Source organism: Dermochelys coriacea, chromosome 2 (genome assembly GCF_009764565.3).
Source record: "Dermochelys coriacea isolate rDerCor1 chromosome 2, rDerCor1.pri.v4, whole genome shotgun sequence".
Classification (NCBI taxonomy): domain Eukaryota; kingdom Metazoa; phylum Chordata; order Testudines; family Dermochelyidae; genus Dermochelys; species Dermochelys coriacea.
In genome coordinates this window covers 1,450,790-1,520,737 of record NC_050069.1, presented here as the reverse complement: position 1 = coordinate 1,520,737, position 69,948 = coordinate 1,450,790, and the positions used below count along the sequence as shown (strand labels likewise).

Below are 69,948 nucleotides of genomic sequence, written 5' to 3'. Positions count from 1 at the left end.
AGGGAGGTTTTATCTTCTTGTTACTGTTTGAACCATTGAAAATAATTATGCTGGGTTATATTAGAGCTCTCTTCTTGACCCTGTACCCGGTAACTAGGATCAGTCATTAGGTGCATCGTGTGTTTAAACAGAATTTGAAAGGGTTGAATTTGTGTCCCATCTTTTCTTGAGCTGTCAAATATATATACTGCTTGCTGTATTTTTCACTCCATGCATCTGATGAAGTGGGTTTTAGCCCACGAAAGCTTATGCCCAAATAAATGTGTTAATCTCTAAGGTGCCACAAGGACTTCTTCTTGTTTTTGCTGATACAGACTAACACGGCTACCACTCTGAAACCTGTCCTTAGTCTATTACTGCTGTGGATGACAACCAAAATCAGAGGCAGTTTATCTGGCCAGTCTTTCTCTGTGTGATTTACTACCTTCCAGAGCGCTTCCATGATAGAGCAGTTCATGTGCTCTCCTTGGCCTCAGGACTGTGGTCGGCATGGTATATAGAGCCTTTGTTTAATTCCCAAGGCTTGTATCATTGTTGTAAAGATTTCTCCTATAAAGGCTCCCCCATTGTCAGAGTCTATTATTTTGAGGGTGCCATATCTACAAACTACCTCTTTAAAAAATGTTTTGGCCACTACCCTGGTGCTATTATCTTTAGTGGGAAATGCCTCCTCCCATCCTGAAAAGGAATCAGTTATCACCAATAAATATTGGAATCCTTCCTTACTCCTCGGCAATTTATCAATAGCATCAATTTGAACCCTGTGCCACAGCCCGAGCCTTCGACGATGCATCCTGGGTTGGCAGTGCAGAGGAGGAGACTTGTCCTGAGCGCACCGCACACAATTCCGCATCCGTGTTTTAACATCATCCTCCATACACTCCCATTCTGCTACTTGCTTCAGCCTTCTTCAAGTCCCTTCCACTCCTTCATGCATCAGCTGATGGGCTACATTAAGTACCTCCTGTCTTTCTATTTTTCCTGGAAGTCGGTTAGGGCGGTCTGTAGGGCCATCTGTTGGCTCAGATGTGTCAGCACAGACACTCCTTTTCTGAGTTCTGGTTACAACTGTTATGTCATGCTGTCAGACTATTGTATCTACCTGGTTATTCCAGGTGGCCTCCATACCTGTTCCTTTTCTGTGTGTCTTTACATGTCGCTCCTTTAACTGTTTAGGGTTCTTGGTTACCCACCGATAAATCCATTTCCATTCCTCTGAATATGCAATACCCTTTCCATCTGCTGCTTTCCACCTGTTCCTATACCAATCATTATCCAAAACTGTATTCCCTTCACACAAAAATCACTGTCAGCATAAATATACATGGCCCGTGGGGAATTGTCATATTGCCTTAAAACCTGATAAATTGCGTGGAACTCGTCATGCTGAGCTGATCCATGGTTTAAGTGTCCCTGAATGACTTCCTCTTCTAAGTTAATGGCAGCGTATTTTACACATCTTTTCCCTTTTACTACCACCGCATTCCTGTCAGTAAACCAGACGTGCTTTTCTTGGAACATGGGATCTAATTCTTCCAGTGGGGGTCTTATTACCAAGGCAATTCTTTGCTCCAGAGTCACCTTTGGACATTCACGTCTGTTCCCTTTTTCAATTAGGTCATGTGTTAGTTTGTCTGGCTTGGACACTGGTTCTGTGGTCACCCATCTGTTAACTAAAGTGTGTCCATTGAGCCATTCGGGTGTTTGAGACTTTACTTCCCATCAATCTCCCTGACAAAATGTACTTGAGAGGAGTGTGGGTGCTTTGGATAGTAACAGGAGCCGTTCCTGTGAGTGGCTCAGAAGATTGTACTGCTCAGACAGCTGCTAGACACTCACGTTCACAGGGATCAAAATTTATTTCTGCTCCTTGTAATTTCCTAGCTTCATATGCTACCGGCACTAGCTTTCCTTCTTCTTGTTTTGTAATAGTGTGACAGCCAAGGCCATGTTATTGGCCGCCAAACGAGTAACAAAAGGCAGTGATTCATCAGGAAATGCAGGGCTGGGGCTGTGAGAGCCTTCTCTTTTAGCAGGGTTAAAACGGAGTCCTGCTCTTCTCCCCATTCCCATTTTGTCTTTTTCTTTAGCAGGTTCCACAATGGGTGACTGACTTCAGCATATTTATAAATGTGTCATCTAAGAAAATTGAATCTTCCTAGCAGAACTCTTAAGGAGTGAGAGTCGGAAGGGGCTGGCATTTCTACCAGTGCCCTTACCTTTCGCTGATCTATCTGTCTCCCTTTTTGTCCACTGACTATATGCAGGTATGTAACCTGAGGTAGCACCAACTGATCCTTGTCTAAGGCTACTTTGAACCCCATTTCCTGAATTTGTGCCAAAACCTTTTCCGTTAGTGTTTGAGTTAGTGCCTCAGTTTCCCCAAATGTTAAAATGTCATCTGTGACAAAGTGGGACTGTTCTTAATTTTTTTTCTGAATACTATAGGGGTGCCTCAGTTTCCCTTAGGCATTTCTTAAGTCTCTAGGTAGGGATAAGGCAGGGGGTGTAACTGTTGCAGAGCAAACGGCCAGAGTACATAAATGGCTGACACTCTGTCTCCTGGCAACTGATGGCCTGGGCCCTTCCCCCCTGCAAGGTGAGAGCTAAAGAGTTGGAAAACAAAAAAATCAGGTAACCTCCTGGCCCAGGAAAGAAACAAAGGTTAGGAGGAGGAGGGGCTGGAGTGGGAGTCAGTTTGGGGGCTGGCTGGGAACCCAGAGTGAAGTGCAGATGTGGTTGTCTGGCTCACTGCCCCCCAGAATGGGCCCGGCTGAGGGGTCCTGTTCTCTGCACCTACAAGCTCTGTTTTAGACCATGTTCCTGTCATCTAATAAACCTTTGTTTTACTGGCTGGCTGAGAGTCACGTCTGACTGCGGAGTTGGGGGGCAGGACCCTCTGGCCCCCCCCAGGACCCCGCCTGGGCGGACTCGCTGTGGGAAGTGGACAGAGGGGCAGAGGATGCTGAATGCTCCAAGGTCAGACCCAGGAAGGGGGGAGCCGGGTGAGCTGTGTGTCCTGCAGACAGGCTGCTCCCAGAGAGGAGGTTCCCCCAGAGTCCTGCCTGGCTTCGTAGGGAGCAGCTCCAGAGCATCGCCCGGGGACTCCGTGATATCATCTACATATGAAAACACAAAAGGCCTTTCTTGTGGGCTCAACTGGTCTGGTCTATCCACAACATTCCCATGGGCAAAAGCCAGGCTGTTGTGATATCCCTGGGGCAACCAACAAACGGTCCATTGTTGCTCCTTTATTGTAAAGGCAAACTGATCTCGGGAGTCTGGATGCAAGAGTATGGCAAAGAAACAGTTGGCCAAATCAATAATTGAGAAATATTTAGATGTGGCTTGCACTTTTTGTATGACTTGTGTCATATCAGCCTGCCATAAATATAAAGGGAAGGGTAGCAACCTTCCTGTATACAGTACTATAAAATCCCTCCTGGCCAGAGGTACACAATCCTGTTACCTGTAAAGGGTTAAGCAGTTCAGCTAACCTGGCTGGCACCTGATCAAAATGGCCAATAAGGGGACAAGATACTTTCAAATCTTTGGGTGGGAGGTTTTGGTCTGTCTGTTGTGTATGTTTGCTGGACACAGATCAAGGAAGCAAGCAATCCAACTCCATTAGAATTAGTAAGTACTAGCAAGGGAATGCATTAGCTTATTTTTGTTTTGGCTTGTGATTTTCTCTGTGTTGAGAGGAAGGTGTATTCCTGGTTTTCTTTTTGTAACTTTAAAGTTTGGCCCAGAGGGAAATCCTCTGTGTTTTTGAATCTGATTGTCCTGTAAGATTATCTTCCATTCTAATTTTACAGAGGTGCTTCTTTTACCTTTTTTCTTTATAATAAAGTTCTGTTTCTTTTAGAATCTGATTGGGGTTTTTTTTAGTGTCCTAAAAAAACCCAAGGTTGGTCTGTGCTCATCTCGTTTATTTTCAAGCCTCCCCAGGAAAGGGGGTGTGGGGGCTTGGGGTATATTAGGGGAGAGTAGGAACTCCAAGTGATCCTTTCCCTGAGTTTGTCTAAATCATTTGGTGGTGGCAGCGTTACCTAATCCAAGGTACAAGGGAGAATTTGTGCCTTGGGGAGTTTTTAACCTAAGATGGTAGAAATAAACTTAGGGGGTCTCTCCTGTGGGTCCCCACATCTGTACCCTAGAGTTCAGAGTGGGGAGGGAACCCTAACGCAGCCACAATAGGGGCCTTAGGCATGGTGCCTTTATTGAGCCTTCTATAATCAATGGTTAAACCCCAAGATTGGCCGTCTGCCTTTAGCACTGACCACACAGGGGAGTTAAAGGGTGAATTTGTTTTTCGAATGACCCTCTGTTCTAATTCCTGGATGGTTTGCACCAGTTGGGCCTCTGCCTCTCTCGGGTAGGAATATTGTTTTTGGGGAGGCACAAATTCCCCAACAATCTTAACACAAGCATTAATTTTACCGCAATCTGTTTTCTTTTGAGTCCATACTGAGAGGAATTTCAAGCACCATTTTTTAGCTTGTGGAGCTGTAAGTGCAGCTACTGGTCTCTCTCCCCTTTTTATTAATATGATATCCTGCCCAATTTTTCCTGAATGGGGACAGGGAATTTCTAACTTCCAAAGAGTACCTCTAGGCATGTGAATCATCACATTGTTTTTGAATAACCGGTCGGATCCCAGAATAATTTTATCAACCATATCAGGAGTCTGGATCAACCCCTAATGTCTCAAACCCTTGTACTGAAAAGGGGACTTAGGTCCATTCCCACCTGAGACTAAGTTTCCCTTGAAAGGATTTCATAGCTACCTGTTTTAATCTTTTTCCTGCTTTTGGGGTTGTTTTGATTAAGGATACATTGGCTCCTGTATCTATTAAAGCTAGTGTAGGGGTATATCCATCCTGTTGAACATATACCCATGGTTGTCTCCAGGATCCCAGGATACTCTGCCTATAAATCTCCACCTCTGTGTCCCTACTGGTGGTGGGGGTTCCCTGTTCAGTGGGCCCCTCTATTTTTGCCCTGGAAAAGGGAGTGGGTCCAGGAGGCATTGCAGTGAGCAAGAAGGGGGTGGTGCACTAGGAATTACGCTAGCCACCTCTTTAGATGGGGTTTGCAACCTCATGGCTTCCCTGACTAGTTCTAGGGCGGGGGCCCTGTTCCACTGTTCTCGGTTTGCCCCGTGCTGCATTAGTGTTCGCCAGGCTAGCTGGTGAACCTCATTTTCCGTGTGTCCACCCCCCTCCTTTGATTGCTGGGAGGAGGCTGTCTGATATTGCTGGAGGTCTGGGTATAACCGATCTCCCTGTCCCCCCCCAGTTTCCCCGTCCACAGGAACGGCCTCTAGCGTATCCTCCTCGGGACCCCGGGATTCCCTCTGTGCTGCTCTCATTGGTGTACAGAATAGCTGGTTCTACATAGGCAGCTCTTTCCCTTTTTATAGTGGGCTGTGATCCAGAACGGGGGGTTATTTGTTGGACCAAAACCTCTTAGTTCCCCTAGGGTAGCTGGGCGACCCTCTTGCCAAATTCCAGGCCCCCTGGAGCAGCAGAGGGCTAGGGAAGCAGTGCAATCTCCTAAGGATTGTCCGTTGAATACCATGATATCCAGCGTGGTGATGCTGACAACCGGTGTTAAGCAGGCCTTACCTGCATCAAACCCCATCGAGTTAGATAATTCTCGGGGTCCTCAATGGGCTCTTGGGTCATGGCTACAGCTTGTACTGTAAAATTGCACCTGCCTATTTGCTCTCCAGAAAGTCCCATTACGGACAATATGCTGCTGTTCTCATTGACTCTAATCCTATCTAGGGCCCCCTGCATCTCCGAAGCCACGCAGATGCTTATCAAGTTGCGGACTTCAATTGTAGTCAGCTCTTCCCTTACCGCTAGCAAAAACACATTAGAGCACCACCTGGAGAAATTCTCTCTCTTTAGGGGTCCCAAGTTATCGGCCATGGCCTTTAGGTCAGCGGCTGATACAGGGACAGCGGTGACAGAAAATGTATTTTCCCCATCGTTTGTGGCTGTTGTGACTGTAGTTCGTTGTATGGCTGCGATAGAGTTTTGTTCAATAGGTTCCAAACCCTGGGGATCGTCCCATATATCTCCATTCCAAGCTTCACTAGGGTCCCATTCTCCCTCCCATTCGGGGACCTCACTGTCTTGGGCTTGGCCCCATTCTCCTGCTGTCACAGCTGCTACCTGGCAGATGGCAAACCCCAATTTTGTTTTAAGAGGCTTAAAACTAGATTCACAGCGGTTGTGATTGGCAGGGACTCTACCTTGTTCCAACCTTAGTTTCTTTACCTTTCCCTGTAAAACCTGATTCTCTTTTTGTATTTTCTTTTTCCTCTATTTGTTCAGATAATCCCCTCTCTTTTATTTTATCTCCTCTTTTTAGGGTATCTTTGAAAACGTCTAACTGGCGTTGGACCTCAGTGGCCAGTATTTTCCATTTATCAGTTTCTTGTTCAGATACACTGAGTTTCCCATGCAGTGAGGTGTTCTCCTCCTGGCAGCTAGCCAAGCGAAGGAATGCCTCATTGCATGCTTCCCACAATAGGCAGATTGCAGCCAAGTCTCTTCTTACTGGGTTCGATGGCCTGTAGACCAACAGGTATTTTGCCAATCTATCTTCCAAATTAGCTAGAGTATGGACATTGGCTAATGCTTGTTCAGTCCACGGGCTGTGCCCAAACTTTTGAAAAATTGTCTTAAAAGGAGTCATTTCCTGTAGGAACAGCAATTTTTTCTGCTCTTCTTGAGTGTTGTCCTTAGGGGACTCCTTTCGCCTGAACATATTTCTTTATGAATCTCATTTACCTTTATAACTCTTCCGTGCCCATGCTCGTGCTGGGACTTAGAAAACACAAACGTCTATACCCACTAAAAACTCTGCCTGACACAGCAGGAGGAGGGGAGCCCTACCTTTTGGGCTCAATCCTGCAATGACCAAGGGTATATTCATCTGTGCAATTTTCCCCCAACAGACAGGGGTAGGAGTGAGAACTCTAATCTCCTCCTTGTGGCCCAGCACCTCTACGACTGGGGTTGTGTATATATATAGACAGTTTGTATATATCTTATCTGTATAGTTTTCCCCAACAGACGGGTTGAAACGAGGGCTCTAATCCTCCCCCTATTGCCCGGCACTTCTACGACCAGGGGTGTGCACACCTGGTTCTGCGATGGCCTTCACACTTATCTCCTTAACACACATTCCTCATTCACACACAAAACAGAATTGATTTACACAGAATATTTTGAACAGGAACATCAAGTTGCAATGCAAAGGAAAAACAATCATGGCATTCTTTTACTTATTTTAAAATGCTAAACCTATGACAAAGTCGTGACCTTAAAAGGTCTGTTACTGCCTTGAAATCAGCCCAGACACAGATTCTGGCTGATGCATCTCTACCAATGGCCCATTAGGCTGTTCCTTTCTGCTATTCAAAAAGGGTGGCTGGCAGGATATGATCAAATCATACACCAATACATTTAATACATACTACATTATTATTCTTTATCCTTCATTCTAAAGTATATAAAATACAAACATAAAATTCTCCTACTACAACCTTTTGGTGCCAGCCAGCAAGAGATGCAGAGGGGGGACAGGCAGCTCCTGAGAGGGGTAGGAATGTTCTAGTTCACCACAGAGCATCACGTGTGGCTTTACATAAAAGCCAACGTCTCCCTAAAAAGAAAAGGAGGACTTGTGGCACCTTAGAGACTAACAAATTTATTAGAGCATAAGCTTTCGTGAGCTACAGCTCACTTCATCAGATGCATTTCCGATGAATGCATCCGATGAAGTGAGCTGTAGCTCACGAAAGCTTATGCTCTAATAAATTTGTTAGTCTCCAAGGTGCCACAAGTACTCCTTTTCTTTTTGCGAATACAGACTAACACAGCTGCTACTATGAGAAATATCTCCCTAGCGTCAGCTGTGAAATGCACACTGGGACACTGCCTAAGTGGCTAGGTACAGACACGGAAAATATCTACTGATGCCCCAGGCCCAGCCTGTAAGAAAAGGGGAGAACCAGATTTTCTGGCTGCCGGATGAAGAGCTCTTGTCTATCAGTGTACATGTAGACTGGGTACTGCTCCTTCCCATGGGGTCTAACCCCAGTCTGAACCGAATGCAGGGCTGTGGGTTCATCAGAAAGAAGCTAACAGGAAGAGAGAAGCAGCTGACAGGGAGGAGCCTGTCCTGAGGTGCACATCACAGGTTTGTGGCACGGGGTAGATGGCAACACCTGGCATCCCTCATCTAGGAAGGAATGACGGGGTGCTCTCTCAGTTTTGGCTGAAAACACTGCAGAGAACACTGGGTGAGACAAGCATCTTTAGACAGCAGGCTAATGCGGCAGCTAAGGGTCGGCCCCAGAAAGCATATGATTGCTTATGCGTAACCCTTTCTTTCCAATATCCTTACTCCCCGTCACGTGGATCTTTGACAATAAATATGCTCTGTTTTCACTGTACGATATCTCCGTGCAGGGGGCCACCCATGCGCTGGCCCTGGGAGGAGTCTTACAGCGGGTGTCTTCTGTTCCTCGGGGTCAGCGGACCTGGGCGTTCTGCGAGTGTCCTGTGTGCAGGGGCTGGGTCCTGCAGGGAATTCCCCCAAGGCCCAAACTATCCCACCGTGTAGAAAGTTAGGAAGTCTGGCAAGAGACCACCCTGGTTTAACCAGGAGATCTTCAAGGATCTGAAACTCAAAAGAGGGTCCTACAAAAAGTGGAAACTAGGTCAAATTACAAAAGATGAACATAAACCAGGGGTGGGCAAACTTTTTGGCCTGAGGGCCACATCTGGGTGGAGAAATTGCATGCAGGGCCATGAATGTAGGGCTGGGGTGGGGTTTGGAGTGTGGGAGGGAGTACGGGGTGTGCAAGGAGGTGCAGTGTATAGGAAGGGGTTCAGGGCAAGGAGTTGGGGTTGGGGTGCAGGTAGGGTGCAGGAGAGGGCTCAGGGCAGGGGGTTGGGGGCTCAGGGCCAGGAGTTGGGATGCTGGAGGGCTGTAGTGGGGGCCCAAGATAGGGGGCTCAGGGCAGGGGTTAAGGTGCAGGGTGCAGGAGGGGTTTGGGGTGCGGGCTCCAGCCTGGCACCACTTACCTTGAGCGGCTCTGGGGTGGCAGCAGCGTGCAGTGGGGTTAATGCAGGCTTCCTGCCTGACCTGGCCCCATGCCTCTCCCAGAAGTGGCCATCATGTCCAGCAGTGGCTCCTGGGGGTGGGGTAGGGCAGGCGGCTCCTCCTGGCACTGCCCTCACCTGCGGGTATCACCCCCGAAGCTCCCATTGGCTGCAGTTCCCCGTTTCTGGCCAATGGGAGCTGTGGGGGCGGTGCCTGCAGGCAAGGGCAGTGCATGGAGCCCTTTGCCCCCCCCCCCCCGCCCGCCAGGGGCCACCTTCCAGGAGTGGTGTGGGGACAGGGCAGGCAGGGAGCCCATCTTAGCCCCGCTGCGCCATGGGACTGGCAATCCCATGGGCTGGATTGAAAGCCCTGATGGCCCGGATCTGCCCCGCGGGCTGTAGTTTGCCCTTGTCTGACATAAATAACACAAGTATGTAGGGACAGAATTAGAAAGGCCAAGGCACAAAATGAGCTAGAGACAAAGGGTAACAAGAAAACATTCAACAAATACATTAGAAGCAGGAGGAAGAGCAAGGACAGGGCTGGCCCGTGCAATGAAGTAGGGGATTTTCTTAATGGTTTGCATGAATACAGTGTGTGCCTCAGTTTCCCCTGTGTGCTGGATGTTAGAGGGTCGGAGGGGAGATTGTGGTTGTAGAGGGCCAGGTGAGGACCCTGGCCAATAGCCTGGACAGGGGGCACTTAGCAATCAGTGCCCCAGAGGCCCAGCCCATCTTGGGAGCCAGCCGGTTCTGGCCAGTGGGGAAAAAAGGTGGAAGAGAGAGGGGCCAGGTGTGACAAAGTGGGAGGTTTTTTTGGTTTTTTTCAGTGGTTTGCAGGCAGAGCGGGTGGGACTCAGTTTCCCTGGGTGTTACCGGTTTAAGGAGGTGGTGGGAGGGGAAGTTTGCTGTTTCAGAGCGCCAGTGAATGGCCTGGAGAATGGATATCCCAGCGACGGGTGACCGGGAGGCCCAGCTCGGAAGTCACAGCTGGTTCTGGCCAGTGGGAGGACAATGGACTGGGGAGAGAGGACCCTAGTCACCAGACCAGCTGGTTCTGGCCAGTGGGGAAACAAAGGATGGATGAGAGGAGAGGAGGTCCAGGTGGCTTGTTTACCTAGGACAGAAGACAAAGGACAGAGGTGGGGTGTGACGTTATTGACAATCTGTAACACTGTTGCAACCGCTGTTTATATATTTGCAGCAAATATTGTATAAAGGTTGTTGAGCGAGGGATCTATGGAGAGGTTAGGGTTTGCTGGTTATGATTATGCTGTCTATATGTGTGTGTCATTTTTAACAGGTTTCAGAGTAGCAGCTGTGTTCGTCTGTATTCGCAAAAAAGAAAAGGAGGACTTGTGACACCTTAGAGACTAACAAATTTGAGCATGAGCTTTCGTGAACTACAGCTCACTTCATCGCATCCGATGAAATAAAATAAATAAATTTGTTAGTCTCTAAGGTGCCACAAGTACTCTTTTTCCTTTTTGTGTCATTTCTGTAGTTGAAGTTATGAATATTGGCTCTGTACTGTCTGTAGTTCAAACTTACACCTGGAGGAGACTGTAAAAGGCTGATGCCTCATCTCTATCTGGCCTTCAATCCTGCTTCTGACCTCTGGAGGGTCTTGGCTACAGACTGAAGCTCTGAACCAAGGACTGAAAGACTCATCCCAGCTGGGGATATTCTCCAGAGACTTGATATGAACCTGCACTTTATTCTCTCACTGCTACAAGCCTGAACCAAGAACTTTGCCGTTACTATATGTCATTGATTCCATTTAACTAATCCTAGCTCTCATCTATATCTTGTTCCTTTTATGAATAAACCTTTAGATTTTAGATTCTAAAGGATTGGCAACAGTGTGATTTGTGGATAAGATCGGATTTGTATATTGACCTGGATCTGTGGCTTGGTCCTTTGGGATCGAGAGAACCTTTTTTCTTTTACTGGCGTATTGGTTTTTATAACCATCTGTCCCCATAACAAGGGGCACTGGTGGTGATACTGGGAAACTGGAGTGTCGAAGGGAATTGCTTGTGTGACTTGTGGTTAGCCAGTGCGGTGAGACCGAAGTCCTCTCTGTCTGGCTGGTTTGGTTCGCCTTGGTGTGCACAGAAACCCCCGTCTGGGGCTGTAACTGCCCTGCTTGAAGCAGTTTGTCCTGAATTGACACTCTCAGGTGGGTCCCGCCAGAACCAGCCTCGTCACAGTAAGCCACTGTAATGATGCTGGTACTGGAGGGACCCACCTGAGAGTGTCAATTCAGGACAAATTGCTTAAAGCAGGGCAGTTACAGCCCCAGGCTGGGGTTTCTGTGCACACCAAGGTGAACCAATTAAAGGAACCAGCGAGGAAATGGCCTATAACAAGGGACCTGGCATCTCTGTGCAGGGAGCGAGGGCTGAGCACTGGGAGGCTCACCCAGGAGCAGCTGGTAGAGTGTGACCAGTCCAAGGAGCAAGTTCCAGATCCCAGGGGGGCTTCCGGGATGCCCAGAGAGCCTGGGAGTGCCAGGGGAGCAGAGTATAGCAGCCAGGAGTTTATCAGACCCAACTCCCCAGTCAGCAGGGGGGCTCCCCAAACAGATTTCTCCCCGGAGGAATTGTGGAGACTGGAGCTGGAGCTGAGAGCGAAGGAGCTGGAACTGGATGAGCAGAGACTGGCCGACGGAGAGAGAACGAGAGGACCATGCAGAACAGCGAAAGCACAAACTGCAGTTGGAGGAGCAGCAGGCCAAGAGGGCCTGTTGGGGGGCAAGTGGAGAAGGACCCTGAGCTGCCAGTTCTGTGGGGTATCGGGACACCAAATTGTTGCCCCAGTTTAAGGGGTGGGGAGGATATTGATGCTGATCTTATGGCCTTGGAGAAGGCTTGTGATCTGAACCAGATTGACCCCATGGACAGGCTCCACCGTGTAACCCCACAGCTGGGTCCCAAGGCCATAGAGGCATTCAGCCAAATGGATGGTATTGAGACGGGGGACAGGCTTCGCTGCTGAAGTTTGAACTGACCCCCAAGGTGTGCAGGAAATGATTCTGGGGTGTAAGTGGGGGAAGGGCACAGGGGCCACTACCACAGAGGACGTGTATAACCTGGTGGGGTTGGAGCAGCTGTAGGACATCTGCCCTCCAGACCTCAAGATGTGGTTAGGGGACTGGAAGCCTAAAGATCTGCGCAGTGCAGGTGCACTGGCGGATAAGTTTGTGAACAGCAGATCAGGGGCAGGAGGGAGACCCACGTCAGGGACTCACATCCTCAGCCGTGAAGACAGATGCAAAGAATTCATTTAGTTTCTCCACATTGGTCTTATCATCCTTGAGTGCTCCTTTAGCACCTCGATCGTCCAGTGGCCACACTGGTTGTTAGCAGGCTTCCTGTTTCTGATGTACTTAAAAAAAAATTGCTATTACTTTTTGAATCTTTGGTGAGCTGTTTCTTAAATTATTTTTTTGGCCTTCCTCATTGTATTTTTACATTTCGTTTGCCAGTGTTTATTCTTCTTTCTAATTTCCTCACTAGGATTTAACTTCCACTTTTTAAAGGATGCCTTTTTGCCTCTTCTTTTACTTTCTTGTTTAGTCACGGTGGCTCCTTTTTGGTTCTCTTACTGTGTTTTTTAATTTGGGGTATACATTTAAGTTGAGTCTCTATTATGGTGTTTTTAAAAAGTTTCCACGCAGCTTGCAGGGATTTCACTTTTGGTGCTGTACCCTTTAATTTCTGTTTAACTAACCTCCTCATTTTTGTGTAGTCCCCCTTGCTGAAATTAAATCCTACAGTGTTGGGCCTCTGTGGTGTTTTTCCTGCCACAGTGATGTTAAATTTAATTATATGATGGTCACTAGTACCAAGCAGTCCAGCTATATTCACCTCTTGAACCAGATCCTGTGCCCCACTGAGGCCTAAATCAAGAATTGCCTCTCCTCTGGTGAGTTCCAGGACCAGCTGCCCCAAAAAGCAGTCATCTAAGGTGTCAAGAAACTTTATCTCTGCATCCCGTCCTGAGGTGACATGTACCCAATCAATATGGGGATAATTGAAACCCCCATTATTATTATTATTATTGAGTTTTTTTATTTTAATAGGTTTCAGAGTAGCAGCCGTGTTAGTCTGTATTCGGAAAAAGAAAAGGAGTACTTGTGGCACCTTAGAGACTAACAAATTTATTAGAGCATAAGCTTTCGTGAGCTACAGCTCACTTCATCGGATGCATTTGGTGGAAAAAACAGAGGAGAGATTTATATACACACACACAGAGAACATGAAACAATGGGTTTATCATACACACTGTAAGGAGAGTGATCACTTAAGATAAGCCATCACCAGCAGCAGGGGGGGGAAAGGAGGAAAACCTTTCATGGTGACAAGCAAGGTAGACTAATTCCAGCAGTTAACAAGAATATCAGAGGAACAGTGGGGGGAGAGGTGGGAGGGAGAAATAACATGGGGAAATAGTTTTACTTTGTGTAATGACTCATCCATTCCCAGTCTCTATTCAAGCCTAAGTTAATTGTATCCAGTTTGCAAATTAATTCCAATTCAGCAGTCTCTCGTTGGAGTCTGTTTTTGAAGCTTTTTTGTTGAACAAAGAAAACAACAGAGTGCCACTAGCCATCACCTTCAGCCCCCAACTAAAACCTCTCCAACACATCATCAAGGATCTACAACCTATCCTGAAGGACGACCCATCACTCTCACAGATCTTGGGAGACAGGCCAGTCCTTGCTTACAGACAGCCCCCCAATCTGAAGCAAATACTCACCAGCAACCACACAGCACACAAGAGAACCACTAACCCAGGAACCTATCCTTGCAACAAAGCCCGTTGCCAACTCTGTCCACATATCTATTCAGGGGATACCATCATAGGGCCTAATCACATCAGCCACACTATCAGAGGCTCGTTCACCTGCGCATCTACCAATGTGATATATGCCATCATGTGCCAGCAATGCCCCTCTGCCATGTACATTGGCCAAACTGGACAGTCTCTACGTAAAAGAATGAATGGACACAAATCAGACGTCAAGAATTATAACATTCAAAAACCAGTTGGAGAACACTTCAATCTCTCTGGTCACTCGATCACAGACCTAAGAGTGGCTATACTTCAACAAAAAAGCTTCAAAAACAGACTCCAACGAGAGACTGCTGAATTGGAATTAATTTGCAAACTGGATACAATTAACTTAGGCTTGAATAGAGACTGGGAATGGATGAGTCATTACACAAAGTAAAACTATTTCCCCATGGTATTTCTCCCTCCCACCTCACCCCCCACTGTTCCTCTGATATTCTTGTTAACTGCTGGAATTAGCCTACCTGCTTGTCACCATGGAAGGTTTTCCTCCTTCCCCCCCCTGCTGTTGGTGATGGCTTATCTTAAGTGATCACTCTCCTTACAGTGTGTATGATAAACCCATTGTTTCATGTTCTCTGTGTGTGTGTGTATATAAATCTCTCCTCTGTTTTTTCCACCAAATGCATCCGATGAAGTGAGCTGTAGCTCACGAAAGCTTATGCTCTAATAAATTTGTTAGTCTCTAAGGTGCCACAAGTACTCCTTTTCTTTTTATTTTAATAGCCTCTCTAATCTCTCTGAGCATTTCACAGTCACTCTCACCATCCTAGTCAGGTGGTTGGTAACATATCCCTACCACTATATTCTTCTTATTAGAGCATGGAATTACCATCCATAGAGATTCTATGGTACAGTTTGATTCATTCACAATTTTTACTTCATTTGATTCTACGCTTCCTTTCACATATAGTGCCACTCCCCCACCAGCACGACCTATTCTGTCCTTCCGATACATTTTGTACAGTGGTATTACTGTGTCCTATTGATTATTCTCATTCCTCCAGTTTCTGTGATGCCTATTATATCAATACCCTCATTTAATACAAGGCACTCTAGTTCACCCATCTTACTATTTAGACTTCTAGCATTGGTATATAAGCACTTTAAAAACTTGTCTCCTTTTAGCTGTCTGCCATTACACCATGTAATTGAATGGGACTCTTTTTTATTTGATTGTTTCTGATCAGACCCTGCCTGTATTTTATCATTTTCCATCCTCTCATCCTCACTAGGACATAGAGATTCTCTAGTAATAGATCCTCCCCTACAGGATGTCTCTGTCCGAACCATGTGCTCCTCCGCACCTGTCGGTTTTCCCCCAGCCCTTAGATTAAAAACTGCTCTACGACCTTTTTAATGTTAAGTGCCAGCAACCTGGTTCCATTTCAGTTTAGGTGGAGCCCATCCTTCCTGTATAGGCTCCCCCTTTCCCAAAATTTCCCCAGTTCCTAATAAATCTAACCCCCTCCTCCCTACACCATCGTCTCATCCACGCATTGAGACCCTGCAGTTCTGCCTGTCTACCTGGCCCTGCACGTGGAACTGGAAGCATCGAATGCTACCATGGAGATCCTGGACTTCAATCTCTTACCTAACAGCCTAAATTTGGCCTCCAGGACCCCCTCTCCTATCCTTCCCTATGTCATTGGTACCTACATGTACCAAGACCACCAGCTCCTTCCCAGCACTACACATAGGTCTATCTAGATGTTTCGAGAGATCCACAATCTTCGCACCAGGCAGGCAAGTCACCATGCGGTTCTCCCGGTCATCGCAAACCCAGCTGTCTATGTTTCTAATGATTGACTCACCCATTACTAATATCTGTCTCTTTCTAATAGCTGGAGTTGCCTCCACTAGAGAGGTCTTCTCAGTCTCAGTGAGACAGGATACCACAACATCATCTGGAAGGAGGGTCCAACTATGGGATTGTTGCCCTCTGCTCTAATTGGATATACTCCTTCCCTTTCATTCTCCTCAACAGCACAGAGGCTGTCAGACCGCAGGTGGGACTGTTCTACTGTATCCCAGAAAGTCTCATCTATGTACCTCTCTGTCTCCCTTAGCTCCTCCAGCTCAGCTACCCTGGTCTCCAAAGTCCATACATGGTATCTGAGGGCCAGGAGCTCCTTGCACCAAATGCATATATATGCCACCTGTCCATAGTTGCCTATGTTTCTCCAAATCAGAGTCGTTTATTGATCCAGAGTCCCGTGTGGCTATAGATGTGGTTTTGACAGCTCCCCGCATCTTATGATCTTATCCTGACGGAAGGAACCTCGACTGGCCATCGGGACCATTCTGACCTTTGGACTCTGGTATCGTATGTTTGGGGTGTGAATGTGGAGTAAGGTTTGCTCTGTAATCAATAAAGAGCATTTAGAGTATTATACACTAATACTGTGTCCGGTATCTGCCTGCTCCCCATCCCGTAGGGAGACCTCTATTGCGGAGTCTAACAGTTGTTCCCCAGAGGTACCACCACAAGCTGTCGTACTTGGCCCATGATATTCCCCTCGCAGGGCACCAGGGAATCCAGAGCACCCGGCAAAGGCTGCTGCAGGTCTTTTATTGGCCCGGGATCTTTGACGCGATCCAACACTATTGCAGGTCCTGTGACTGCTGCCAGAGGGTAGGGAGGGACCAGGATACGTATAAAGTACCTCTGAGGCCTTTGTCCATCAGAGAGGAGCCTTTTTAGAAGGTGGCCATGGACATAGTGGGGCCCCTCAGCAAGGCCACCCAGGCTGGGAAGAAATACGTCTTGGTGGTGGTAGATTTCGCTCCCCGCTACCCCGAGCTGGAGTCCTTGTCCTCTATGGAGGCAGACGCCGTGGCAGACGCGCTGCTGACCATTTTCAGCAGAGTGGGGTTCCCCACGGAGATTGTTACAGATCGGGGTCCAACTTAATGTCAGCCCTGCTCCAGTGCTTGTGAGAGAGGTGTGGGGTCTCTCCATATCACCCTCAATCCAACGGGCTGGTGGAGAGGTTCAATGGGACCCTAAAGATGATGTTGAGAACATTTATGGACCAGCACCTGCAGGACTGAGACAAGTATTTACCCCACCTGCTGTTGGCATACAGGGAAGTGCCCCAGGAATCCACAGGGTTTCCCCATTCAAGTTGCTGTATAGGAGGAGAGTGAGGGGACCCCTGGACTCAATGAGGGCCGAGAGGGAGGGGAAGGCTCTCCCGATGGAGAATCAGTGGTGGAGTTTGTACTGACTTTCTGAGAAAATCTCCCTGAGCTCATGGGCTTGGCCAGGGGAAACCTAAGCAGGACCCAAGGGAAGCAGAAGGTCTGGTACAACCGCTCTGCGTGTACCTGCTCCTATGGCACCAGGGACAAGGGGATGCTTCTCATCCCCATGAGGAAGAACAAGCTGCAGGTTGCCTGGGACGGGCCCTTCAAGGTCATCGGACAGGTAAGGGAGGTGAACTATGTAATGGAACCGTCCAATGGAGCTCACAACCACTGGGTGTATCATGTCAACATGATGAAGCTGTACTGGGACAGGGAGAAGTTGGTACTGGCTGTGTGGGGGCAGTGGGAGAAGGGAGAGGATCCCCTGGTGGGACTCCTCCCTGAGACGCAGGGCCACCCTAGACATTTTGGTGCCCTATGCAGCCCACTGGGGGGGGCTGACCCCAGGCCTCTGTGGGGGGACAGGAGCAGACTTGGGGGGCAGGGGAGAAACCGCCTCCCAGCATGAGCCAGTGGAGTGGAGTGGGTTGGGGCTGGGTTGCTCCACTTCCCGCTACCCAGTGAGCACAGGGTGCCCAACCCCTGCTGCAGTCCCCTGGGCCGTAGATGATGGGAAGGGGTGGGGGCTTTGGGGAAGGTGTGGTGAGGGGGTGGGAAGAGGTGGGGCAGGGCGGAGCAATGGTGGAGGCAGCTTTCCTGGCTAGCTTAGCCAGCCGGGGGACCAGACTGGCCACTGAAGCGGCACGCAGCTGCATAGGGCACCAGGAAATTTGGTTCCCTATGCAGCTGCGTAGTTTGCATATGGGTAACGACAGCCCAGCTCAGACGGGAGCCAGCCCCTCACTGGAATCAATTCCCCTGTTGGATCAGCTCACCCCTGCCCAGCAGGCTGAGATCAGAGCGGCACTGCATTCACACCAACCGCGGTTTTCCAACCGGCCTGGGCTCACTAACCCGGCTGTGCACCAGGTGGAGAGGGGAGCCGGCCCTCCCATCGGGTGTTCGCCATTCAGGGTGTGACATTGCACTCTATATGATTTTATGAAAATATGCTAATGAGTGTGACTATGATGTAACTGGAATATGCTTCATGCAAAAGGTCTCTTGTAAGGTATCATTACAAAGGCTATAATCTATTGAGTGTGGTCATCCTATTTCTATGTATGTATCATTCTTGTATCTGAAACTAGGAATATGAAATATACCTCTGGGGCCTATTGTAATTATGCAAAGTGTGGGCTATTAATTGTGGTTTGGAATCCTGATGGCTCCCATCAACCAACAAAATGATCTGTGGGTGGCTCTGTTTGCAGGCAGGTCTTCCTGTAAATCAGGCTGGGAGGAATGAGGGCTTGAAATCTTACAGTGACATGTGATCATGTCACCTGAACTGGAATCCATCTTTAACCTGGTGCTTTTCCATTGAGGAGGGGCTGGGAACCCAGAGATGGACAAAGGATTCCTGTCTTGTGCCAAAGCTATAAAAGTGGGTGGAACAGAACAAAGGGGGTTACAATCATGAGAAATCCCCTAGCTACCACCTGAGCTGGAGCAAAGGCTGAACCAGGGGAAAGGATTGGGCCCAGACTAGGAAGGCGTCCAGTCTGGGATAGAAGTTTGTTGAAACATCTCTGAGGGTGAGATTTGATCTGTATTCAGTTTTCTTATGGGTGTGTCTACACTATAAAATTAGGTCAAATTTATAGAAGTTGTTTTTTTAGAAATCACTTTTATACAGTCAATTGTGTGTGTCCCCACACAAAATGCTAAGTGCATTAACTTGGTGGAGTGCTTCCACAGTACCAAGGCTAGCATCAACTTCAGGAGCATTGCACTGTGGGTAGCTATCCCACAGTTCCTGCAGTCTCCGCCGCCCATTGAAATTCTGGGTTGAGATCCTAATGGGGCAAAAGCATAGTCGCGGATGGTTCTGGATACGTCCTCAGGCCCTCCCTCCGTGAAAGCAACGGCAGACAATTGTTTCATGCCTTTTTTCCTGGGTTACCTGTGCAGACGCCATACCACGGCAAGCATGGAGCCCGCTCAGCTCACTGTCACCGTACGTCTCCTGGGTGCTGGCAGTCGCGGTACTGCATTGCTACACAGCAGCAGCTCATTGCCTTGTGGCTGCAGACGGTGCAATAGGCCTGATAACCATCGTCATCATGTCCAAGGTGCTCTTGGCTGCCTCAGTGAGGTCAGTCAGGAGTGCCTAGGCAGATGTGGGCACAGGGACGTAAATAGGAGTGACTCGACCACGTCATTCTCGTTAGTCCTGCCGGCCATCGTATTGCACCATCTTCTGCTGAGCAGCCAGGAGATGAGGATGGTTAGCAGTCCTACTGCACCGTTTGCTGCCAGCCTAAGATGTAAAAGATAGATGGAGTGGATCAAAACAAGAAATAGACCAGATTTGTTTTGTATTCATTTGCTCCCTCCCTCCGTGAAATCAACAGCCAACAATAGTTTTGGTGAGGTCTGTCAGGGACACCTTGAAAAGTTTAATGGAGATTCAGTCCTGCCTGGAATACCAGGGGGAGGGATAGCTCAGTGGGTTGAGCATTGGCCTGCTAAACTCAGGGTTTTGAGTTCAATCCTTGAGGGGGCCATTCTATGTGACAGTTTTCAGAGTAGCAGCTGTGTTAATCTGTATTCGCAAAAAGAAAAGGAGTACTTGTGGCACCTTAGAGACTAAATAAATTTTTTAGTCTCTAAGGTGCCACAAGTACTCCTTTTCTTTATGTGACAGTTGTTTTTGTTTCTCCTTGATGTAAAGCCCCCCGCTTTGTTGATTTTAATTCCCTGTAAGCCAACCCTGTAAGTCATGTCGTCAGTTGCCCCTCCCTCCGTCAGAGCAACGGCAGACAATCATTCCGCGCCTTTTTTCTGTGCAGACGCAACCATGGAGCTCGCTCAGATCACTTTGGAGCACATTAAACACCATGCGCATTATCCAGCAGTATATGCAGCACCAGAACCTGCCAAAGCAAAACCGGGTGAGTAGGCGACATCAGCGCGGTGACAAGAGTGATGAGACATGGACACAGACTTCTCTCAAAGCACAGGCCCTGGCAATGCGGGCATCATGGTGCTAACGGGGCAGGTTTATGCAGTGGAACAGCGATTCTGGGCCTGGTAAACAAGCACAGACTGGTGGGACTGCATAATGTTGCGGGTCTGGGACAATTCCCAGTAGCTGCGAAACTTTCGCATGTGTAAGGGCACTTTCATGGAACTTTGTCTCGCTTTCCTCTGCCCTGAGGTGCAAGAATACCAAGATGAAAGCAGCCCTCACAGTTGAGAAGTGAGTGGTGATAGCCCTGTGGAAGCTTGCAATGCCAGACAGCTACCGGTCAGTTGGGAATCAACTTGGAGTGGGCAAATCTACTGTGGGGGCTGCTGTGATACAAGTAGCCAATGCAATCAAAGATCTGCTGATATCAAGGGTAGTGAGTCTTGGAAATGTGCAGGTCATAGTGGATGGCTTTGCTGTAATGGGATTCCCTAACTGTGGTGGGGCCATAGACGGACCCCAAATCCCTATCTTGGGACCGCAGCACCAAGCCAGCGAGTACATAAACCGCAAGGGATACTTTTCAATAGTGCTGCAAGCACTGGTGGAGCACAAGGGATCTTTCACCAACATCAACGTGGGATGGCCGGAAAAGGTACATGACGCTCGTGTCTTCAGGAACTCTGGTCTGTTTCAAAAGCTGCAGGAAGGGACTTGATTCCCAGACCAGAAAATAACCTTTGGGGATGTTGAAATGCCAGATCATAAATGATCTGGAGGATGGTGTGGATTGCACTCTCAGCAAATTTGCGGATGATACTAAACTGGGAGGAGTGGTAGATACGCTGGAGGGGAGGGATAGGATACAGAAGGACCTAGACAAATTGGAAGATTGGGCCAAAAGAAATCTAATGAGGTTCAATAAGGATAAGTGCAGGGTCCTGCACTTAGGATGGAAGAATCCAATGCACCGCTACAGACTAGGGACCGAATGGCTCGGCAGCAGTTCTGCGGAAAAGGACCTAGGGGTGACAGTGGACGAGAAGCTGGATATGAGTCAGCAGTGTGCCCTTGTTGCCAAGAAGGCCAATGGCATTTTGGGATGTATAAGTAGGGGCATAGCGAGCAGATCGAGGGACGTGATCGTTCCCCTCTATTCGACACTGGTGAGGCCTCATCTGGAGTACTGTGTCCAGTTTTGGGCCCCACACTACAAGAAGGATGTGGATAAATTGGAAAGAGTACAGCGAAGGGCAACAAAAATGATTAGGGGTCTAGAGCACATGACTTATGAGGAGAGGCTGAGGGAGCTGGGATTGTTTAGTCTGCAGAAGAGAAGAATGAGGGGGGATTTGATAGCTGCTTTCAACTACCTGAAAGGGGGTTTCAAAGAGGATGGCTCTAGACTGTTCTCAATGGTAGCAGATGACAGAACGAGGAGTAATGGTCTCAAGTTGCAATGGGGGAGGTTTAGATTGGATATTAGGAAAAACTTTTTCACTAAGAGGGTGGTGAAACACTGGAATGCGTTACCTAGGGAGGTGGTAGAATCTCCTTCCTTAGAGGTTTTTAAGGTCAGGCTTGACAAAGCCCTGGCTAGGATGATTTAACTGGGACTTGGTCCTGCTTTGAGCAGGGGGTTGGACTAGATGACCTTCTGGGGTCCCTTCCAACCCTGATATTCTATGATTCTATGATTCTATAGTTATCCTTGGGGACCCAGCCTACTCCTTAATGCCATGGCTCACGAAGCCACACACAGGCAGCCTGGACAGTAGTCAGGAGCTATTCAACTACAGGCTGAGCAAGTGCAGAACGGTGGTAGAATGTGCATTTGGACACTTAAAAGCGCGCTGGTGCAGTTTACTGACTCGCTTAGACCTCAGCAAAACCAATACTCCCATTGTTATTACTGCTTGCTGTGCACTCCACAATATCTGTGAGAGTAAGGGGGAGACATTTGTGGCGGGGTGGGAGGTTGAGGCAAATCGTCTGGCCGCTGGTTGTGCACAGCCAGACACCAGGGTAGCTAGAAGAACACAGGAGGGTCTGCTGCGCATCACAGAAGCTTTGAAAACCAGTTTCATGACTGGCCAGCTACGGTGTGAAAGTTCTGTTTGTTTCTCCTTGATGAACCCCCTGCCCTTGCTTCACTCTACTTCCCTGTAAGCTAACCTCCCTCCCCTCCCCGCTTCGATCACCGCTTGCAGAGGCAATAAAGTCATTGTTGCTTCACATTCATGCATTCTTTATTAATTCATCACACAAATAGGGGGATAACTGCTACGGTAGCCCAGGAGGGATGGTGGAGGAGGGAAGGACAAGGCCACACTGCACTTTAAAACTTAAACTTAAAAAATTTAAAAAAAACTTATTGAATGCCAGCCTTCTGTTGCTTGGGCAATCTTCTGGGGTGGAGTGGCTGGGTGGCCAGAGGCCCCCCCACCCCGTTCTTGGGCGTCTGGGTGAGGAGGCTATGGAACTTGGGGAGGAGGGTGGTTGGCTACACAGGGACGGTAGCGGCGGTCTGTGCTCCTGCTGCCTTTCCTGCAGCTCAACCATATGCCGGAGCATATCAGTTTGATCCTCCAGCAGCCTCAGCATTGAATCTTGCCTCCTCTCATCATGCTGCCGCCACCTTTCAGCTTCAGCCCTCTCTTCAGCCCGTCACTTACTCTCTTCAGCCCGCCACCACCTCTCCTCCTGGTCATTTTGTGCTTTCCTGCACTCTGACATTTTCTTCTTCCATGCATTCGTCTGTGCTCTGTCAGTGTGGGAGGACAGCATGAGCTCAGAGAACATTTCATCACTAGTGCGTTTTTTTCGCCTTCTAATCTTCGCTAGTCTCTGGGAAGGAGAAGATTCTGTGATCCTTGAAACACATGCAGCTGGTGGAGGGAAAAAAAGGGACAGTAGTATTTAAAAAGACACATTTTATAGAACAATGGGTACACTCTTTCACTGTAAACCTTGCTGTTAACATTACATACATAGCACACATGCTTTCATTCCAAGGTCGCATTTTGCCTCCCCCCACCGCGTAGCTAACAGCAGGGAACATTTTTGTTCAGCCACAGGCAAACAGCCCAGTAGGAACGGACACCTCTGAATGTCCCCTTAAGAAAAGCACCCTATTTCAATCAGGTGACCACAAATGATATCAATCTCCTGAGGATAACAGAGAGAGATAAAGAACAGATGTTGTTTGAATGCCAGCAAACATACACTGCAATGCTTTGTTCTGCAATGATTCCCGAGTATGTGCTACTGGCCTGGGGTGGTAGTGTCCTACCATGGTGGATGGAATAAGGCTGCCCTCCCCAGAAACCTTTAGCAAAGGCTTTGAGAGTACTTCCAGGAGAGCTTTATGGAGATGTCTCTGGAGGATTTCTGCTCAATCCCCAGACACGTTAACAGACGTTTCCAGTAACTGTACTGGCTGCGAATGCCAGGGCAAATCAATCATGAAACACGCTATTAAACCATGTATACTATTTTAAAAAGGTACACTCACCAGAGGTCCCTTCTCCGCCTGGTGGGTCTGGGATGCAGCCTTGGGTGGGTTCGGGGGGTACTGGCTCCAGGTCCAGGATGAGAAACAGTTCCTGGCTGTTGGGAAAACTGGTTTCTCCGCTTGCTTGCTGTGAGCTATCATCTTCCTCGTCCCCAAAACCTGCTTCCGTGTTGCCTCCCACACCGTTGACGGAGTCAAAGCACAGGGTTGGGGTAGTGGTGGCTGAACCCCCTAAAATGGCATGCAGCTCATCATAGAAGTGGCATGTTTGGGGCTCTGACCCGGAGCAGCCGTTTGCCTCTCTGGTTTTCTGATAGGCTTGCCTCAGCTCCTTAAGTTTCACGCAGCACTGCTTCGGGTCCCTGTTATGGCCTCTGTCCTTCATGCCCTGGGAGATTTTTACAAATGTTTTGGCATTTCAAAAGCTGGAATGGAGTTCTGGTAGCACGGATTCCTCTCTCCATACAGCGATCAGATCCTGTACCTCCTGTTCGGTCCATGCTAGAGCTCTTTTGTGATTCTGGGACTCCATCATGGTCACCTCTGCTGATGAGCTCTGCACTCACCTGCAGCTTGACATGCTGGCCAAACAGGAAATGAGATTCAAAAGTTCGCGGGCCTTGTCCTGTCTACCTGACCAGTGCATCTGAGTTGAGAGCGCTGTCCAGAGTGGTCACAAAGGAGCATTCTGGGATAGCTCCCGGAGGCCAATACCATCGAATTGCGTCCACACTAGCCCAAATTTAACTCGGCAAGGCCGATTTCAGAGCTAATCCCCTTGTCGGGGGTGGAGTAAGGAAATCGATTTTAAGAGCCCTTTAAGTATATAAAAAAAAAAAAAAAGGGCTTTGTCGTGTGGACGGGTGCAGGGTTAAATCGATTTAATGCTGCTAAATTCGACCTCAACTCCTAGTGTAGACCAGGGTTTACTGTATTAGGCATAGACTTGCGTGTTCTATTTTATTTTGCTGGGTAATTCACTTTGTTCTGCCTGTTATCACTTGGAACCATTAAATCCCACATTTTTTATTTAATAAAATCACTTTTTACTTATTAACCCAGAGTAAGTGATTAATACCTGGGGGAGCAAACAGCTGTGCATCTCTATCAGTGTTATAGAGGGCAGACAATTATGAGTTTACCCTGTATACGCTTTATACAGAGTAAAACGGATTTATTTGGGATTTGGATCCCATTAGGAGTTGGGCATCTTAGTGTTAAAGACAGGAACGTTTCTTAAGCTGTTTTCAGTTAAGCCTGCAGCTGTTGGGGGAAAATGCAAAGTTGGGATGGCTGAGGTGTCATACCCCAGGGTACTACCAGAGGTTTGTGCCCCACTTTAGCTCCCTGGCAGCTCCCCTCACGGAGCTTTGTAGGAAGGGAAAGCTGGACAAGCTGGTCTGGACTGAGCAGTGCCAGAGGTCTCTCTGTGCACTAAAGGGGGCACTTATCCAAAGCCCGGCGCTGGTAAACCTGGATTTTAATAAACCCTTCCTGGTGTTCATTGATGCCTCAGACACCGGGCTGGGTGCGGTGCTGATGCAAACTGATACTAAGGGGGAGAGACACCCCACTGTGTACTTGAGCAAGAAGCTGCTGACCTGGGAGCAGCACTACATGGCCATAACGAAGGAATGCCTGGCCATGGCGTGGGCCCTTAAAAAGCTGCAGCCATATCTTTTTGGGCAGTGCTTCACTGTGTGCACTGACCATTCGCCCCGCTGTGACTGCACCAGCTGAAAGGGGCTAATGCCAAGCTGCTGAGATGGAGCCTGCTCCTCCAGGGTTATGACATGGAAGCGGTCCATATGAGCGGAAGCGCCAATGTTATAGCCGATGCTTTCTCACGGGGCAGGGGCCCTGAATTTTCCCAGGTCATTGACCAAGTGACTCCGCTCAGTTCAACTCGAAGGGGGGTGAGATGTGATGAAGCAGGGGGGTTTCTTGTTTTTCCTAGGATTTGCAGGCAGAAGGGGTGGGACCCAGTTTCCCTGGGTGTTATTGGTTTAACGAGGTGGTGGGAGAGGAAGTTTGTTGTTTCAGAGGGCCAGCGAACGGCCTGGAGAATGGATAGCCCAGCGACTGGTGACCGGGAGGCCCGACTGCAGAAAGAGGACTCCAGTGACCAGACCAGCCCGTTCTAGAGAGGAAACAAAGGGCAGATGAGAGGAGAGGCTGAGGGGAGGAGGCGGCCCAGCTGGCCTGTTTACCTGGGGCAGAAGACAAAAGACAGAGGTGGGATTTGGGGGACTGGGATAATCAGATGCCCAGCTGGAAGGAGGGGCTTCGGGATTGTGTGGGGAAGAGGGCAACAAGAGCCCACGTGGATTTGGGACAGACCTAGATGTGCTTTGCTGAGGGAGGCCAGGCAAGTTTCCTGTACTGGGTTCAGACGTTCAATAAACCCTCCTGTTTTATGCTGGCTGAGTGTCACTCCAGTCTAGAGATCGGGGTTGCATCATTCCCTCTGGGAGTGGAGGCCATGGGGGTCCAGAGCGAGGGGACACCTTGAGTGGGGCCACAGAGAGAGCCAGGCATGCTAGAGGCTTAGCAGTGCAGTCCGGGGAGGTGGTAGGGTCAAAGGGCCTAACCCCATAGAGCAAGTGCAACCCTCGAGAAGGGATGTCAGACTGAAGGGGGTTACTCCCAGGGGCCTTACAGAGCCGAGAGGGCATAGATCCTGTGAGTCCGTGAGAGCCAGTTACTGTTCCCTCCCTGCCCCCCCCCCACACACAGTAACAGAAAATGTGGAAATAGCAGAAGTCCTAAATGATTTTTTTGTTTCAGTTTTCACCAAAAAGGTTAGTAGTGATTGGATGTCTAACACAGTGAATGCCAGTGAAAATGAGGTAGGATTGGAGGCTAAAATAGGGAAAGGACAAGTTAAAAATTATTTAGACAAGCTAGAGATTTTCAAGTCACCAGGGCCTGATGAAATACATCCTAGAATACTCAAGGAGTTGACAGAGGAGATAGCTGAGCCATTAGCGATTATCTTCTAAAAGTCCTGGAAGACGGGAGAGATTCCAGAGGACTGGAAAAGGGCAAATATAGTGCCCATCTCTAAAAAGGGGAAGGACAACCCAGGGAATTACAGACCAGTCATCTTAACTTCTGTACCCGGAAAGATAATGGAGCAAATAATTAAGCAATCAATGTGCAAACACCTAGAAGGTAATAAGGTGATAAGTAACTATCAACATGGATTTGTCAAGAACAAATTTGTCAAACCAACCTGATAGCTTTCTTGGCAGGGTAACAAGCCTTGTGGATGCGGGGGGGGGGGGGGGGGGGAGTGGTAGATGTGGTATGTCTTGACTTTAGAAAGGCTTTTGATAGTGTCTTGCACGATCTTCTCAAACAAACTAGGGAAATGCAATCTAGATGAAGCTACTATAAGGTGGGTGCATAACTAGCTGGAAAACCATTCCCAGAGAGGAGTTATCAGTGGTTCACAGTCATGCTGGAAGAGCATAACGAGTGGTGTCCCGCTGTGATCAGTTCTGGGTCCAGTTCCGTTCAATATCTTCAGCAGTGATTTAGATAATGGCATAGAGAGTACACTTATAAAGCTTGTGGACAATACCAAGCTGGGAGGGATTGCAAGTGCTCTGGATTCAAAATGATCTGGACAAACTGGAGAAATGGTCTGAAGTAAATACGATGAAATTCAGTACAGACAAATGCAAAGTACTCCACTTAGGAAGGAGCAAATCAGTTGCACACATACAAAATGGGAAATGACTGCCTAGGAAGGAGTACTGCAGAAAGGGATCTGGGGGTCATAGTGGATCACAAGCTAAATATGAGTCACCAGTGTAACACTGTTGCAAAAAAAGCGAACGTCCTACTGGGCTGTATTAGCAGGAGTGTTGTAAGCAAGACATGAGAAGTAATTCTTCCGCTCTACTGCACCCTGATTAGGCCTCAGCTGGAGTATTGTGTCCAGTTCTGGGTGCCACATTTCAGAAAAGATGTGGACAAACTGGAGAGAGTCCAGAGAAGAGCAACAAAAATGATAAAAGGGCTAGAAAACACGACCTGTGAGGGAAGATTGAAAACACGGGGCTTGTTTAGGCTGGAGAAGAGAAGACAGAGGGGACGTAACAGTTTTCTAGTACATAAAAGGTTGTTACAAGGAGGAAAGAGAAAATTTCTTTTCTTGTTTACTTCTGAGGCTAGAACAAGCAGCAATGGACTTAAATTCCAGGAAGGGAGGTTTAGGTTGGACATTAGGAAAAACTTCCCAACTGTCAGGGTGGTTAAGCACTGGAATAAATTGCCTAGGGAAGTTGTGGAATTTCTGTCATTGGAGATGTTTAAGAGCAGGTTAGACATACCCCCTGTCAGGAAGGGTCTAGATAATTGTCCTGCCATGAGTGCAGGAAACTGGACTAGAAGACCTCTCGAGTCCCTGCCAGTCCTACGGTTCCATGACTCAGGGGTTGGCATGTTGGCTAAGCTGTAGAGCCAGCGGGCCTGTGCTGCCAGAGGCCATTGGTTTCAGGGACTGACCCACAGCAGGCAGGGACATGCTAAGGCGGTGGCGGGGAGAGGCCTCATGACCCTGGGTACTGTCACAGCATGCCTAGGAGAGAGGGCAGCACAGAGATGCAGACACTTCACCGTACCCAGCTGCTGCTGGCAGGGGGAGCAGCAGCTGCAGGAAAGCCTAGCCCAAGAAGGACGAGAGAAGCCCAATGCTTTGTACATTCTCACTTTATTAGGACATCCTATTATACAGATGAGTGCAGAGTGGCTCTGAGCTCGGGGCACAGGGACAGCCAGGCAGCATGCAGCAGTGCAGGGACCCCACTCGAGCGCCACACCCCAGAACCTCCTACCACTGGAGTCCAGGCAGCTCAGCAGTGCTCACAGCCTGCCTGTGCTACCAGGAGATTGTAGGTGTGGTTGGGGCACAGGGGCTGCCAGGACAGAGACGGCATTTATATCCCTGTCCCTACATGGCCCCAGGGTCTGTCAGGGCCTTACCTTGCTCCAGGGGGCGGGAGGGGCTCTGGGATCGATCCCTCTGTGCTGGCCTCCGCTGGCTGCACCATGTAGTGCTATGGAGCCCAAATGGTGCAGAAGGCCCCCCACTTGCCCCGTGATACCCCCAGGTGTGTGGGGCAGACACAGGTGCTTGTTGCTCTGCTGAAGTCCTCTCCCCTGGCCCTGACAGTGCCCTGCTCCTGAGGAGAGGGAGCCAGGAGCCCAAGGGCTAGTAACCCTGCTCTAGAGCAAGAGCCTCCTCAGCCAGCCCCTTGCTCCCTGCGATGTCTAGCTGCCAAGTGGGGAGGGAGAGGAGAGGGGAGGGGAGGGGAGGGAGAGGTCCACACAGCTCAAGGAATGCAGCTCCCTGGCCCCAGGGACTGGTGTGCAGAGGGGATGGCAAAGCGGTCTCTGGGCTGCCCAGCAGGGTGAGCCTCACCCAGCTCTCTCCTGGTGCCGCTTGCTTAGCCAGGCCTCTGGGTGCATGGCAGTGCAGATGCTGCTCGTGCAGGGGGCACCCCAGGAGAGGGCTGGGACAGGGAAAGGAGAGTCTGGACTGGTGCAGGTCTCACATCTAGACAGAACTTTATTAACAGCAGCATCCAGTGACATACAGAACGACAGGGACCCAGCCCTCTGGCCACCTGGAGCAGGAGGGAGCTGGGCTGCATGGAAAAGGAAGGCAGGGCCGTGGCGCAGCCCACACCAGGTGCTCGTGGCAGGGGAACTGGGCAGAGCCCTGTGCTCACCCTCAGGCCAGCCACACACAGCGCCTTGGGAAGCAGCCTCAAGGGGACTGCACACCAGGGCACTCTGGGGAGCGGCCTGCACTCAGCCCCCCCCAGTTAGCCCCTTCCCCCCCACAACGGTTCAGGGTCTCAAAATCTTCATGACTAACTGTAGTTAATACAGGCAGGTGCTGCCAGGCCCGGCAGGGGCACTGCTTGGGAGGCACTGCCCAGCCTGTCCGATCTCTGGGGCCAGGCGCTAACAGAGCCGGTGCTTTGAAGCTCTCTCTGGTCGTCTCACAAAATGCCAAGGCCTGATCTGCCTGTGTGAGGCAGCCCTGCCGCTAGAGGGTAGCGCCTGGGGCCAGAGTGGGCTTCAATCCATTCACCAGTGGGAGGCTGGGGACGCAACTGGCTACTGACAGCCGAGAGGAGCAGCGGCAGCCAAAGAGCTGCCTCTGGCAGAGTGGGGGAGATGCTTGGGACACAGCCAGGCAGCGACATCCCCTGAAGCAAGACAGCAGCTCCTGACGTGGTGCAGAGCAAAGCTATTTATACACCCCACCCTGCCCCATGTGCCCACCCCCACGCAGCACGGGCAGCCAAAGGATGGAGAGCGTCCCTCATCCCATGATGGCCCAGGGCAGGTCCTTCCAAAACCATGAGCCCAGTGCAGCTCAGCTGCTCCCAACCCCACTGTCCTTCCTGAAGGACTGGTAAGGTGACCATGGGTCAAAATAACTAGAACACGAGAACCAACAACGAGATGCCATGAAAACAACACAGCAAATGGCTATGGGGGAGCAGGGCCGGGGTGGGGGCAGTGACACGCAGTGAGGTGGGGCTGGCACAGGAGGTTACCCTACTCTCCGCAGCAGCGGGTGTGCGCTAGTCCTTGGCCCGGCCGATGATGGCCAGGATGTAGAGGAAGATGTTGATAATATCCATGTAGAGGTTGAGGGTGGCGAAGACGTAGTCCTCCGGGCTCAGGGACAGTTGATTGTTCCCCAGGATCATCTGAGTGTCCACCGCTAGGAACTGCAAGGGAGGAGGTTGGGGGGGGGCAGGGGTCACCCAGAAGCAGCATGCCAGCCTTGGCACCAAGCCTGACGCAGCAGCATGCTTTCTGCGGGGACCATGCCTGGGTACCCAGCTGCAGGCCTTGCCAGTAGCTCTGCTGCCCAGGAGCTGAGGGAGAGAATGCAGCTCCCCTGTCCTGCACATGGCATGGCTGGAGGGACGGTCCATGCCAAGCTGTGCCTCTTGCCCCCCTGCACACTGGGGTGCTCTGGAAATGCTGCCAGGATGGAGGAGCATGGACAGTGTCATGCCCAGGAGCAGAGCACTGGGGGTTGGGTGATCCAAAGGGAGGGGCTGTCCCTGGCCATAACAGACCCTGCCCTGCCAAGCTCCTCCCTCCCTTTCTGAGCAGGGTCTCCAACACCCCTCCCCCTCTAGATAAGGGGATGGGTCCCAGTGCCAGCCAGACAGGGCTCTCTGGCTTGGTGAGCGAGAGCTGGGACTTGGCCCCTTCCCACCTACCAGCAGCCGCCATCTCAAGAATGGGGGCGTTTATCCAGGCACGATGACTGGTCTCACAGCCAACACTGGGACCCTGTGTTCATGCCCACCCACACCACAGAGGTGTGGTTCCAGCTGGGACTAGGCAGGAGCAGGAACAAGCTCCCAGGTGGTGCCACGAAGAGGGTCTGAAGCTACTGCCAGTTCTAGAGCTGTCCCCACCACACAGCTCCAGGCCTACTCTCCGGCAAGGTGCTCACCCATGGGCACAGGGATGTGGTGGCCATAGCTAGACTCGCAGCTGGAGAGGGTGGATTTTAAGGCCCAAGGGGCGCAGCATCCATGACCCTGGGGGTTTGGTTTCCCAGCTGTGGTGAAGCAGCCACATCCCCATGGGGGAGGGGTTCATCAGGCAGAGCTGTCCCATTTGAGGCCCTGACGAGCCTCTAGGCTGAGCACCCTGGCTCCCGCCCACTCGGCGGCATGAGGGTCCAGCCCAGGCCATCCCCATGGGCAGGCAGGGATCTGCAGGAGATCACATAGTGGCGCTGCCCCGCCCCGCCCGACACTCACACAGGTGAAGAGCAGGGCTCCCAGCGAGGCATAGACAATGTCCATGATGCGGTTCCGGATGAAGATACACAGGATGGAGAAGATGATCAGCACCATCAGGCAGACGATCAGCATGCCCCGGCACGAGGTGAAGTTGTACTTAGTCTGCAGGAGAGGACGACGGGCCATTGGGTCGTCTCGTGCAGGAGCTCCAGCCCCTGCCCTCATGGCTGGGCGATGCCTGACCCCAGCACTGCTCTGCCTGCTGGAGGAGCTGAAAGGAGCCCTGCTTTGGGCCCAGGTCTCTCTGCTTTCCAGGCAGCTCACCCAGGAGCCCAGACCTGGGCCGGTTATTGCAGGGCTGGCTGCCCAGCCCCAGGCAAGGCTACGGCATGGCTGGGCCTGAGGGCGACTTCCCCGGGAACCAGCACAGGCAGCTCACAGGCTGCACCTGGATCCTGCCAGCCCCACGTCCAGCTCCCAGGGACGCTGCCATTCCCACTAAGCACAATCCACACCCAACGCAGCTTGAGCACATGGAGCCGTTAGCGGGCAGGTGCTGCCCCAGCGCAAGGGCTCTGGAGATTCAACCCCTTAGTAGCATGAAGACACAGACGGTGCCCGGGAAGCTACTGCAGCAGGGACTGACTCCTAATGGCAGATGTCTGCTAAGGTTCAGACTAGAGGGCACAGCTGGGCAGTGACCCACAGGTGCCAGGGCCCCAGACAGCGGGCTAGCCATATCCCCAGCAGGGTACAGCCTGGGGCTCCTGGCTCCCCACTCTCACAGTTGGCGAAGGCAGATGCCAACCCCTCACTCCCCAGATGGCCACAGGGCTTCTAGTGAAGGGATCCCCCTGGGTGGCCCAGTAGCAAGCTCCCAGCCCAGCCTGGGGACCAAGTGCTAGTGGGGGAAGAGAGCCCAGCCCCCCTTACCTGCAAGGAGAAGAGGACAACGGTGAAGCAGACAGCGGCTGTGATGCCCACAGCCATGACGACGGCGTCCGTTTCATAGAAGCTGGCGATCATCCCCACCATGTAGGAGAGGCTAACGGTCAGGATGGACTGGAGAGAAGGGACATGCATTAGAGGGAGGCAGGGACTGGGGCAGGCTGAGCAGAGCCGAGGCGGGGCAGGCACCCGGGTGAGGGGCACCCCCAGCTGCCAGGGAAGCAGCCTGGGCCCCACCGTCCAGCCCCAAGCCGCAAACCCTTAGTGCCACAACAGCCTCATTCCCCGGGGACCTGTCTGCAGGACGCACCGGAAAGCCCAAAGCTGGAAACCTACAACCCCAAGAGGGGCTGGGCCTGGAGAGTGCCCAGCGGGGGAGAACGGTGAACGAACGGTGTACAGCCTTCGCTGGAGGGAACGGCCACCTGCTAAAAGCCTAGCACACGGCCATCAGAAGGGGTCTCCACCTCCTGCCCCAATGCAGCCAGCTCACGCCCAGCCAAAGGGACAAGACAGTATGACTAGCCCTGCATTCAGCCCGAAGCAAGTGTAATGAAATCTTGCCCCAGATCCACCAGGGACTGTGGCCATGGGGCTGTCATTGGCTCTGTGCTCAGGACCCAGGGGGCTGCACTTGGGGTCAGTGCTGACTCAGGAGAGCGCCCTGTCACGGAGTGTGGGGGAGTCAGGGCCCTGCACCCCCACTTCCTGCGATTCCCCGTGACTCTCAGCCAGCCAGTAAAATGGAAGGTTTATTAGATAACAGGAACACAGTCCAAACCAGAGCTTGTAGGTACAAACAGGACCCCTCAGTCAGGTCCCTCGGGGGGGGGGGGGAGGAGGCAGGGAGCTTAGACCCCAGCCTTGGGGCTCCCTCCGTTTCCCCAGACCGCTCCAAACTGAAACCCCCTCCAGCCCTCCCACCCAGCCCCCACCACTCCTCCTCCAGCCTTTGTCTAGTTTCCCAGGCAGAAGGTGTCACCTGGCCCCAACCATCATCCCTCAAGTGAAGTCACCCCCTGCTGTCCCATCTCCAATGCAGACAGTCCCAGTAAAACTCCCCTGCGACATCCCCAGGTCAATCTGCCCCACTCCCTCACATGCCCCCTATGGGGCTCCACCCCAGAGCCAGCAGCACAGCGCCTCCTAGTGCCTCCCTGGGCTCAACACCCCTGCACCACCCAGCCTCTCCTCAGCAGGGCTGACTCAGCTCAGCACTCCTGGAAGGGGGCGCAAGACCATGGAGTAAGGGGTACAAGGGTAAGCAGCTGGGTAGGGAGACTTCCCGGAGCACTCTGCCCCGGCAGCTCGTCTCGGCACACTGCAGCGCCGAGACACGGCATGCAGCACAGGTTGGGGGGGTCGTGCGGGGATGGGGCAGCATAGGGAACAGCACGATGGGTGGGGAGAGCAGCCCCAGAGCAGACAGAGGGCCCCTCCCAGCCCCACGCTGTCACCCTGGGCGAGAGGGGATTTCAGGGGTGGGGCTGCGCTGGGCCCACAGGCTGGTGCTCACCAGGGCCACCAGGTTCCAGGGGTACTTGCGGCAGAACTCCCCACAGCAGCTCAGCACGATCAGCGAGATGAAGAAGACGGCGTAAGAGACATAGTACGTCCAGACGTTGCGCCTCACAAAGCCCTTCACACCCTTCACAAAGGTGAAGATGGCCACGAAGGCCAAGGTCACGCTCAGCTGGAGGGTCAGCACCAGGAACACCTGGAAGGGCACATGGCATAGGTGAGGGCAGGGCCCCTCTCCCCCACCATGGGGAATTTTCCCCTATCCCCATGCAAAGAGGGGGCCCCTCCCACCTCCTCCAGTGGGGAATCACAGGCCCTTGGCTCCTGCCCAGCCTGACTGAAGCACCCCAGTGCACTGGGAGCCCCTCACCTTGCGGATGAAGGCCTGGCGGATGCTCTTGTCATCCCAGTGGGCGATGGGGAAGTCCTGGTTGTCGTAGTACGAGGGCGGTCCCTCCTCATGGTAGTTACTGTGCAGTGGAGCTGGAGAAAGGGGGAGTAAGACAGAAGCTGGTGCACAGCCCTTCAGCCCCCTGGCCCTGGCCACGAGCAGCCCAGCGCCCAAAAAGAACGAAGCTCCAGGGGAGCAGGCCCTGGGCCAGATGAATGCTGAGCGCTACCGCACACACTGCAGCACCCTGGCCCCACATCTCCAGCCCCAACCCTTGGGAGATCACGTCCTGGCTATGCCCCAGGAGCGGCAGCTCACCAACTCTGGTGGCCATGGTGCCTGGTCTCCAGGGCACATGGGGAGGGCTCGCTAAGTCTTGTGGTGACAGTGCCGCACAGGGATACAAGAAAGGCAGGTGAGAGGGGTCAGGCAGGGCTGAGAGCGGTGGGCAACGCCGATCAGGAGCATGCTTGTGCCTGCCACACCAGCACTCGTACATCCCTGCTGCCTGCACTCTGCCACAGCCCACATGAGGGCACTGGTGTGAGGAGGCAGGAGCCCACGCCCTGCGCCTCTCAGAGCGCTGGAGGGAGCCTGAAGCTGCCCCCCACACCCAGCCCATCTCCCGCTGGCCCCCTTGCCAGCATGGCATGAGAAGCTGGCTGCAGCATCCTCTCCCCAGAAGCTCCAGGCTGGCTTGCGCTGCATGCATGGGGGTGAGCAGTCACAGGTGCAGCTCAGCAATTCCTCCCTGCAGCTAAGAGAGCATGCCAGACACCACCATGCCCCCCTCCCCAATGGTGGAGGGCCGGCAGGAAACAGGACCCTGGTTCGTGGCTAGGCCTCACCTGCCCTAGGGCGGGGAGGCTGCTGGAGTCTCCTCTTCTCTCCCTGGGGTGCAAGAGGGCTGCAGGCAAGGGACTCCCCGTTCTTCTCCAGAGGAAGCAGCTGCTGCTGTCCCCAGGGCAGAGTCCCCAGGCAGAGAAGCCCTCACAGCTGCAGCAGCAGGGAGTGGGCAGGGGGAGAGCACTGAGCCCCAGCGATTCCGGTGACCTTGGCCAAGCCACACTAATTCAGCCCCCAAATCCCACCCCTCACTCAGACCTCTAGGCCCTGTGCAGGATGGAGGGGCCCAGAGAGCTCCTCAGACTGGGAGCGTTACCGCTGCCCTACCGTGCCCAGGAGTCACAGGGGCCATCATGGATCCCATTGCAAAGTGGTGTCTAAGAACCTGTTTACACAGACACTGCACCAGGTTAACCAGCTTCCCAGTCTCCCTGAGGTCTGGATCCTTGGTTATTCTCACAAAGCCTATGTCCAGAGCCTGCCACATAACCCAGATCTCCCTCACTTGGCCCCCAGGGATGGGGCTGGCTCTGCATCTTTCACCCCATTTCCCAGCAGCTCACCCTACCCTTGAGGACACAGGTACTATTCCCAGGGCCACAGCAGGTGCAGAGCAGACCTGGGGGAAGGGGAAGTAGAGCTGGGAGCCCCAGGAGGAGTCTGGAAGCTCTGCAGAGCAGCAGATCAGAGGGCACCACTAGCTGCAGCAGACTTTGGGGAGAAGCCTCCAGCTGGACCGGCAGCACCTGCTGGGACTCCAAGCAGGCAGAATGCAGCCTAGCTGCTGGGAGGGTTCGGGTCTCGCTCAGCTCTAGAGGGGGATGGGGCAGCCCCCCCAGGCATGCCCTCCCCACTGCCTCTGCCCCACCTCCCACAGAAGCAGTAATGTCACTTACAGCCTTGGTCCTCTGAGACTATGGGCTGTGGCTGGGCGTACGGCGGCTGCACATACGGCCCCGGTGGACACGGCCCCTGAGGATACGCGCCTGCTGGTGGACATGGCCCCTGAGGATACGGGGCTGATGGGTACAGCCCAGGCCCTTGAGGGTACGGGCCCTGCGGAAAGCCCGGCTGGTTGTAGGGTCCTGGCTGGAACTGGGGCTGTGGATAGGGTGCTGCCGGGAAGGGGGGCTGTGCGTAGGCTGGCGGGGCAGGAGGCTGCTGCCCAGGGAAGGCAGGGCTTGGAGTGGGGAAGCCATCGCCCGACACCAGGAAGCTCTTCTCGTGGGACATGTTCCAAGGCGCCCACTGCTGCTTCAGTGCTGAGGAGAACACACACAGAGGGGGTGTTAGAGGCCTTGCTCCTGAGTCCCCCCACCGCTAGCCAGCCACAGCCAGAGGGGCCCCCCCAAAGCCCAGCCTCCCAGGCAGCCCATCCTTTCCAGAGCTGACAGGACTGGATGCCACCCCCAGATGCCTCCGCAGCCCCCCATTGCCCCATGCCCCCCACGGCTGCCTCCCCAGCCCCCCCATCGCTCCATGCCCCCCACAGCTGCCTCCCCAGCCCCCCCCATCACTCCATGTCCCCCCCACAGCTGCCTCCCATCCCCCATCCCCCGCTCCCAGGGCTGCCATCACCCCATGGCTACCTCCCCAGCCCCCCACCACCCAGTGCCTCATGCCCCCCCACGACCTCCTCAGCCCCCCCATTGCCCCCCTGCCTCCTCCTCAGCCCGTGTCCCACCTCTGCTCGGGGGGCCCCACGTCACCCAGCCGTGAGGTGTCTCTGCTAGGGAGCAGGCTGACCCAGTTCCTGCGGCTCTGTCGCCACGGTAACCAGGGCCTAGCGCCAGCGTCCTCCCCCCCCCCCCCGGGCCAGGCCGGAGACGGGGGTCAGGCAGCCGGCAGCACCCTATCCCCCACCTCCTGTTCCCGGGGCCCCACTGCTCAGCTCTGCCTGCAGGCCTGCCCCGGCCCCCTCTGCCAGGCTCCAGACCTGCCTGATGCCCCCTTGCTCCCCCCTGGCCCTGGCCCCTGCCAGCTCAGAGGGAAGGGGGTGCCTGGCGGGGGGCTCTGGGGAGGGCCTTTCGTTCAGCTCCACACTCCTGGCAGCCCCTTTCCCTCCTGGGCGCACAGAGGGAACAGCAGCCGGGTCCGGGTGGGGAGGCCAGGTGCTGGAGCCGGGCGGTCCGGACACGGAGCCCCCAGCAAGGAGCAGCACGGAGCTGCGGACACCTGGCAGGCCAAATGGAAGGCCCTGCTGGTCCGGATCCGGCTGTCGGGGGGCTGCCTCGGGGGACCAGACAGTGTGAAAAAAAATCGGGTTGGGGAGGTAAACAGGCACCTATATAAGACAAAGCCCCAAAATATCACAACTGCCCCTATGAAATCAGGACATCTGGTCACCCTACTCGGGATGCTCTGTGACTGCATGGGTGGCAGGTGCATGCACAGCCAGAAGGGTCCGTCTAACACTGCCCGCAGGAGAGGGGCCTGGGGGGTTTCAAAGCCCCAGTCGAACTCCACGCGCGCCTACACCGCCATTGTCCAGCCCGAGCCCAAGGCCGAGCCCGGCGGGGGGCTGCTGTGTGGAGGTACCCGAGGCACCTTAGGCAGCCACCATGCAGGAGGGGCAGGGAGGGGCAGTTACTCAGGCCTCCTGCACTCAACAGCTGGCAACAACCCTGCCCGTTCTCCAGCCCCCTAGCGAATCTCCCCTGGCCCCTCCTGCCACAGGAGACGGGGGCCCCGTTCACCCCCCCCAAGGCTCATCTCCGCCCCCTCCCCCCCTGCAGAACTTCCCCTCCAGCCAGATCCTTCCCCCTGGGCCCCACTGCCCCCCACCACAGGGACCCCTGCTGCCCCCAGGACACTCCCCCCACCCCACTGCAGGGCTTCCACTCTGCCCAGGTCCCTCGTCCCAGGCCCCACTGCTCTCCCCCCGCAGGGACCCCTGCCAGCACAGGGCTCCCCCCCACCCCAGGCCCTCTGCCTACCACAGAGAAGCAAAGAAGGACTCAAGCCCATCTTCCTTCTTTCCAGAAGTGGTGACTACAGCCCAACAGTGCTGGCCACACAGCGTGCGGGCTGGGATCCGTAGTCTCCAGGGCCGCAGCTACAGCCGAGGCGCCCGTGGGGTTAACAGCGAGGGCAGGTGCAGGCTACTCCTTTTTACACAGCTGCTGCCAAGTTCCCACATCCCCCATGTGGGTCTCGTGCAGATTCCTGCCATGACAGGTTGGCACGCAATGGAACAGAAGAGGTGCCACCCTGCCAGCTGGCCTGGGAGCAAAAGCCAGAGTACACCCCACCCAGAACACCGGTGGCCAGCACCCTTCCTCAGGGTCCCTCCCTACCTGTGCTGCACAGGGCTGGCCACTGAGCGCCGGCCGTGTCCAGGGGCTGGCAGGCAGAGCTCTCCAGGCTGGAGCTGCTGTGCCAGGAGCAGGAGAGACCTGGTGCTGCCTAGCCCCTTCTTGTAAGCACCAGGGCTCATTTCTCAGGCAGCAACAGCAGAAGCTGGGCCCGCTGCCACAAGGCTTCTGGGAAATCCTATCTAATTCCCAGCATCAGATGGCCCTGCTCACGTGAGACAGCGCTGGGCTGGCTCTGGCACTGCAGGGCCAGTGCTGTTCCCTGCCCTGGGTTCAGTCCAACTTTCTCCTGCAAGTAATTTACAAAAAGCACAGCTGCACGCTCGGCCCGAAGGGCTGAAACCCCACAGCGCAGCGTCCACCACGGCGCCACCCACAGGATTTAACACCTTCAGTGAAACCAAGCCAACATCAGTCACGCAGCCTAGGCATCCAGAGCTCCCAGACACCTGGCACAGCCCCCACATACCGCACACCCCTTCCCAGGGCCCAGCAGCTCCCAGGAATGCCCCCACAGGCCCACCCAGAAACACAGAAGTGGGTGCTTCCTTCGGTCCTGGCAAGAGACACAAGCCCCCGTTTATCCCCAGCTGCAGTGCCAGCTTCCCATCGGCAATACTCCCCCTTGGGCTGGGGCCACCCTTACGAGCGGGAAGGGAGTGTGATGAAGTGGGAATATTGGTAATATTTTTGAGTCCTGTTTGTGCCTCAGTTTCCCCCAGATGCTGCATTGTTGCCTACTGTTTGCTCTCCAGGCAGGCGGAGACACATGGGTGAGTGATCCCCAGCTTTACAGACCTCAGCCCCATATAAATGGAAGAGATGAGAAGACAATGTCAAAGTCAGTTGTCTGGACACTGACACCCAGCAACCAAGGGCCCAGAGGGATGTGGACTTTCCTGTCTCTCCTTGGGGAGACTGAACAGCCTTTCCCCAGCTTGAGATCCATGGGGGCAAGTGCTGGCTCCTGGAAGGAGCCAGGGCTCTCACCTGGCGTCTGACCAACAGCCACGGGGGTCATTGCAGCTTGGCTGGCTCTGGGTCGAACAGACGGGACAGTGCTCTAGGCTCCCCTCAGGCCAGCCTGTGCTGTGTGCAGGGCACAGAACAAACCGGCTCTTTTGGCAACGGGGCGTATGTGTCATTGGAGGGACGAGCCTCCCTCAGAGTCTGGCTCAGTGTGATGAGCAGAGTGGAGCGGGGGGCTGCAGGCCCAGATGCCCAGTCCAGGGAGGCAGTGAGGCCACAAAGCTATACTGGCGTTAGAAAAGGTCCAGAGAAGGGCAACTAAAATGATGAGGGGTTTGGAACGGGTCCCATATGAGGAGAGATTAAAGAGGCGAGGACTTTTCAGCTTGGAAAAGAGGAGACGAAGGGGGGATATGATAGAGATCTATAAAATCATGAGTGGTGCGGAAAAAGTGAATAAGGAAAAGTTGTTTACTTGTTCTCATAATACAAGAACTAGGGGTCACCAAATGAAATTAATTGGGCAGCAGGTTTAAAACAAATAAAAGGAAGAAGTTCTTCACACAGTGCACAGTCAGCCTGTGGAAGTCCTTGCCTGAGGAGGTTGTGACGGCTAGGACTATAACAGGGTTTAAAAGAGAACTGGATAAATTCATGGAGGGTAAGTCCATTATTGGCTATTAGCCAGGATGGGTAAGGAATGGTGTCCCTAGCCTCTGTTTGTCAGAGGGTGGAGATGGATGGCAGGAGAGAGATCACTTGGTCATCACCTATTAGGTTCACTGCCTCTGGGGCACCTGGAATTGGCCATTGTCGGCCAACAGGCTACTGGGCTGGATGGACCTTTGCTCTGACCCAGTATGGCTGTTCTTATGTACCACGAGGCAGAGCGAGACCCACTGAAGGGTTTGCCCTTGAGACCATTCCAAAGCTGGGGCCGCAGCACCGCTCTTGTGGGTCCGGGACAGGGGGCCTATTTGTCAGTCTCTCCACTCAGACTCACCTTGACCAATCCCATTGCTGAGTAGGTGTCTGGAGACCTTGATTCCTTCCCCCCTTCCTCCTAGATGCCCCTTCTCAGACTGGGCAGCCAGAAATGCTCCATGGCAGTCTGGGCTTGAACCTGTGCCAGGCTCAACAGCCTACTGCTAAGAGCCAGCCAGGCTCGGAGCAGATCAGCGGGGGAGCGGCCCTTCCGCCTGTCCCACCAGCAAAGCATGCTGCATAGCTCCCCCAAATTTCTCCCCCCTCCCCCAGGCTCCAGGAGCATACCAGGTACCACCACGCACATTGGCACCTCCCATGCACTCGCATCAGCAACAAGATGTAGTGCAGACAGCTAAGACAGCGCAGGGCCAGCACATTGGTACCCCTGCCTGCCCCACCCTTTCGGGGGGGGAGGGGCTGAACACCTGGCAAGGACCTTTGGCACTACAGCCTAGAGCTGGAGTGAGGAGGTTCCCTCCTCTCCCAGACAGCATGGCACAGAGAAGCAGCCTAGACAAGTATCAGGCTGTGCCCATTTAGAGAGCAATATAACCCGCTCTCACAACCCCTTGTGGGCCCCACACTAGCAGCACCTTCCAAGCAGAGCCTAGTTCAACGTGCAGCAGGAGTCAGAGGACAGGGCAGCTGCCCCAGATCTATTCTTATGTGGTTACATAAAGGGCTGGTGTTTCCCTACGGCAAGTCCTGCTGGTCACAGGACTCTGAACAAGTCACATGGATCCAGAGGAGGACGAGGAACAGAGCTCTGGGGAGCAGGGAGATGAGACCAGGGCTATTGAGTAAGAGGTGGGAGCCCCACTGCTCCTAGCACCATCACTGTGCAGGGGCCAGAGGGACAGACTAAAGGGGCCAGAGAAGGCTCCTGGGCTAGTCACCCCACCGTGTAACATGACAATGGGGCATTCAATGAGCTCAGAGTTCTGTCCCTAGTAACCTAGAGAGGCGCAGCCTCCCTCACTTTGAAGAGCTGGAGGACAGGTCCACCAATGGCTATTAGCCATGCTGGTCAGGGACGCAGCCCCCTGCCTTGGGGGTTCCCTACTGCCAGAACTGGGGACTGGATGATGGGGTGGATCACTCGATGATTGCTCTGTTCTGTCCATGCCCTGATGCTCTAGTACTGGCCGCTGGCAGCAGGCAGGATATAGATGCTCTGGAGTCCCTGCCCTCCCCAGCTTTAGGACACCACAAGGCCTGTTTGCAGCTGACTGTAGGTACAGCGAGGGGAGGGCAGTGGTTTCGCAGGGATCAGCAAGAGGCTGGGTTCCCAGCATGGCACTGTAAAGCACACGCTGGGCACTGCTACAGCGAAACAAATGTCTGGTTTCTAGGCGCATTAGCACCTCGCAGGCGACCGTAACGGACTGCACTGCGGATCAGAGCCACCCAATGCCGGCCTCCAACCTGGGGCCTGCCCTCTGCAAGTGGACAGCCAAGGACCCCTCTATGGCATGAATCTCAGCAGCCGCTGCACTGCAATGTTCCAGGGGCTCTCGGCCCTCATGCTTCAGGGTACAAGCTGCTCACCAGCTTGAGAGGCATGGGACCAGGGGATCCTCCCCTGGCTAGGACATCAGCAGGCAGAGATTTGCAGCCCATCCAAGGCACTTCGAGCACTTTCCGCCCCCCAACCACACATAGTTATGAGCATTTTCCTGCCAGACCTGGGACCCCAGACTAACCAGGAGATCTGCGACTAGACAGCCAAGGCAGGCAATTCCAGATATGATGGGCTCCTGGTGTGGCCGGCTACCTCCTCCCTCTGACCCATTGACAGGCTTCCTGGCACCAGGAATCTAAGCATTACTCAGCCAGCGAGAATGCAGAGACTGGCGTGGAGGAGGACCGGGGTGGGGGGCCGAGAATCCCCAAGGCATGGAGATGCAATCCCCGGCTGGTGGAAGGGAAGGGGGAGGGACAAACCGCCAAAACAACCTAGGAGAGAAACATGGCCTCCAGGTCTAAGTCACTTGCCCCATGCCTTGCCCCCACAGGGCATGTGGGGTCGCAATCCAAACCAGATGCCCTCCCAGCGTGGGAGTCTCGGATACATACGGCCCTGGGTGGCGTTGGTGTAAGATGTCGGTGCCTGCCAATGCCACAATAAGCAGAGTCCGTGCCCCGCGCTGTGCAGGCCTGGTGGCTCCGGAGCTGTGCTGCGAGGAAGGCCCCGATCAGGCAGTTATCGTCTCAGCCACTGGAGCAGAGCGGAGGGGATGCCCTCCCCAGAGCAGAGCCCGATTCCCGGGGGGGGGGGGGGCAGCTGCACAGCCTGCCGAGTTTCAGGCCACAGCAGTTTCTTTCTCAGCGACCTGGGAAACACCCTTCTCCCAGCTGCGATAAACAAACCCACTCCATCGAGGGGGCGGGAGAGAAACCTGCAGCCAGCTTCAGCTGTCAGGCAGTGACGATGCAAGCGGCAGCAGGTCTAACACGCCGAGCGAGCCCCCTCAAGCTCCCCACCTCACGCGCAGCCTCCTCGCTCTAATCCTGCTGGGTCCTTCGCTTTCTTAATCCCATGCCTGGGACATCAGCCACACACAGAGCCAGGCCCCCGCAGGGGGAACGAGCTGGACAAAGCTACAGCCATCACAACTCCGAGTCAGAGATGGACACCAAAACCTGCCCCCTTGTCCTAGCCTCAGCAGCCGAGCGTGCCTCCCCAGCTGCAGAGACAGCGCTAAGGGACGATCCCAGACAGCATTGCCCAGGCGCCCTGAGGAGCCCCAGCGCATTGCTGGCAGTCACACCCATTGCTGCTGCGCCAGGCGTGCGGACAGGAGAGCGTCACACACTGCAGCAGAGGGCTGGGAACAGGCCGGCGAGAGGAATGCAGTGAGCGCAGGGACATGCACAGCCACAAATCCGCCCGGGAAGCTACTGACAAGTAAGGCTGGAAGAAAATCACGGCCGGTCATTTGGTTGTGGAAACAGCAGCTGTTAACACCATAACATTCTATAGCTCGTGGCCCCCTGCACCAGGTCACACCCAACCTGGCCCAGCCACCCCTCCATCATGTCGGCCTTCAAGAGCCAGGCAGGACACAGGGCGTCTCCTCTGTACTGCTGCCCTGCCTTGAAACGCAACTTTAACCAACTGACAGAAATTTGGAACCAAGGAATCCCAGCTGTCTGACAGCCTGAGCAATCGGAGACCGGTAGGAATACCAGCGCCTGGCACCCAGGCTCGGCACGCCGAGGGGACGGGGAGAAACCTCTCCTTTAATTGCTCAGCACCAAGAAAAAGCCCCTTGCTTGCAGCTGAAGCCACCTTGCTCGATTTGCAGCCCCAAGGCTGCTGGTGTGGGCTAGCGCCCGAAGCAGGAACCCAAACAGAGATGAAAGGAGCTAGCAGTCAGTCCCTGCTTGGCCAGACCAGAGCACAGAAAGCCAGCAGCACAAGGAGGCGGCTGTGGGGTGACCGCAGGGCCTGGGAACGCCTTAGATACAAACCGGAGGGGGGGGGGATGTTGCAGTTAGAGAAGTGGCTTAATCCCATCACAGGACAGGAGGAGGGGGCTGTCACCACCGTGGGGATTTTAAGCAAAGCACCATTCCCGGGCCAAAAAGGGGTGGAGTATTACTCGGCCATACTTTGCAGGAAGTGCCACTAAGCAGCTCTGCTCAAACTCCCTGTAATTCTGCAGTGCAGCCTATTTACAGCATCTGAAATCCTAATCCTGTCACCTCAGCGAGGCACTGCGAGTCTTAGGGGCACCAAGCCCCTATTGGCATCCCCAGGGTCTGTGCTAGGCGCACGCGCACACACACACACACACACACACACACACACCCCCTGCCATCCCCTGCAGCAAGGCCTGCTCCTCCCACGGCCAGCAAGGAGAGGCTGTACCCCGGCCCAGAGATTGGCTGGAGCAGAGGCTGACACGATCAGATTCCCTGTACCTAGCCCCACGTGGGGTCCAAGCTGTGGTCCTGATCCAGCCGCAGTGAAGGGGGCTGCTCTGGCCTTCGCACCGCAGGCCCTGGGAAACTGCTCAGGGCTTCCTCAGGGAACCTGCTCTGGCTGGCGAGTGGGCCAGAGTCAGAGGCTGCTCAGCGCCCCCTCACTGCTGAAGGGAGAGGGCTCCCCACCACCTTCTGGGGGGACAGCCTCCAGCACCAGCGCCCTTCTCCAGCCCACGGGGGGTTCAGATCATTTCCCTCCATCCCCCAGATCGCTCCAGCGCCTCCTGCTCCGAGACCCCCCAAGCTGCAGCGGAGCCATTTCAAGGCCAGGAGGGACCATGATGGTCTAGTGCCCTCCTGGGTCAGTCTCACCCAGTGACTCCTGCAGCCAGCCCATAACCCCTGGCTGAGCTAAAACAGAGCGCTTGGAAAGATCCAGTCTGGGTTTACAGACTCCATGTGGGGCTTTAGGGGAGCAGCTCCAATGGCTAATCATCATCATCGCTGCTAACATCTGCCCCTTGAGGTCTCAGATCAGCTCCCAGCCCTGAAGCGTGGGCTAGACGGAGGCACCGCCGTCTGCTACATGTGCCTCGCTAACCTGGAGCCTTGCCCATTCGCTGCTGCTGCCGCCATCTGGGGACAAAAGGGACACGGATCTAGGCGGAGCTCCTGGGTAACAGGCCAGAGAACTGCCCCAGAGAGCTGGAGCTTTGAAAGCAGCACGCCGGTCTGCAGACTCAGGCAGACTGCACTGGGTGAGGTGTTATTCCCAACCACAAAGGCTGGGAACCATTGTCCTGTAGCAGCTGATGCCTTGGCCCCTCCCCTGCCCCCATCCCAGGCTGATGAACTGTTCAGGGGCTGTGTCTGGCCCGGCCCAGCAGGGCATGGCCCAAGGCGAGGAGCAGCATCGGCTCAGCATTGGCATGTGCTGCCCGAGACCCGCGTTGTGTGGCTAGCTCCGAATCAAGGAGGGTCTAGTGGACGGAGAACTGGGCTTGGACTGGAGGGACCTGACGCAGCTTCTGGCTCAACTGGACTCTGCCTGCCTCTGGGCCTCAGTCACATGGCGCTAACGCCTCCCTGCCTCACAGGGGGGCCCAAGGGTGCTGCTCAGATACCGCAGGGAGGGGGGCAGAGAGAGGGAGCACTAAAGAAGGCAGGCAGCCCTCGGAAGCAAGAGCTCCTGCCCTGGCCACCTCTGTGCAGCCACCTGGCTCCATCTGCCCAGCCCACATTCTGCACTACTTCCTCTCAGGCTCACACCCCTTCACTGCACACAGCCTCTGGGGTCTCTCTGCAGCTCCGTCGTCCTGGGCTCCAGTTCTCAGGGCTGGATCTGCACCAGAGAAACTCCAGGCACAGCCAGGGAGCAGGTGCACGGGGGGGGAGGCGCAGGAGCAGAGGGGGCAGGTGAGCTCCAATGCCGACAGAGCCTCTGGAATCCCCGCACTGGACTGCGGCAAAGCGAGAAATGCTGCTACTCGAAGCATCTCGGGTGCCTTGTTGCTGCTGTGACAGAAGCAGCTTGTCAGATCCCCGGTAAATGCTCTGCAGAGCAGGGACTGAGATGCCAAGCGTGCCCTCTGCCAGGACCTGCTCTGCGAGCCAGAGACCTGTACCAAACAGCCTGAATGCAAACACTAGCGAGCCACAGGCAGAGAGAAAGTGCAAGGGGGCTGGAAAAACAGGCACCAGAAGGAAAAGCTGCAGCAAGAGAATCTGTGCACACAAACCCAGCTTCCTGTCAGTGTCTCTGTGCAGCCCCCGTCCGAGTCTACAGCAATAAGCACCAGCCCTGACGCCCAGCGCATTTTGGGAACAGGACTGGCAACCAGCGAAGGGGACTAGCAGCTAGATGGAGTCCAGAGCCCAGAACAACCTGCTGGATCTAATCATAAGAACAGCCACACTGGGTCAGAGCGAAGGTCCATCCAGCCCAGTGTCCTGTCTTCCGACAGTGACCAATGCCAGGTGCCCCAGAGGGAATGAACAGAACAGGGAATCACCAAGTCATCCATCCCCAGCTTCTGGCAAACAGAGGCCAGGGACACCATCCCTGCTCATCCTGGCTAATAGCCATGGATGGACCTATCCTCCAGGAACTTATCTAGTTCTTTTTTGAACCCTGTTATAGTCTTGGCCTTCACAACATCCTCTGGCAAAGAGTTCCACAGGTTGACTGTGTGTTGTGTGAAGAAATACTTCCTTTGGTTTGATTTAAACCTGCTGCCTATTAATTTCATTGGGTGATCCCTATTTCTTGTGGTACGAGAAGGAGTAAACAACAAAAAACCCACCTCTTCCTTAGTGACTTTCTCCACACCAGTCATGATTGTATAGACCTCTATCATATCCCCCCTTAGTAGTCTCTTTTCAAGCTGAAAAGTCCCCGTCTTATTCATCTCTCCTCAGATGGAAGCTGTTCCATACCCCTCATCATTTTTGTTGCCCTTTTCTGAACTTTTTCCAACTCCAGTGTACCTTTTTTGAGACAGGGAGACCACACCTGCATTCAGCATTCAAGCTGTGGGTGTGCCATGGATTTATAGAGAGGCAATAGGATATTTTCTGTCTTAGTCTCTATCCCTTGCCCAACGTTCTGTTCGCGTAGCAGCCCTGGTTAGCACCACGCCAGCGCTTTCTGCACCAGTTCCAGGAGAAAGCCTGGGCATTGGGGCTGCAGAACTGAGCTAGTTCAAGGCAGCACCTGGGTGCAGCCAAGCTCCATGCTGCCACATTGACAGGCTAAAAAAATGACCTGCCCGCACATGACGAACTGGCAGTGGCACCCACAAAAGCTATTTTCACCTACCTACAACCCCCTTCTGTCTGGTAGTAGCGGGCACATCGCAGGGCCTGGCGACACTGCGGCTGCAGCAGGGCTGTATGATCTTGCCAGACATTCGGCTAGCAGCATGAGCCAGAGCCTTCCGGATCTGGCCCTGCCCCACAGGAACACTGGCTAACCTGGCGTGGGGTCAGCCAGAGGAGAAAGCACCTGGGCCAGCGGCACCACTGGAACCAATCCCCAGGTCAGACCATTTACATTTAAAACCAAAAGGGAAGAGCTCTAAACACCTGGACCCTCCCTGGCAGCCTGAGGCAGAGCGCCCAGCCAGCGCCCTGGGTACTGCAGTCGAGCCATCGCTGGCCTCTGGCTTGCGGCCCCTGCAGCCATCAGCCTTAGCCTGGGTTGGTGGCACTGCCTCCTGCTTCGCAGCACTAGCACAGCAGCTCCAGGGCTTTAGGCGAGAGGATCCTAGAGATGAATTGAGGGTCATCAGCAGCCCTGCGGGGAGGAGCCAGGGGGGCTGCAGGTCAGGATCAAGGGGCATTGGCAGAATGGCTGTGGAGGAAGCTTGCACAGCCCCCGCCTGCTCTGAGCTCTCAAAGTAGTGCTGGCCATGCACTTTCACAAGGACCTACTGAATAAATGTGTTAGTCTCCAAGGTGCCACAAGTACTGCTGTTCTTCAGGCAGGTCAGACACTTCCTGTCCTTGAATGGGGAGCATCACACCCAGCAGGGAATCTATGGTTAGCCACCAGACATCACAGCCTGTGCAGAGGCTGGAGCTGCTAAAGGAGGAAAGTGGGTGGCAGGCACGGGACCACACTGCAGCTTCTCTCCTGGGCTGGCAGCACAGAGCAGGGCACCTTTCCCTAGGCAGGCTCTGGGCCAGCACAAGGGCTCACTGCACAGGTGCAGAATTCAACGCAAATCACAGAGAGCTGGATTCACCCCTCCCGATGGGCACAAGAGCTCAGCGCCCCCTCACAGAGAGGTTTCCCGGGGGAAATGCCCACCATGCTACTTCCAGCCCAGACTGCTACTCTGGGGCCACCAGCCCTCTTGATCAGACAGGACTGCCGAGTTGGCTGGGCTCAGCATTTGCCCTACCCAGACCAGCTACCTGCTGTCAGGAGTGCTGCGACCCCCAGGCAGCAGGATGAGAGCCGCCCGCAGCCACAGTGATGCCTGGCCGTTCTCCACAGAAGGGTTATGTGGCAAAGCATGGCCAAGACTGCAGGGGCCCGACTGGGTAGCACCCAGGGGCCCACACAAACACTTGGGGACAAGCCATCAGATGTCAGGCTTCAGGGGGAGTGTGCCCTGCCCATCCACACCCAGCGCATGTGGCTGGCCAGGTGCACAGGGGGCGGCCTGCCTGCAAAGCACCGGCTATCAGCTCATGCCCGAAAGGAACACTGGCAAGGCAGGCCGGAGTCCCGCGCATCTTCCATCCCAGTACACAGAGTTCAGGAGATCCCTGCTGCTCCCTTGCTCCGGGCTCACTGCACTTGCCTTTCCACTCTCCCGGGCTGAGCACGCCCCCCGCGGGCTATCTGGCAGCTCCCCCGAGACCATCACTCACTGGCCCAGGGTCAGTGGGCAGCAGCTCTGCCCAGCAGGTGGACACTGGCTCCAGCTTTAACACCAATATCTGCAGGGGAAATGCTGGACCTGCTGCCCGCTTGGTCTGTGCCTCTAGCAAAACAAACCCTTCTCTAGCTGCACCGCTCCGGCAGGGAGCCCAGTGCTCTCCCTGCCCTCAGCCAGCCCAGCCTCCTGCCCTTTAGCTTCACCCACTTCTCTCCTGAGGCCTCTCCGCGTGGCCCACGCTGATAGGATCCTGCCCTCGCTGCCAGACGGTAATTAAGAGGAATCGAACCAGATTTTATCGCTCCGCTGAGAGCTAATGCCCCTTAGCAGCTGCCACTCTGTGGGCACAGAACGTCTGAGGCGCATTGCGTGAAGCCTGTGTCCATGTGAAGCTCCACGACAGCCAGCCAGCGAGAGGTGCATGCTGCTACCCCGCTCCAACACCATCAATAAGTCCTATGTGTGATGTTAAATGCCATAGCAAGCTGCTAGGGCCCCCACCCTGCCACATCAGATCAGTTCCTGGCACTGCCCATGGGCATTGCCACAGCCCACAAGAAGCTACAGGGTCAACACAGGCCCTCTGGCGAAAGACGATGAGGCCCTGCAATCCTGCCACCCTCCTGCGGACACGAACTGGTGGCCAAGGGTCAGGGCCAAAGCAAGCGGATTGTAGGAGCGGGCAGGAGGGGAGCAATCATCAGGCATGAGTGCCACCCCATGGGAGCGGGACCAGGGCCTCTCACACACACAGCTGCCCGGCTGCTGGCCCCGACCAATTTACTTACCCTTTCCCCAGTTCACACAGGCCTACGTGAAATACCTGCGACACCCAGCACGGGCCTGGGAGCCCCCCTCGCCACTGCCCCCCTTGACACACAAGTGCTGCCCGAGGAGCCTGCAGGGCCCGGTGCGCCAGGCTCTGGGTGAGACGGAGGAGCCGGGGCCCTTCACGGGGCCTCGCAGAGGGCACCGCGAGACGGGCAGCGTTGCACCCGTAGGCTCCTCGGGGCAGGGACTGAGCGACTCTTGTGCTCAGGGCTGCACCAAAGACATCAGCCCCCACACGCCAACAACACGCAAACACACAGCCCGGGACCCTCGCTGGGCCCGGGGCCCAGGGCACCCTGGGGACACTCTCAGTGAGCCCCCCGAATGCCCCCACCCTGAGACCAGCACAGCCGCTCACCGCCGCTGCCCAAGCCCCCCTCCGCGCGGCGCCGCCCCCCCGACCCCCGGCCACAGAGCCCCCCCCTCCGCGCCGCGCCCCCCGGCCACAGAGCCCCCCCCTCCACGCGGCGCCGCCCCCCCGACCCCCGGCCACAGAGCCCCCCCCTCCGCGCCGCGCCCCCCGGCCACAGAGCCCCCCCCCTCCGCGCGGCGCCGCCCCCCCGACCCCCGGCCACAGAGCCCCCCCCCTCCGCGCCGCGCCGCCCCCCCGACCCCCGGCCACAGAGCCCCCCCCCTCCGCGCGGCGCCGCCCCCCCGACCCCCGGCCACAGAGCCCCCCCTCCACGCGGCGCCGCCCCCCGGCCACAGAGCCCCCCCCTCCGCGCCGCGCCGCCCCCCCGACCCCCGGCCACAGAGCCCCCCCCTCCGCGCCGCGCCGCCCCCCGGCCACAGAGCCCCCCCCGCCAGACACTCACCAAACAGGGTCCGCAACGACTCCAGGTGCGGCGGCTGAGGCGGGGGCGGGGATAAGGGGGCGGGGGAGGGGCCTGGTCGCCTGGCCACGCCCCGTCGGCCTCCGCCGGAAGCTTCGCGTTGCCCCGCCCACAGGGAAAGGACCGGCGGGGGGGGGGCGGGGCAGAGGGAGCAGCCGGGCCGGACAGGGGGGCAGGAGCCGTAACCAGGGGGAGGAGGCCGGACCCGGGGGAGGGGCTGAACCGGGGAGGGGGCCGTACCAGGGAGGGGGAGGGGCAGGAGCAGGAGGCCATACCCAGGGAGGGGGAGGGGGCCGTATCCAGGGAGGGGCAGGGGCAGGGGGAGGAGGCCATGCCCAGGGAGGGGGCCGTACCAGGGAGGGGGAGGGGCAGGAGCAGGAGGCCATACCCAGGGAGGGGGAGGGGGCCGTACCAGGGAGGGGGAGGGGCAGGAGCAGGAGGCCATACCCAGGGAGGGGGAGGGGGCCGTACCAGGGAGGGGGAGGGGCAGGAGCAGGAGGCCATACCCAGGGAGGGGCAGGGGCAGGGGGAGGAGGCCATGCCCAGGGAGGGGGAGGGGGAGGGGGCCGTACCCAGGGGGCAGGGGGAGGAGGCCATACCCAGGGAGGGGGAGGGGGCCGTACCAGGGAGGGGGAGGGGCAGGAGCAGGAGGCCATACCCAGGGAGGGGGAGGGGGCTGTATCCAGGGAGGGGGCAGGGGGCTGAACCAGGCAGTGGGTAGGGAGACAGGAGCTACGCCAGGGGGCAGGAGCCGTACCAGGCAGAGTGGGGCCCTGCAGAACCCCAGCCCACAGGTGTTTTGCCACTGACCACGGCCAGTCTCTGCTGGGGGCACGGCCCCCGGGAGCAGACCCTATGACCACCCTGGGCTGCTCTTTGCATGGTCACTCCCCCAGCTGCAGCCCAATCCCGGGGTGCTCGCTGCTCCCTGAGCCTCTGGAGCCTGTCGGCTGCGGGGGCTCCCGGGTCAGGCTCCCAGTGCAGATAGGAGGTTCCAAGCAGCCGCCTGTCCCCAGCCAGCGCAGAGGGGGGCCGGGCGCTCTGTGACAGAACCCGGCCCCACATCGGGCAAAGCCGATGGCAGCCTGGCTCCACAGAGGGGCAGCCCGCGGGCACGAGGGGAGGCCAAAGGGTGACCTCTGCGATGCAGCCCCCATTCTGCATCTGCAGTACAGCCTGCAGGGACCCCAGTGCCCGTCTCACCAGCATGGGGTCTGAGAGTCCCTGGGTCCTGTAGCCTCACAGAGCTGCCTGTCCATATTAATTCAGATGGGACACCTCCAGCTTGCCCTGTTTCCTGCCCGTTACTGCTGGCCCTGGGCACCTACCTAGTGAGCTGCCAGTGCACAATCTGAGCACCCCCAGTATATGTGGCTGTCACTATGGGAAGGTGAGGAGTACTTGTGGCACCTTAGAGACTAACAAATTTATTAGAGCATAAGCTTTCGTGAGCTACAGCTCACTTCGTGTAGCTGTAGCTCACGAAAGCTTATGCTCTAATAAACTTGTTAGTGTCTAAGGTTCCACAAGTACTCCTTTTCTTTTTGCGAATACAGACTAACAGGGCTGCTACTCTGAAACCTATGGGAAGGTGATAAGCCAAGGAGGCAGCTCTGACATTGCCATATTGTGCAGGCAGCAGCTAGACCCTGCCCCTCCACCCAACCCCCCAAAGACCAGAGAAAAAGTAAAGAGAGTGAGACAGGGAACAAAAGTTCAAAAGGGGGATGTGGTGGTCACCTGTCCAGAGGGCCTGGGGGAATAGCAGGGGCACGGACACGTGGCTGTGACATTAAAGGAAATGCTGATAGGTGAGGGCTGAAAAGCTTGAAAACCTACTGGGTGAAATTCCCCTGGACTGAGGCTCAGCAAGTTGTGCTGAACACCCTGGCAATTGCACCCGGGATAAATAGAATTGTGTCCATGGATTTTTTTTTTTTTTTAAACTCAGTGGAAACTGGTTTTGTTGTCTGGAGTCAAACCTGCCCCTGAAATGTTTGCAGCCCAGTCCCTGCTCCCCTGTTCTAACACACGAGACCCCGAGAGGGAAACTGACTACAGAGTTTATTTTTGAGAGGAAGGACACAAGCCGGAGGAGAGAATGCTGGGGTAGGGGCCTGAGCCACATCAGCGGAATGAGAAATCCGTCATCCCCCCGCTGCTGACAGCAGACTGGTTAGCCTGCCATCAATCCCAGGAAAGATCATGGAACAGTTAAATTAAGGCTCCATCTAAAGAACTGGAGCCTACAAATATACTTAGAATCATAAAACAGAGGGTTAGAAGGGCCCGCACGGGTCATCTCATCTTAACACCCGCCATGTTGCAGGATTTGTGTGTTTAAACCATCCAAGACAGTTCACTCTCCAGCCTCCTTTTGAAACCTCCCGTGAAGGAGCTTCCACGACCTCCCCAGGCCCCTGCTCTGTCCCATTGTCCGACTGTTCTTACACTTAGGAAGTTGATCCTGAGATTTAATCTAAACCTGCTGTGCTGGAGTTTGACCCCATCGCCTCTTGTCCTGCCCTCTGGGGCCAGAGAGAACAACTTTTCTCCATCTTTATGGCAGCCTTTCAAGTAACTGAAGACCCCGATCATGCTCCCCCTTAATCTCCTCTTCTCCAAACTAAACATAGTCCAGGTCCTTCAGCCTTTGCTCCTATGGCTGCATTCCACCCCTTTGATCATCCTTGTCGCTCGCCTCTGGATCCTTTCCAGTTTCTACATCCTTTCTAGACAGTGGTGACCAAAACTGGACACCGCACTGCAGCCGAGTCCTGACCAGCGACGAGTAGAGCGGCACGGTCACCTCCTGTTAACTCAACCTGAAATAGCATTTGCTTCTTTTGCAACAGCATCGCATTGCTAACTCACGTTGAGGGTGTGATCCACCACAATTCCCAGATCCTTCTCAGCAGTGCTGCTGCCAAGCCAGTTATCCCCCACCAGTCTGTATTTGTGCATTTGTCTTTTCTTCCCTAAGTGGAGCATCTTACATTTGTCGTTGTTGAATTTAATTGTGTTCTCTAGCCTAGGTCTCCAGTTTATCCAGATCCCTCTGAATTTTAGCTCTCTCCTCCAAAGTGTTGGATCCGCCCCCCCTCCCCCCAGCTTTTTGTCATCTGTACACTACATCAGTGTGCTCTCTAGTCCTCCATTCAGGTCATTGATACAAATGTTAAATAACACCGGACCCATAACAGATCCCTTGAAACCATAGGCATCGATTCCATGGGTGCTCCAGGGCTGGAGCACTCACGGGGAAAAATTAGTGGGTGCTCTGCACCCACCAGTAGCCAAGTTCCCCTCCCCACCCCTCCTCCTTTTCCCCTCCTGAGCGTGCAGTGTCCCCGCTTCTCTGCCTACCTCCCAGCACTTCCCGCCTGGCCGCTGCCAAACAGTTGTTTGCACACTCTGAGGGCAGGGAGAAGCAGGAACATGGCATGCTCAGGGGAAGAGGCAGGGGCCGGGAGGGGGCAGAGTTAGGGCGGGGACTTTGGGGAAGGGGTTGGAATGGGGCCTGGGAAGAGGTGGGGCAGAGGTGGGGTCCAGCACCCATGGAAAAGAGGGGAAGTTGGTGCCTATGCTTGAAACCTCCCTGCAATCTGACATCATTCCATTAATATCTTCTCTTTGTTTGCGGTTGTTTAACCAATTAGGTATCCACTAAATGGCACTTCTGCCAAGCCCGCATTTCTCCAGCTTACTGATCAGAATGCCATGTGGAACTGTGTCAAAAGCCTGGCTGAAGTCCAGGTTTATTATGTCCCCCGCGTTCTCCCATCCACCAAACCAGTTACCCTGTCAACAAAGGAAATCAAGCTGGTTTGGCATGATTTGTTCCTGGTAAATCCATGCTGGCTGCTAGCGATTTACCCCTCCACCCTCCAGGTATTCGCACATGGAATGTTTTATCCACTGCTCTAGCAACTCCCAGGTTTCAAGGTCAGGCTGACTGGTCGATAGCTCCCCAGCTACTCCTTTTCTACTCAAGAGAGTTAAGTCCCAGGCAGACTGTGAAGAGCTACAAAAGTATCTCTCAAAACTGGGTGACTGGGCAACAAAATGGCAGATGAAATTCAATGTTGATAAATGCAAAGTAATGCACATTGGAAACCATAATCCCAATTATACATCTAAAATGATGGGGTCTAAATTAGCTGTTACCACTCAAGAAAGAGATCTTGGAGTCACTGCGGAGAGTTCTCTGAAAACATCCACTCAATGGGCAGCAGCCGTCAAAAAAAGCAAACAGAATGTTGGGAATCATTAAGAAAGGAAAAAGAACGAGGAGTCCTTGTGGCACCTTAGAGACTAACAAATGTATTTGGGCACAAGCTTTCGTGAGCTACAGCTCACTTCATCAGATGCATGCAATGGAAAATACAGTGGGGAGATATATATACACAGAGAACATGAAACAATGGGTGTTGCTGCAAATGAAATATTGACACCTTCCACCTTGATGCCTGGCCCTATCAGGAAATGTGTCGCCATATGTCCTATGCTTTTCCAGGGATACCTGGGCAGGAGGATCCCAAAAGAAAAAGAAAAAAAAGGGGTCGAGTGTTAGGATATAGATATTCAGGCCTGTCTGTAAAGCCCTGTACTCTAAGAATTTTAGGTGTATTCCTATCACTTGGCTAGTTATAGAGGTATAAAAGAATCAAAATCACTGTCTGCCAGTGTAAGGACCTTCTCTCCCCGCAACAGTCTGAGGCCCTGTGCTTAGGCTACGGCCTTTGGCTAAGCAGCAGGGGCAGCCATAAGCTGGGAAGCGACAGGTCACCTCCTCATATTCCAAACTAGTCCCATTGAAAGCAGGTGCTATGGGGCTCTTAGGATACAGTCCTGTCCTGATAACGCCCATCGCCTCCAGAGAAAGGGAAGTGCCTACAAGATGTAAAAGGAAACAGTTTGAGAGCATCCTGTCTGGCAAGAACTCACGTATCAGTAGCTGGGATGTGAAGTCCTCATTTCTGTGTTTGTTCTATCACTGTCGTCCCCATTTCCCTATTGTTTGTCTGTATAATCTCTGTCTGGTTCTGTGATTGTTTCTGTCTGCTGTATAATTAATTTTGCTGGGTGTAAACTAATTAAGATGGTGGGATATAATTGGTTACATAATCATGTTAGGTTTCAGAGTAGCAGCCGTGTTAGTCTGTATTCGCAAAAAGAAAAGGAGGACTTGTGGCACCTTAGAGACTAACAAATTTATTAGAGCATAAGCTTTCGTGAGCTACAGCTCACTTCCTCGAATGCATTTGGTGGAAAATACAGATGGGAGATTTATATACACACACACAGAGAACATGAAACAATGGGTTTATCATACACACTGTAAGGAGAGTGATCACTTAAGATAAGCCATCACCAGCAGCAGCCTGGGCTACTTCCCCCACAGCAGCCCTCACTTCCTCAAGCTCCACTTCACCCTTACCTCAGAGCCTCCTTCCTTGTGCCTGATGCGGTATGTACTGATCAGCCTCTCCAACAGCACACCTTCCTCCCACAGCTCCTGACATGCACCCACCTGACTGACTGGGAGGCTTTTAACTAGTTTGAGCCAGCCGCGGATTGGCTTCTGATGTCCCAATCAACCTAGCCTTCTCCCTGCCTTCTGGAAAGTTCTTAATTGGCCCCAGGTGTCTTAATTGACCTGGAGCAGCTGCCATTTCACTTATCCTGGTACCAGGGATTTCTTTAGCCTGGAGCGAATCTCTCTCTCTATCCCACGACTCTCCCATAGCCTTCTAGCTTGGAGGGAGGTGGCAAGCTGCTACTCCTGCTGCTACTAGGCCCTAAGCTCTCCCTGTTGCTCCAGCTGCTCCCCTGGCTGGGCCAGACACCCCCCCCCCTGCTTCCCTGCTACCTGGTTGCTGGACCCCCCCACTCCCGGGTGCTGCTGCTGCTCCAATTGCAGCCCCGAGGCGGGGGGGGCTGCTAGCCCACTCCCCAGAGAGGAGGAGTGAGGGACCCCAGCCACTGCTGTTGTGGACACCACCACCACCACCTGAGAGGGGTCCCTTCTGCCTGCCTGGACCACCACCTGGAGTTCCTGGAGCTGCTGCTGCTGCAGAGGCCACTGCCTGGAGCTGCTGAAGCCCGAGGAGGAGAAGAAGAGGATCATCTGCCAGTGGGGCAGCACCTAGAGACTTTGCAGACCACCGTGGAGGGGGCCCTAAGACTGAGAAATTTCCAAACTGTGCTCTTGTGGTGGGGGTTTTGACTGTGTTTGTAGGGACACAGGAGGTGTGGCGTGGAGCTGCCCCCCGATCCATCTGTGTGTCCCCCCAACCCCCACCACTATTACCACCACCGCTGCCCCCTCCACCACCCCCACTGTCTGTATACCATCTGCCTCAGCTCCTGCCTCTGGACTCAGCTGCTTGCTTGGCTTGCCATGCCCTATTTCCACCCTTTGGGCCAGAAGCAGCAGCCAGCTAAAAAAGACTTGTGCAAGTGCACATGGGCACATGTGCCCCCCCGGACTGCCTACCCCCCAGCTTTGCCCTTTACTACCTGCCCCATTTGCCACTTGCTTTGCCTCCTCTTTTGCTCCAGCCCCCCTTACTAGCTTCAGTTTGTTTGCCTGCCCCGCCCATTTCCTTCTGCAGCCTTTGTTTGTTTGCCCCGCCCGAGCCTCTGAAGCTAGCCCCTTGGTTTCCCTGTTCTACCCCGAGACTGCCTAGCCCCTCGCTCCGTGTGCCCATGCCCCTCCCATGCGCTTGTGCAATTCCCCTTTTTAGTTGCAACCCTCTTCACTGCACCCCCAATGTTGTTGAATACCCCCCCCCCATAGTGCACCAAGCAGAGCCGGAATTCCACCCTGTGTCGGTGACTGACCCCTAACCCCTGATTGCCCCCGTCCAGCCCACCCCTTTTGGCGCCCTCCTCCCCTGCCTGCAGCCTAGCGGGGAGGAGTGGTCGACCTGCTTCCCCTCTCCCCTCCTCCTTTTGGTGTCCCCCCATTTCCTCCTTGCTCATGATGGCGGGGGATGAGACGGGTGAGACCCCTCCAGTAGCCCGAGCTCCCCCTCCCCCGCCTACCCCTCCGTCACCCCCCCAAGCTTCTACCTCCGCTGCCGAACCATCTGCCATCGCCCCCGCTGGGGCACCAGCAGCGACGGGCACCGGGGTGACCTACACTGCTGCCACGTCTATCACCCCCTCAGATTTGGGGGGAGTCCCCCCAGCCGGCGGGAAGGGCCAGGGGAAGAAGAAGGGGAAGGGCCCCGCTAAAAAGACCAGGCCCTCCATGGCAGGGGCTACCCCCAATGCCCCGGCCCCATCTCCAGCTGGGGCGCCCCCCCCGCTGTTCCCTCCACCAGCTCTGCAGGTGTCCCTCCCCCGGCCCCCAGAGCATACGCCCAGGTGGTGGCAGCCCCCCCGCCTGCCGCTACATCATTTCTCCAGCCCACCGCCTCCGCTACCATCTATAGCGGCCGGGGCCCCTTTCGCACCATGACCAGGAAGCACGGCGTCCGTTGCCTCCTGGTGCCCGCCTCACCCCACGTGGAGACCTATGTGCGGGCATTGGCGAGGGTGGTGGAGCCTACGGCCATTGTGGCGGCCTCCAAAATGTATGGCAAGGTCGTCTTCTTCTTAGCATCGGAGGCCGCCGCCCAGGAGGCGGTGGAGAAGGGCCTGGCGGTGGGGGGCGTGTTCGTCCCCTTGGAGCCGCTAGAGGACCTGGGCGTCCACCTGGTCCTGACCTCCGTCCCTCCCTTTCTCCCCAATGCCGCCCTGTTACCCGCCCTTTCTGCCTTGGGGAAGCCCATCTCTGTCATCAGCCCTCTCCCGTTGGGCTGCAAAGACCTCGCCCTCCGTCACGTCCTCTCCTTCCGCCGGCAAGTGCAGCTTCAACTGCCGCCGGCGGCGCGCGACAGAGAGGCACTGGAGGGGTCCTTCCTAGTCCCCTATCAGGGGGCCCATTACCGGGTGCATTATTCCAAGGGGGAGGCCCGGTGCTACCTCTGCCGGGCGATGGGGCACGTCCGGAGGGACTGCCCACTGGCCCGGGAAGGAGGGGCATCCAGGACCCCCGAGCCCCGGCAGGGCACCGGCCCCGTCATCGCCGACGCCCCTGGCTGCCCGGCGCCCGAAACCACCCCTCCTCCTTCCCAGTCCACCATTGCTCCCGCTCGGGCCCAAGGGGCATCTCCCCAACTATGCCCAGTCGAGCGGGAGAACCCCGCCCCTGCTGCTTACAATCTGGCGAGGCCTGTGGAGGAGGGTGCGGCAGGGACAGCGCCAAGCATGGGAGAGGGCCCGCCCCAAGGGGAATCTTCCCTCCCTTGTGCTGCCCCACCGTTACCCCCTCGAGTCCCTGAGCCATCGCCTCTGCCCCCTGACACAACCCCTGCTAGCCAGCCCCCGGATGATGCCATGGAGGGCTGGGACCTAGTCCAGGGGAAGCGGGGCAAGCGGAAGGCTCGAGCTCCGCTCCTCCCATCTGACGCAGAGGCCCCCCGGAAGACCAGGAAGGGGGGCACCGATGCCGAGCCTTCCGCTCTACCCACGGGTGTGCTCCATCCACCACAGCCGGCTGGGGAAGACGTGGCAGCACTGGAAGGCGGTATCTCCCCTCCACAGGAGTCCCTCCCCTCCAAGACCCCCGAGGCACCATCTGAAACCCCAGTGTGCCCCGAAGTATCCGTCGCGTCAGGTGCCGGCGGGGAGAATCCCGGGGTAGCGGAAAACAATTTCCCCTCTATATATGAGGAGATCGAGGCCCTGGGTCTGACCCCGGTCACCCAGGGGGAGGACGATCCTATGCCAGCGGGCCTCGATCTGGGCGACTTCACTCCAGCCCCCCTTTCCCCATGTTCCCTCCCCCTAACCGTTGCTTCTGCTCCCACCTCCGAGGAGCCCCTGGACTCCTCCATCAACCCGGCTGCAGAAGGCACCCTGCTGAGAGCCACCGAGCCAGTTGAGGCGACGGCCAGTGCCACGCGGCTGGAACCTGAGCCACCAGGGGCACCCCTCGCTGGTGAGGAGCATTCGACCTCCTTTCCGGGAGAGGACCCTACAGAAGAAAGTCCACCTCCTGATGCCGTGGCTGCCAAATCCACCAGAGAGCTTGCGCCCGGCATCAGTGAGAGCCCTCTCCCGACCCAGACTCTCACCTCTACCCCTGCCCCTGCCCTTATCCCGCCCACCTCCCGAGATATTATTGCCACCCCTGGGACAGTCTCCTTCCCCTTTCCAACAGATGACTCCCAGGGAATGGCCTTTGTGTTTGCCCGTCCCGACCCACCAGGGGCTGCTATCCTCCCTCCGCCACCCCCTATCGCCCCAGCATTCAGGTCAACCCATCAGGAGCCCCGTCGGGGGTCCGCACCCTGTCTGCCCATCTCGCTGGGCCAGGGGGCTGTACCAAGGGCCCCATCGGGGAGCAACCAGACCATAACCCCAGCCCCCCATGCGCTGCGAGAGGAGTTGCGGGAGTTCCTAGAAGACGTCCGTTGCTCCCGCAACAAAGTCCAGCTTGCCCTCCAGCGACTTTAATCAAATCCTCCGGGCCGCAAGGGCCCTCATGGGGGAGGGGAAAAGGACCGGGAGACAGGGCGCCGCGGCCTACCAGCGGGTCCGCCACTTCCGTGACTCCTTACTCATCTACGGGGTAGGTCATGGACTGCTGCGCGGCCCGCCGGGAGCCACGAGCATCCCTGCCGGCGAGGATCCCCCCCAGCCCTCCTCATGGCATCCTTTACCATCGCAACATTGAACACCCGTGGCTGTAGGATGGGTCTCCGCAGGTCCCAGGTGCTCTCCTTCCTTCGAGAGGGGAGGTACTCTGTGGTTTTCCTGCAGGAGACCCATACGGATCCGACCGCCGAAGACAGCTGGCGGCTGGATTGGGGGGACAGGGTCTACTTTAGCCACCTCACAGTTTGTACGGCTGGAGTGGCGACCCTGTTCTCCCCCGACCTACGGCCCGAGGTGCTGGGGGTCGCCAAGGCTGTGCCGGGTCGCCTCCTGCACCTCCGGGTCCGCATGGAGGGGCTCATAGTCAACCTCGTCAACATCTATGCCCCAGCAGCGAGCCCGGAGCGGCTGCAATTCTATCAGCAGGCGTCCGCCTTCCTCGGCACCTTGGATCCTCAGGAGTGCCTGGTCCTGGGAGGGGACTTTAACATCACCCTTGAGGAGCGGGACCGCTCGGGGACCGAGCAGAGCCCGGCCGCCACAGACGTCCTCCAGGAGATAGTCGAACACCACTCCCTGGTGGACGTCTGGCGCGACCACCACCCGGATGACACTTCCACGTTCACCTTTGTCCGGGTGGAGGCCCATCGGTCGCGCCACTCCCGGTTGGACCGCATTTATTTATCACGCTTTCATCTTTCACGAGCCCACTCCTCCAGCATCCGGCCGGCCCCATTTTCTGACCATCATTTAGCCACTGTGACAGCCTCCCTCTGCGCGGAGAGGCCGGGGCCGGCCTATTGGCATTTTAACAACAGCTTGCTGGAGGATGCGGGCTTCGTGGCGTCCTTCCGGGAGTTCTGGCTGGCCTGGCGAGGGCAGCGGCGTGCCTTTCCCTCGGCACGGCGGTGGTGGGACGTAGGGAAGGTGCGCGCCCGGCTCTTCTGCCGTGACTACACCCGGGGCGCCAGCCGACGGAGGGATGCGGCGATAGAGCAGTTGGAACGGGAGGTCTTAGAGCTGGAGAGGCGTCTGGCCGCCAGCCCTGAGGATCCATCCCTCTGCGGAGCGTGCCGGGAGAAGCGGGAGGAGCTCCGGACCCCTCGAGGACCATCGGGCCCGGGGTGCCTTTGTTCGATCCCGCATCCGTCTCCTTCGGGAGATGGATTGCGGCTCCCGCTTCTTCTATGCCCTGGAAAAAAAGAGGAGGGCTAAGAAACATATCATCTGCCTACTGGCAGAAGATGGCACCCCCCTCACGGATCCGGTGGAGATGTGCAGGAGGGCGAGAGCCTTCTACGCAAGCCTTTTCTCCCCGGATCCGACCGATCCTAACGCTTGCAGAGTGCTTTGGGAGGAGCTCCCGACGGTCAGCGTGGGCGACCGAGACCGGCTAGAGCTGCCTCTCACTCTGTCCGAGTTCTCGGAAGCCCTCCGTCGCATGTCCACCAATAAATCTCCGGGCATGGACGGGCTGACCGTGGAGTTCTACCACGTGTTCTGGGACGTCCTGGGCCCAGACCTAGTCACCGTCTGGGCCGAGTCTTTGCAGAGCGGGGTCCTCCCTCTTTCGTACAGGCGAGCTGTGCTCGCCTTATTGCTGAACAAGGGGGACCTCCACGATTTACAAAATTGGCATCCCGTCTCGCTCCTCAGCAGGGACTACAAAATCGTGGCAAAAGCCATCTCGCTGAGGCTAGGGTCCGTGCTGGCGGACGTGGTCCACCCAGACCAGACCTACACCATCCCGGGCCGCAGCATCTTCGACAACCTATATCTGGTCCGGGACCTATTGGAACTTGGGTGTAGGGATAGTCTGTCGTTCGCCCTCCTGTCCTTAGATCAGGAGAAGGTGTTCGACAGGGTGGATCACGGGTATCTCCTGAGCACTCTGCAAGCGTTTGGCTTCGGACCCAGGTTTGTGAATTTTTTCCGGGTGCTGTACGCCTCTGCAGAGTGTTTGGTCAGGCTCAACTGGACCCTGACTGAACCGGTCAGCTTCGGATAAGGAGTACGGCAGGGGTGCCCCCTCTCGGGCCAGCTGTACGCTCTGGCGATCGAGCCCTTCCTCTGTCTCCTCCGAAGAAGGTTGACAGGGTTGGTGCTGCAGGAGCCGGAGCTGCAGCTGGTCCTGACGGTGTACGCTGATGACGTGCTCCTCGTGGTCCAGGACCCGGGCGACTTGGCGCGGGTGGAGGCTTGCCAGGCCATCTATTCGGCAGCCTCCTCCGCGCGGGTCAACTAAGTCAAGAGCTCTGGCTTGGTGGTAGGGGACTGGCGGCAGGCGAGCCCCCGCCCACCCGCGCTTCAAGCCATCCGGTGGAGCACGGGTCCGCTGCTCTATCTGGGCGTTTACCTTTCTGCCACGCATCCCTCTCCGCCGGAGAACTGGCAGAATTTAGAGGGTGGGGTGATAGAGCGGCTCCGGAAATGGACAGGACTGCTCCGGTGCCTCTCACTTCGAGGGAGAGCGTTAGTGCTTAATCAACTAGTCCTGTCCATGCTCTGGTACCGGCTCAACACCCTGGTCCCAGCCCCGGCTTTCCTGACCAACCTGCGGACATCGATTCTGGAGTTCTTTTGGTCAGGACTGCACTGGGTCCCTGCAGGGGTTCTCCATCTACCTGTGGAGGAGGGAGGGCAGGGCCTAAAATGTCCGCTTACTCAGGTCCATGTCTTCCGTCTCCAGACCCTGCAGAGGCTCCTTTATGGTGCAGGTAGTCCGGCGTGGAGCATACTGGCACACGCCTTCCTGCGCCGCTTCCGAGGCCTCCGATACGACCGGCAGCTCCTTTATCTCCATCCGAGAGGTCTTCCGCGAGACCTCTCCGGGCTGCCGGTCTTCTACCAGGACCTCCTCCGGACCTGGAAACTCTTTACAACGACCAGGTCCATGGCGGCCACCGAGGGGGCAGATCTCCTCGCGGAGCCCCTGCTACACAACCCCCAGCTCCGTGTGCAGGTGGCGGAGTCCCGCTCAGTGCGCCAGAGGTTGATCCTGGCAGAGGTCACAAGAGTCGGAGACCTCCTGGACTATGACCGGGGAGACTGGCTGGATCCCCTGACGCTCGCTCAGCGCATGGGGCTTTCCAGACCTTGTACTCCCCGGCGCATACTTCAGGAGGTGAAGGCCTCTTTGCCGCCCGCTGCTCGGGTTCATGTCGACCGGGTCCTGCACGAGGGCATGCCCCGCTCACCCGCTACCCCAGGCCCACCAGACCTTTTAATTGGACCCCTGCCCCGTGGACCCAACCGATCCCTTCACCCCTTCACTGGAAGCCGGCTGCACGAGATGCAGCCGGTCTGCTTTCAAACCGCGCCAAGAAAACATCTCTACACGCTCGTGCTCCACACCCTTCACGCCCTCATCCTTGTGTCCCGCCCCGGTATAAAATGGCAGGACCCCCTGCCACCTTTGGAGGGTGAGGAGCCCCGGTGGGCCAGCCTGTATTCCACCTTAGTCCCAAGGCCCGCCGGGGATGTCAGTTGGCGGCTCCTTCACGGAGCAGTGAGCACGGGCGTGTACTTGGTGCGGTTCACCTCAATCCCAGACACCTGCCCCTTTTGCGGCGTGAGGGAAACCCTGGCACATGTCTACCTGGAGTGTGCCAGGCTGCAGCCCCTATTCCGGCTCCTCACCAATATTTTATTACGCTTTTGGTTGCACTTTTCCCCTCACCTTCTCATTTATGCACTCCCTATCCGTGGCCCCACAAAGTCGCGGGATCTCCTGGTCAACCTCCTCCTGGCCCTAGCTAAAATGGCCATCTATAAAACCAGAGTGAGGAGGTTGGCCGATGGAGTCTCCTGTGACTGTGGGGCCTATTTCCGATCCTCGGTCCGTTCACGTATCCGGGCAGAGTTCCTCTGGGCGGCGTCCTCTGACTCCCTTGATGCCTTTGAGGAGCAGTGGGCGATGTCCGGGGTTTCTCTGCTCGGTGTCCCCGTCCGGTTCCCTTCTTTTGACCCTTTGACCATACTCCTGTCCCTGTTATTTCATTAGTTGTCCCCCGGAATTATTTGGAATCTAGGTCCTGTGGATCCCCCTTCTAGGCTTGGGGGGATTCTTTAGCAGTGGATGGGCTTCGCCCGCCCACTTTCCAGATCCCAAAAGGACTACTTTTCCATAGCCATCTGGCCTTGGCCCGTCACACTAGGTATGCGTTGGATTCTGATTCCTTTAAATGGCTGAGAAAATAAGCTGTGCTGAATGGAATGGATATTCCTGTTTTTGTGTCTTTTTGTAACTTAAGGTTTTGCCTAGAGGGATTCTCTATGTTTTGAATCTAATTACCCTGTAAGGTATTTACCACCCTGATTTTACAGAGGTGATTCTTTTTACTTTTTCTTCGATTAAAATTCTTCTTTTAAGAAACTGATTGCTTTTTTCATTGTTCTTAAGATCCAAGGGTTTGGGTCTGTGTTCACCTATGCAAATTGGTGAGGATTTTTATCAAGCTTTTCCCAGGAAAGGGGGGTGTAACGTTTGGGAGGATTTTGGGGGGAAAGATGTTTCCAAATGGATTCTTTCCTAGTAATACCAGTTAGACATTTGGTGGTGGCAGCGAAAGTCGAAGGGCAAAAGGTAAAATAATTTGCACCTTGGGGAAGTTTTAACCTAAGCTGGTAAAAGTAAGCTTAGGAGGTTTTCATGCAGGTCCCCACATCTGTACCCTGGAGTTCAGAGTGGGGATGGAACCTTGACACAGGTGAACGAGCCTCTGATAGTGTGGCTGATGTGATTAGATCCTATGATGGTGTCCATTCAATAGATATGTGGACAGAGTTGGCAACGGGCTCTGTTGCAAGGATAGGTTCCTGGGTTCGTGTTTTTGTTGTGTGGTATGTGGTTGTTGGTGAGTATTTGCTTCAGGCTGGGGGGCTGTCTGTAATAAAACGAAAATATCATATTGCCTCTATATAAATCCATGGTATGCCCACATCTTGAATACTGTGCGCAGATGTGGTCACCCCATCTTAAAAAAGATATATTGGAATTGGAATAGGGCAACAAAAATGATTAGGGGTCTGGAACAGCTTCCATATGAGGAGATATTAATAAGACTGGGACTTTTCAGCTGGAAAAAGAGATGACGAAGGGGGGATATGCTAGAGGTCTATAAAATCATGACTGGTGTGGAGAAGGTAAATAAGGAAGTGTTATTTACTCCTTCTCATAACACACAAACTATGGACCACCAAATGAAATGAATAGGCAGCAGATTTAAAACAAACAAAAGGAAGTATTGTTTCACAATACTTCTTCCGCAGTCAACTCACAGTCAACCTGTGGAACTCCTTGCCAGAGGATGTTGTGAAGGCCAATGTAAGGATAAGGCCTGTAGCCATATTGTAAGGTTTAAAGCATAAGGCCTTCGTCTGCAGCCAGATTAAAAGAGCAGCAGCCATTAGCTGAGAAGCAGGAAGTCACATCCTCACATTCCATCTAAATTACATTAAAACAATGTCCTATCCAGAGGTTAAGAAGGAGATCCCATCCTAATAGCCCCACTATCACCAGATACAGAAACAGATCTTAAGATGGTTAAAGAAAACTTAGTCTGAAGGCATCTGTCTATGAAGAAATCACTTATCAATAGTTGTGGCTGTGAAATCTGCATTTCTTTATTGTTTTGTCATTATGATCCCCACTTCCCTATTGTTTGTCTGTCTGGTCTCTGTCTGGTTCGTTGATTGTTTCTGTCTTTTACATAATTAATTTTGCTAGGTGTAAATTAATTAAGGTGGTGGGGTATGATTGTTTAGAGAATTTTGTTAGGCTTGGTTAGTAAAATGTTAGTAAAATGATTGGTTAAGGTACAGCTAAGCAGGACTCAAGTTTCGCTATATAAACAGAAAAGGAGGACTTGTGGCACCTTAGAGACTAACAAATTTATTGGAGCATAAGCTTTCGTGAGCTACAGCTCACTTCATGATGAAGTATTCATGATGTAGCTCACGAAAGCTTATGCTCCAATAAATTTGTTAGTCTCTAAGGTGCCACAAATGCTCTTTTTCTTTTTGCGGATACAGACTAACATGGCTGCTCCTCTGAAAACTATATAAACAGGGGTCCAAAAGGAAGTTACTCAGGAACCAACTCCAGAACACAGCCCCATCAGAGCTGCCAGACCTCAGCACCCTGCCAATGACACCATGCAGAAACTGAAGTCCCTTGGATGGACCTGATCCTGACTGGCCAGCAGGGAAAAATTCATTTGTATTATTGGGAGTGGTGAGCATTGCATGTGTAGCATGTGCATTTGGTTTTTGGTGATTGTTAATAAAGAGAGGGTGAGTAGGATATTACTGTGTAAGGCTCTTTCACTGGTAAAAGACCCTGCAAACCTGCAGAGTTACGGTTATGCCTGAGCCCTAGGGGCGGGGTAAGGGTGGATCCTCTACAGTGTAAGGTTATACTTGAGCCCTAGGAGTGGGGTAAGGGTGGGTGCCTAAATTGACGGGGTTACGCCTGAGCCCTAGGAAGTGGGTAAAAGTGGGTGCCCTAGAGTGTGTGAGTAACAGAGAATTTTGTGCGGGTAACAGCCAAGACTATAACCGGGTTCAAAAAGGAACTAGATACGTTACTGGAGAATAATTCCATCAATGGCTATTAGTCAGGATGGGCAGAGATGGTGTCTCTAGCCTCTGTTTGCCAAAAGCTGGGAATGGGTGACAGGATGGATCACTTGATGATTCCCTGTTCTGTTCATTCCCTCGGGGGCACCTGGCACTGGCCATTGTCAGCAGACAGGATCCTGGGCTAGATGGACCTTTGGTCTGACCCAGTCTGGCCGTTCTTTTTAAAAATGGGCACCACATTAGCCCTTCTCGAGTCTTCTGGGACCTCTTCGGTCATCCATGAGTTTGCAAATATTATTGCCAGGGGCTCCAAAGATTTCTTCAAATAATTCCTTCAGTACCCTGGGCTGAATAGCGTTAGTCCCTGCTGACTTGACTTAATTCAAATTGGTGAGATGATCTCTGACGTGTTCTTCATTTCTCCCGGTTGGTTTTTCTTCCCCTTCATTGTCTAGGGTAACTTGGCAGGTCGTCTGGGCACGTCTTAGTTTTTGTGAGAAGACAGAAGCAAAAGAAGCATGAGCCAGGCAGCGTGGGGTTGCGGAAAGGCAGGTCTTGTCAGACAAACTGGTTCTCTCTTTTGACAGGGTTCTGGGTCTGGCTGATAAAGGTAACTGCGGTGAGAGGGGATACGTGGCTCTTCTGCCAGGTGGAGCCGGCAGCAGCCAGGGCCAGGTTCAGGTTCAGTATCTAGGGGTTCCTTTTCAACAATACAACACAGAACCGGCTCGAGCCCCTACCCAGGAATCTGGGAAAATTACACACCACCCCTGGGGGCCTCTGAGAGGCAGTTCTTCCCCGCTCACAAGCACAGAGTCTGAGCGTAGCAAAACTTTTAATAAAAGGAGGGAAGTAACTCAGCATTAACTTGGGAAAACACCACAACTAGGGTTCATAAACACAAACCATGAACAAAAGACCCACCCCCAAGTAAGTTGGGCAGTGTACTTTTCCCCTCAGGTCTTAACTCCAGCAACCCAAAAGTCCCTTTACCATGCCCGTCCCTTCTCTGCACCCCCCTCATAGCTGCTGTCCTTGGCCAGTGCGGCCCCAGAGTTCAGAGGTTCATCCTCAGAGTTCACCTCCCACCCTGTGTGTGTGTGGGGCGGGGGGGGGGGGGGGTAAGGAGGCACCTTACATGGTCCACTGCTGAGGCACTCGCTCGTTACCCCGACGGCTGATTGCTGCGGGCTCTGCTCTGGCGAGATGAAGCTCAGCCCCCGTGCTGAGAGTGGAGGGGCAGTCCTCATCTCCCTGGGTCATTGGTAGCTAGGTGTCTGTGTCCAGGCAATGGGATCTGCCACTGTCTTCTCAAGAGCTCCACTCAGATGGGACCTAAGGTCCCCAACAGCTGAGCACCATCCTTGCCTGTGTCTGAGCCTGCCCCGAGAGCCAACAGCCCCCTTTCACCCACTAGGCAACAATGTGCATGTGGGGAAACTAAGGCAAAAATAGGCACCACAAAAAAACCATCAAAAATTCCCAGTGCTGGAGACAGTTCAAAGGAGGGAGACGCGAGCAATGCAGGGGCTGGAAAACAAGGCTTGCCCTCTGAGGTCAAGGAGCAAAACTCCCTCAGCCTATTGAAGAGTGGGGGGAGAGGGGATGTGATGGCGCTGCCCAGGCGCTGACACATGGGACAGATCCTCTGCAGCCTGTATGTGCATGGATCTAAGGGTCCCCTCTGGCTTGGAGTCTGAATCGGGAGGGGTCCCCCTTGTTCACCCCCTTCCTTCGTGGGCCACAGCGTGACTGGGATGAGTGCATTGCCCTCCGCAGCGTGGCATTCAGTAGGAAGGAGCTCTCCCCTCCCCCGTAGATGCATTGGGGGGGCATTTACCTTCCTCTGAGGCCCTGGACTGGCCACAGCTGGAGACGGCACACCGGCCAGGGTGCCCCAGGGCTCTGAGGCGGGACACAGGGTCCTCTTCCAAGAAGCCTGGCTGGAGTCAGGACGGGACTTCCCCTGGGTCAGGCTAGATGGACCTTTGGGTCATTCGTCTTCCTTGGCAGTGTGGGGCGCGGATCCCCCTGGGCACGTCTCGGCGAATGTGTTCCCGGGCTTTGGGGGCCTCTGGGCCCTGCTGGTCGCTGCCCGCGGCACACGACAGTACAGTGCTCTGGGCTGGCTGCAGCCGGGGGGCTCAGCACAGGGGTGGCGGGTGATATTCCCTGGCCCGGGCTAGGGTCCCTCTGGCCCTACCCTCCGTGAACCTCTGGGGAGGAGGAGCCAGCCAGCGGGGAGAGGTCAGAGGGACAGGCTGGGACAGGGCCTGCCAGTGGAAACAGGTGCCTGGGTGAGACCAGCCCCGGAGAGGGTGAGGGGGGACAGAGAGGGGCCCATGGAGCGGGGGCACCCCGCAGACACTGCAGCAGTGACGGGGGGGCCGAGGGACGCGGGCGGGGGGGCGGAGTTACAGGATTCCAAGGGGGGTAGAAATTAGCTGGGGGCACCGATGCCATGGCACGGCCCCCGCCCCGGAGAAGGGGCCAGAGCTCAGCCCGGCGGCCCTGATTGGAGGCTCTGTGGAGGCATCACAGCACCCCCTAGGGGCGAGCTGAGGCGTTGGCTCTCGGCTGAGTCTCGGTAAGTCCCCCCCGCCCCCCCGCACGCCGTAGCCCGGCCCCCGCTAGCACTGAACGAGGCCATTGTGTCCTGCTGTGACGGGGGGAGAGCCCCCGCCGAGCCCCCACCGGCACAGGGCCCCCCGCCGAGCCCCCGTCCCACCCCCGGCAGCACCGGGCCCCCCGCCGAGCCCCCGTCCCGTCTCACCCCCGGCAGCCCAGCGCCCCCCGCCGAACCGGGCTCCCCGCCGAGCCCCCGTCTCACCCCCGGCAGCCCAGCGCCCCCCGCCAAGCCCCCGGCAGCACCGGGCCCCCCGCCGAGCCCCAGTCCTACCCCCGACAGCACCGGGCCCCCCGCCGAGCCCCAGTCCTACCCCCGACAGCACCGGGCCCCCCACCGAGCCCCCGTCCCGTCTCACCCCCGACAGCCCAGCGCCCCCCGCCAAGCTCCTGTGGAGACCCGCATGTGCACAGCCCTGGGCGGAGGGCCTGGTGCCAAAGCTCCAGGTTAACAAGTTAATAGACTCTCTGGTGCGCAGCAACCAGGCCGTGTTGTGGAGACAGGCAGTGAGCCTCGGCCAAAGCCACGTGTCCCCGAGCTGCCGGGAGCTGGAGCCTGGGGTTTCCCTTTGCGCTGGGGTCCCAGCTCTCTCATTGCATACCATGAGTTA

At 55.0% G+C, this 69,948-nt stretch overlaps 1 protein-coding gene and 1 long non-coding RNA gene across 9 annotated transcripts; one reads left to right on the top strand and one right to left on the bottom strand.

Moving 5' to 3' along the window:
• Positions 1-28,428: 28,428 nt before the first annotated feature.
• Positions 28,429-50,571, bottom strand: GRINA (glutamate ionotropic receptor NMDA type subunit associated protein 1). 8 transcript variants are annotated; one of them, XM_038390560.2, is made up of 7 exons: positions 50,462-50,571; positions 36,124-36,489; positions 34,361-34,473; positions 33,986-34,186; positions 32,455-32,583; positions 31,540-31,683; positions 28,429-30,483 (listed from the first exon to the last, which is right to left on the bottom strand). In XM_038390560.2, exons 2-7 carry the CDS (start codon positions 36,458-36,460, stop codon positions 30,334-30,336), a joined length of 1,074 nt encoding a protein of 357 aa, XP_038246488.1. In that variant the 5' UTR covers positions 36,461-36,489; positions 50,462-50,571; the 3' UTR covers positions 28,429-30,333. The 8 variants fall into 8 exon arrangements, with proteins under 8 accessions (XP_038246488.1, XP_043363149.1, XP_038246490.1 ...); XM_043507214.1 differs by lacking the exon at positions 50,462-50,571 and adding an exon at positions 48,077-48,081; XM_038390562.2 differs by lacking the exon at positions 50,462-50,571 and adding an exon at positions 42,982-46,706.
• A 6,728-nt stretch (positions 50,572-57,299) lies between these two features.
• Positions 57,300-66,682, top strand: LOC122458413. Its single transcript, XR_006278462.1, has 3 exons — positions 57,300-57,310; positions 65,285-65,287; positions 66,556-66,682. It is a non-coding gene; the product is annotated as an uncharacterized LOC122458413 (long non-coding RNA).
• Positions 66,683-69,948: the final 3,266 nt, after the last annotated feature.

What these genes read in the sequence shown, in the direction of transcription:
- GRINA (XM_038390558.2), bottom strand. Translation starts at nt 38,194, where the DNA reads ATGGGCTTGAGTCCTTCTTTGCTTCTCTGTG. An exon ending in TCCTTCTTTGCTTCTCTGTG is followed by an intron (nt 36,490 to 38,163) that starts GTAGGCAGAGGG and finishes TGTTCTCCTCAG; the next exon opens with CACTGAAGCAGCAGTGGGCG. An exon ending in AGTCTCAGAGGACCAAGGCT is followed by an intron (nt 34,474 to 36,123) that starts GTAAGTGACATT and finishes CCCTTTCTCCAG; the next exon opens with CTCCACTGCACAGTAACTAC.